Raw genomic sequence first — 72,089 nt, 5'->3', positions numbered from 1 at the left:
ATCTATGTTCATCAGTGATATTGGTCTGCAGTTTTCTTTTTTTGTGACATCTTTGTCTGGTTTTGGTATCAGGATGATGGTGGCCTGATAGAATGAGTTTGGGAGTGTTCCTCCCTCTGCTATACTTTGAAAGAGTTTGAGAAGGATAGGTGTTACCTCTTCTCTACATGTTTGATAGAATTCGCCTGTGAAGCCATCTGATCCTGGGCTTTTGTTTGTTGGAAGATTTTTAATCACAGTTTCAATTTCAGTGCTTGTGATTGGTCTGTTTATATTTTCTATTTCTTCCTGGTTCAGTCTCAGAAGGTTGTGCTTTTCTAAGTATTTGTCCATTTAAACCTTCCAAAAGTTTGTGCTTTTCTAAGAATTACATCCATTTTATTTGCATAGAGTTGCTTGTAGCAATCTCTCATGATCCTTTGTATTTCTGCAGTGTCAGTTGTTACTTCTCCCATTTCATTTCTAATTCTGTTGATTTGAGTCTTCTCCCTTTTTTTCTTGATGAGTCTGGCTAATGGTTTATCAATTTTGTTTATTTTCTCAATGAACCAGCTTTTAGTTTAATTGATCTTTGCTATTGTTTCCTTCATTTCTTTTTCATTTATTTGTGTTCTGATCTTTAGGATTTCTTTCTTTCTGCTAACTTTGTGGTTTTTTGTTCTTCTTTCCCTAATTGCTTTAGGTGTAAGCTTAGGTTTTTTATTTGAGAATTTTCTTGTTTCTTGAGGTAGGATGGTATTGCTATAAACTTCCCTTTTAGAGATGCTTTTGCTGCATCCCATAGGTTTTGGGTCGTCGTGTTTTCATTGTTATTTGTTTCTAGGTATTTTTTGATTTCCTCTTTCATTTCTTCAGTGATCTCTTGGTTATTTGGTAGTGTATTATTTAGCCTCCATGTATTTGTATGTTTTACATTTTTTTCCTGTAATTAATTTCCAGTCTCATAGCATTGTGGTTGGAAAAGATACCTGATATCATCCAGTTTTCTTAAATTTACCAAAGCTTGATTTGTGACCTAAGATAGGATCTATCCTCGCGAGTGTTCCATGAGCACTTGAGAAGAAAGTGTATTCTGTTGTTTTTGGATGGAATGTCCTATAAATATCAATTAAGTCCATCCTGTTTAATGTGTCATTTAAAACTTGTGTTTCCATATTTAGTTTCATTTTGGATGATCTGTCCATTGGTGAAAGTGGGGTGTTAAAGTCCCCTACTATTACTGTGTTGCTGTTGATTTCCCCTTTTATGGCTGTTAACATTTGCATTATGTAATGAGGTGCTCCTATGTTGGGTGCATACATATTTACAATTGTTCTATCTTCTTCTTGGATTGATCCCTTGATCATTCTGTAGTGTCCTTCTTTCTCTCTTCTAATAGTCTTTATTTTAAAGTCTATTTTGTCTGATACGAGAATTGCTACTCCAGCTTTCTTTTGATTTCCATTTGCATGGAATATCTTTTTCCATCCCCTTACTTTCAATCTGTATGTGTCCCTAGGTCTGAAGTGGGTCTCTTGTAGACAGCATATATATGGGTCTTGTTTTTGTATCCATTCAGCCAGTCTATGTCTTTTAGTTGGAGCATTCAGTCCATTTACATTTAAGGTAATTACCGATATGTATGTTCCTATTACCATTTTCTTAATTTTTTGCCTTGTTATTGTAGGTCTTTTCCTTCTCTTATGTTTCCTGCCTAGAGAAGTTCCTTTAGCATTTGTTATAAAGCTGGTTTGGTGGTGCTGAATTCTGTTGGCTTTTGCTTGTCTGTAAAAGTTTTAATTTCTCTGTCGAATCTCAATCATATTAGACCCTGTCAACCACACAGGCCAGAAGAAACGGGAGGAAAACAATAATGAATAAATAAATAATTAATAAATAATTAAATTTTAATTTTTTTTAATTATTAAAATTTAAAAATTAAAAAATTATTAAAATAAAAAAATTAAAATGTAATAAAATTAAAAGGAAAGAGCAACCAAAGCATTAAACAAATCCCCCATGGTAACAAGCACTAAAAACTATACTAAGATAAACATAATAATCAGAAACATGTCAGTTGCAGACAGCAAACCCCAAGTGTACAGTTGCTCTCAAAGTCCATCGCCTCAATTTTGGGTTGATTTGTTGTGTATTCAGGTATTCCACAGACGCAAGTTGTGGAATTGATGGCGGGGATTTAATCTGCTGCTCCTGAGGCTGCATGGAGAAATTTCCCATTCTCTTCTTTGTTCACACAGCTTCTCGGGTTCAGCTTTAGTTTTGGCCCCGCCTCTGTGTGTAGGTTGCCCTCAGGCTTCTGTTCCGCCCAGACATGATGGGGTTAAAGCTGCGGCTGATTAGGGGGCTCTGGCTCACTCGTGCAGGGGGGAAGGACAGGTACAGTAGTTATAATTGGAATGTGGGGCGAGCCTGCAGCGGCTGAGTCCAGCGTGACATTACAACAGCCTTAGGCACGCCATGTGTTCTCCCAGGGAAATTTGTCCCTGGGTCATGGGACCCTAGCAGTGGTGGGCTGCACAGTCTCCCGGGGTGTGTGGATAGTGACCTGTGCTTGCACACAGGATTCTTGGTGGCTGCAGCAGCAGCGTTAGCATTTCATGCCCGTCTCTGGTGTCCAAGCTGATAGCTGCAGCCTGTGCCCATCTCTGGAGCTCATTTAGGTGGTGCTCTGCCTCCTGTGGGCAGACAGGGTAGGAATCCCCTCTCCTCTTGCACCCCAAAGCAATGGTCTCTTGCCTCTTAGGCAGGTCCAGAGTTTTTTCCAAACTCCCTCCCAGCTAGCAATTTAGGCACATCTAGGTAAATATTATTCTGATGATTAAGTCTTTTGGTTTCTCTGTCTTAATATAAAATAGAAAAATTTAAATTGGATGGTACACGTGTGTGTACATCTATGAATATACCAAGCAAATCTTAAAATTCATGACTTAATCAAGATTATTTGGATATAAATATACAGAGATATATATCAATAACTAACATGCACATAAAGATATTTGAAAAAATTTAATGTTACAGATCGAAGGGGTTATCATGTGTCTAGCTCCTTACATGGGCCCTAACAGAGACAAAATAAATTAGATTTTGATTTAATCCTTACTGCAGAGTCTGACATGTGGACATTTATTCAATTCTTCATCATCATCATAATCATGTTTATGAATTATAGTTATTAAATGCATAAAACTACTATTAATATGTAAAAATCTGAAAATTACATCATTTTAGTTGATTACATAACTTGCTCTTAAATGATGTCTGTGATCTAATCTAAAATTAATTACAAAATATTTTATCACAATGTTTTATGCATTCTGTTTTTAATTGACAAGCAATTAAGCACATTAGAATATGAAAATATTTAGATGTAGGTAAATTTCTAAGGTAAATTTCTTGAAATACAGAGGCACTCTTTTTAAAAATGTAAAAAGAAAGCAGTTTAAAAAACCAAGTGTAATGTAATGCAAAATTATCATAGAGTACTGAATGCTTTTCTATGGAGTTATTTCCAAAGTTTTTATTACAGTCTTCATTAAACTGTATTGAGGATTTTAATGGAACAGAAGGGAAAAGACTGATTCAGAATTGCCAATTGCCATTCAACAGTCTTTCTCTTCACTATGTCTTCTGCAGTATTGTACTCGTAGAACACTGAAGTCTCACAGTATTTCTTGTCGACTGGCAAGATGACAGCTCTGAGGATAGTTGTACAGCCTTTTAGAAACTAATTAGCATTATTACAAAGGATTGTATATTATAATTAACAATTAAACTTAAACTTTCAGAACAGAAGCTGGTCCTCCCTAGAGGAGGCTCCACATAGATTATTGCTAAAGGAAGAACTGAATGAAATTTTCTTCATACACCAGTTACATAATTATGATTTTTTCTACAGTCGTTACTCTTTAAATGTGCTATATATGTGCACCTATAACTTTGAATACACATTTCTATATAATTAGATATTAAATAATATTTGCATTTTATTGAAAACATTGTACTGTGACTACTTTTCAAATGTCTAAACTAAGCGCTATTATAATATTTAGCTACACCTACTTTGAATAAACATTTTTGATAAACAAAGGAACACAGTATAAAGATCTGAAATACTGATTCCTAACCATATCCCAATGGATTTTTGAGACATCTGGGCCCAAATGTTCTGAAAAACATAACCTCTATTATGTTCAAAGACTTGATATAAAAGTTATCACTTTCAAAGAACAGTCTAAAACTTAATTAATCTATTTTGGAGGGAAATTAAACATTGCATATGTTATTTTTCTTTTTCATTTTTGTACTTATGAATATATGGTAATTTCAGGGAAATTGAATCCTTTTACTCTCTAATCAGCAACATAAAATTTTAGATGGGATTAATAATGCTGTAGGTTGGGTATTCTATTTTCACCTAACAATTTGGTGCACTTGCTCATAATTGGTAATTTTAACAAGTAAAAACCTTTTTTTTTTGTTTTTTTTTTCCTTAAAAAATGTATCTCAGTGTGTTAAGCCCATTAGGTACTCAAAAATATGTTTTGGAAATTTGGAATTTATGTATGTTCATTATTGTTAGCAAATTTCCTAAAAGTAAGCCAAGAAACCTAGGAGACTCTCTGTTGAGTGAGCTAAAACTTATGTCATATATATCTGCTCAAATTATTGTTGGCATCAGAAGTATGATTTTATAAACTGAATCCTCCAGATCTATACCAATTATTTTTGAAATCTAAATTTTAAATAGAAAAACTCACTATTGTAGTTAAATTTTAAAATGTATATTATTATAGATATAGAATTATTTGATATTTTAATGAAATTACCATGTTTGCCACTTAGCCAGGGAGCACAATGGCCATAATGGTTCTGGGCTCCTAATATTCATGCACTTATATAATCTTCTCATACACTGTTCCCATATGATGAAAAGAATGCTGAAGAAGTGGTAATGTGTTACTTCTAGGGTATGCCATAAAAGACTTTATAATTTCCAAGTTGGTCTCTTAGATGACTTGCTTTGGAGAAAGTTCACCGTCATGCAATTAAAACAAAAACATAAAGATCCCAAAGAAGAGGTGAAAACAGAGAGAAACTAATACCCCCTAGCCAACAATCATTACCAGTTGGCCAGCTATGTGCGTGACCCCTCCAGTCTCCATTCAGGTCGTCAAATAACTGTGGTCCCAGCTGTCATCTAATTACAAATCCATGAAAGACTCCAAGCAAGAAATGTGAATCTGAGCCCTTCCTGAGCTATGGACCCAAAAAACTCTGAGATGCAATAAATTATTACCTTTACAAAAGTTATTAAGTTTTGTGTGATTTGTAAGGTAGTGTTACTAATTAGAACAAATAGTAATCAGCTTCATGAAAGTGTAAAATCTGATTTGAATATTGTTACATAGAAAGGTTTAGAGTAGTCAGGACAGATTTTTTTTTTTTTACTTTACATTTTTATTATACTTTTTATTTTTGAGATGGTTGTAGATGCACATGCAGTTGTAAAAAATACAGAGCCCTCCCACAAACCCTCTACCCATTTTTGCTCAGTAATTACATCTTTAAAAACTATAATACAACATTTCAATGAAGATATGGGCATTGATACAGTCAAGATAAAGACCATTTCAAACCCACAATGATCCTTCATGTTATGCCTGGAATAAACCCACTTGAAGAACAAATGGGAGTTTTAGAATTAAAAAATTAATAGATAAAATAAAATCTCAATAAATGGGCTCAACAACACAATGGTGGAGACAGAGAAAACAATCAGTGTACTTGAAGATAAAACAATAGAAATAATAAAATCTGAACAGTGTAGAGAAAATATTCTGCAAAAAATATGAGCAGGGCCCTGGGACCTTTTGGACTATAACCCAAAGATCTAATACCAGTGTTTTTCGAGTCCTGAGAAGAGAGGATAAAAAGAGTGGCTCTGAAAAGAACTGGAAGTAACAATGACTGAGTCCTCTCCCTAACTTTGGCACAAACCATAAACCTACAGATAGAAATAACTGAACATCTCCCATATAGGATAAACTTGAAATCCACACCCATATATATCATAATCAAACTTCTGAAAACTAAAGATGAACAAAAAATATTGAAAGCATACAGAGAGAAATGGAACTTTATCTATGGGGGGAAAACAATTCGAGTAACAGTCAATTTCTCATCCGACACCATGGAGGCCAAAAAGTACACTCAACCGATAATTTTATACCCAGTGAATTTACCCATCAGGAATGAAGAGAAACTCAGTACATTCACAGATGAAGGAAAACTAAGAATTTGTCAACAATCGACCTACCCACAAATAATGGCCAAAAAATAGTTCTGTGAAAATAAAGGAAACGATAAGAAAGTTGAGAGCATCAGTAAAGAAGAAAAAATAATGTAAAAAGAAAATGTGACTAAATAAAATCCATTTTCTTTCTCTGATATGTTTTCTCAGTTATGTTTCATGGTTGAAACCAAAATTCAAACATTGTCAGGTATGGATTTAAATATATGGAGAGGAAATTTTTAAAGACAATTATAAATGTGAGAAATTAAAGAGATATAAAGTGAGATAAACCTTCTACACTTTTCTCAAACTGGTAAAATGTGAACATCAGTAGACTGTGATGAGTTTTACATGTATAATGTAATCTCTAGAGTGACCACTAAAGCAATGCATGCAAAATACCTATTAGCATATTAAAATGGAATTTTTTAAATGTTAAAATAACCCACACTAATGTAGAATAAAGAAAACAAAGATATGAAAAACAGAGATAACACAAAATAAAAAATAACATGACAAATTTAGCCATAGTCTATCAATAATTATCCTAAATATGCATGATTTAAACATTCTTTTGAAAGAAATTGGAAAAGTTGATTTAAAAAACATGATCCAACTCTATATTATCTACAAAAAAATTACTACAAATATAAAAATAAGGTAGGTTGAAAGTAAAATGCTGGAAAAAGATAAGGAAACATTAAAAATCACCATTATTTAAATATTATAAATATTTGTTATCTCAAAGGAATAAAAATGTAGTAGGTACTTTTGGTGATCATGTGGTATCACATGAGGCTCCCTCTGACTTCAGCCTCAACTTCAGTGGACAGTTACATACAATTTACAGTTCAGATTCAACCAACAGTATTCCACAATATATCTGTGTCACACAGCTTTCTAATTTCTGTCTCAGAGCCTTCATTGAAAACACAGGAATATACTCAGCTAGATATTCTTATCTGAATTAAAGGCAATTGACATCATTGGAGGCAGGGAAAGGTCCAACATATGAGGTAGGATTAATGCTTTGGCTACCGTCCTTCAGGTACACAATTTGGAGTGACAGAAGACCTGGCACAAGTGAGCTACCATTAATACAGCAGCAGCTTTAATAACAACCTTTGAATTACTTTTTTCTTCACCTACCTCCTTCTTCCTGCAACCTCAGTCCTGTTTCCCAGGATCATGACCCATACAAATACCAGCACCCAATCCTAGCCTCTTTTCTGCTTTTAGGGAAAAGAACTATTAAAAGTTACTTTTTTTCTTGGAGGTAATTAGCTAGCTATACTCTTTTTTTTTTTAACATCTTTATTGGAGTATAATTGCTTTACTCATAGTAATTATAGTAACAGTTTATCTATTTTCTTATTTATTTAGCTATTTAAAAGTTCTTAATATTTAGTCATAAATATTTAATCATAAAATAATATTTTTCTTGGTCATTAACTATTGCACATTTCTCTTGAAATAATAGATATATAGTTATGTATCAATTGATAGCATTTCAAAATATTAAATATAAAGGGCCTTTCATTCCCAGACTGCAGTAAGAGCTGAATTGAAAGCAGAATTTGACCCTAAGACAAATTCAAACTATTCTTGGTCTATAGAACACTATCATGATGCTCTGACTTAAAATTTAACGGTGTGGTCAGAAAACATTGATTTAATGCTTTTGAATAAACATTTGTATTTTCTCTTTAGATTTGAAAAAAGCTTTTAAAAAAATCTCCTTCATGTTTAGATTATAATACATGCTAAGCAACATGGTACATACCATATCACATATGATTTTATTTGGTCTTATAAGGAAAATTTTGAAAAACAATACTAGAATGATGAATAACAAAGTTAAAATCTCAATTTTGTCTTCTTGCTGATTTGAAATTATGCAATGGAAATTACTGAAATATTAATTTAGGCTAAGGAGTCTTGTCTCAATTTTATCTCTTCCTTACATCCCTAAGGTTATGAGATAATGGATGTATTGTTTCCAGGTAAATGTACTTTTTATCGCTATTTTAGGGTAGTAGGCATTTTTGTTTCAATGATTTTCTGTCATTATGTGAGAGTGATGGAGTCTGTGACTGATGAAACAGTGTTGATAAAAGGTTTTCTTGGGCTTCCCTGGTGGCACAGTGGTTGGGAGTCCGCCTGCTGATGCAGGGGTCGCGGGTTCGTGCCCCGGTCTGGGAGGATCCCACGTGCTGTGGAGCGGCTGGGCCCGTGGGCCATGGCTGCTGAGCCTGCGCGTCTGGAGCCTGTGCCCTGAAGCGGGAGAGGCCACAACAATGAGAGGCCCACATACCGCAAAAAAAAAAAAAAAAAAAAAAAAAGGTTTTCTTGTTACATTAAGTACCTTTGCAAACCCAGTGTTCAGTTTCTTCACATAAGGAGAATAGTGTTTGGTGGTACCTATAATTAACAAAGGTCTTCAACAAATGTGATTTGACTCCACGAGGAAGAAGAGCATAGAAGTATCTTCTCTTGACTATAGAGGTTTGTTTCACTTCTTACAAAAAGTATTTACATCTCTGAAAGAGACTGAAAAATGGTTGATTTTTAATGAATGAAAATAATAAAATTAATAATATGATTTTTAAAAATTTTTAATGAATTAAAGTAAAAATATTCTTAGAAAAATAAGATTCAATTTATTTCATGCATTTTGTAAGTGGAATTTCACAACCTGAGTAACATAGTTTCCCACTGAAAAACTATATATATACACATATACACATGTATATACATATGCACATATACATATGTTTTATATATATATATATATATATATATAACATCTCTGATATATAATTTGCCTATTTAAAGCACACAGTTTTAGTATAGTCACACAGTTGCACAACCATCACCACAGTTAATTTTAGAACATTATCATCATCCTTCCCCAAATCCCACATACCCAATAGCAATCACTTCCCATATCCTACCACCACCTGGTTTCATGCAAAATAATAAACTTTGTTTTTGTATATTTGCTGACAATTTTACTATTTTGGATATTTCATATAAGTGGAATCATATTATTGCAATAATTTGAATCTTCTAGCTTTCTTTTTTACTTGATCTAGGTAGCTAAAGCCTTGTCATTTTTTCTCCTATTTTTTCATAGGAACCAACTTTTGGTTTTATTGACTTTATTTTCTATTATTTAAAATTCTGCACTAATCTTTATTATTTTATTCCTCTGCTTTCCTTCAGTTATTTTGCTCTACTGTTTCTAGTTGCTTCTGGTGGAAGGTTGGTTATTTATTTGAGATCTTTTTTCTCCCCTGGCTTTATTGAAGTATAATTGACAAAATTGTCTATATTTAATGTACAAAGTGATGATATATGTATACATTGTGTAAAGATTACTACAATCAGGTTAATTAATACACCTATTACCTCAAATAGTAGTCTTTTTGTGTGTATATATGTTGTGAGAATGCTTAAGGTTTATCTCTTAGCAAAGTTCAAGTATACAATACAGTATTATTAACTGTAATCACCATCTTTTTTTCTTTTTTTTTTATATGGGCATTTAAAATATATTTCTCTCTGGATACTTATTTAGTTGTATCCCTTAAATTTTGGTATGTCATCTTTTCATTTTTATTCATTTCAAAATATTTTCTGGGTTCCTCATGATTTCTTCTTTGAGCAATTGTTTATTTAGCAGTTTCTGTGAATTTCCACTTATTTGTAAAATTCTCAAATTTCCTTCTGATATTGCATTCTAATTTCTATACATTATGATCAAATTCTTAAAGGATTTCACTCCTTTTAAATGTATTAAAGCTTATTTTGTATCCTAGTATGTGGTCTATTTTGAAGAATGTTAAATGTATAACAGATAATTGGTATTCTGTTGTTATCGAGTGACATATTTCAGACATGTCTGTGAGTTCTCATTGGTTTTCAGTGTTGTATTGATCTTCTATTTTCTTGTCATTCTTTTGCCACTTTTTTCTCAACTATTACTTTAGAATTGCCAATTTTCACCTGCAAAATTGTTTCATTAGTTGTCTTCTACATTTGTGGACCCTCTTCTTAGGTGCACATGGGTAGATAATTGTTAGTCTTTCTAATGGATTTACTCTTTTTTGTCATTGTGTTTCTTTATCTCTAGTAAATTTTTTGTTTTAAAATCTTTTTTGGCCTAATATTAATATAGTTACTCCAGCTTTATTAAGGTTACTATTTGCATGATATATATTTTCCATCCTTTTACTTTCAAACTACTTGTTTCTTTGAATTTAAAACCTGTCTCCAGTAGAGAGCATATATCTGGTACTTAAAAAAAAATTCTGTCAATTGTTTCATTCATTTATTTGAACTCTTTAATCCATTCATATTGAATGTTATCATTAATATAGTTGAATTTATCTCTCAATTTACCTTTTATTTTCTATATACTTCATGTCTTTTTTTCCTCCACTTGACTACTTTCTTTTGCATTGAGTATTTTCTAGTTTAACATTTTAATTCTCTTAAAAATTTACACTGTATTTCTAAGTTATTTTCTTAAATCGTTGTTCTAGGTCCTGCCAAAGCCTCTTAACTTCACCATGATCTACTACAGATGTATGCTAACTGTATTCTAGTAGATAAATATTGTTTACATTGCTATATTCTCTATAATATTTTGAGCATTTAAAAAATATCTAAATATAATACAAATCCACCAATACATTGCTATAATTATTACTTTATATAATTTCATGTGTTTTAGCTAAAATGAAAGAAGAAATGGAGGTTATCTATTTTATAGATAATATATACATATTTATATATTTACATATATACATATTTAATATATACATATTAACTTTCCTATTTATCATTTCTACTTCTCTACATTTGTTCCTGTGGATTTGAGTTACTATCTAATATTACTTCCTTACTCCACATCAGCTTTGTTCTCACTTGCCTCCTTTGTGCCTCCTTTTCTATTGTCAAAGATGTTACATTTGTATATGTTATAGAACCAAAAATTCAATTGTATTAATGTTGCTAATAAAATTGCTTTTTGACTTGGGTAACGGAAGAAGGGAGAAAAGACATGAATTTGAATTGTCTTTTACAATTACAGATTTTTCTTTATGATTGCTTTGTTATGTGTTTTCACATTTCTATCTTGAGCCACTTATTTTCAAATGGAAGAACTTATTTTCATATTTCTTGTAAAGTGAGTCTGCTAACAATAGGTAATCTTTTTATCTGTGAATGTCTTTGTCTTTTTATCATTTGTGAAAGATATATTGCTGGATATAAGATTCTTGGTTGACAGTTTTTTGTGTGTTTCTTTTCTCCTTTTCGCACTTTGAATATGTCATCCCACTGCCTTCAGGCCTCAGTTTTTTCTGATGAGAAGTCAGCTGTTTATCCTACTAGTGTTCCATTGTATTTGATGAGTCACTTTTCTCTTGCTGCTTCAGTATTTTCTTTTTGTCTTTGCCCTTAATAATTTTTAGTATACTATAATATGTTAGGGTGTGGATTTCTTTGCATTTATCTGATTTTTAAATCGCTGAGCTTCTTGGAAGATTAGATTAATGTCATTCATCCAATTTGGGAAGTTCTCTGTAATTTTTCAAAATTTTTTCTGCACTTTTCTCTCTCTCCTCTTCCTCTGGTACTCGCTTTATTCATATGTTGGTGTGGTTAACAACATCCTTCTTTTCTATGAAAGCCTGTACATTTTTGTCATTCTTTTGTCTGTTTGTTATGCAGATTGCATAGTCACTGTCATCAAATTTACAGACTCTTTCTTCTCCTTCAAATCTACTTTTGACACCTTCTAGTAATTTTTCATTTGTTGTACTATTAAACATCACCACTTTCATTTTAAAATGATTCTCTTTGTTGATATTCAATATTTGGTGTTATATTGTCACCAGACTTTACTTCTTTATGCATGATTTCCTTTAGTTCTTTGAATATATTTATAATAATTGCTTTCAAGTCATTGTCTTCTAAGTCCTATATATCAGCCCTCTCAAAGTTTCTTTTGCCTGCTTTTTCTTGTGCATGTTCACTTTCCCTTATCTTTGCACATCCCATAATATTTTTTTGTTGAAAACTGGACAGGTTAGATAACCTATCAAATATATACTAATCTCCCCTCTTTCTGGGGCTTGTTGTTTTTCGCTTGTTTGTACCTCTGGTCTTCTTGGCTTGTCTCTTTTCACACTGAACCATCATCATGAAAGTGAGCTGAGGCAGTGAAAATTGGGGCCCCAGTATTTTTGGCCTGCCACACCTTAGGTAAAGTCTCAGCCCTTTAAGTGCAAGCTGGGTAGAAGAAGGAAGCCCCCAGCCCTTTGGCTGCACTTACCTGGGATAGCCTCAGAAACAAAGTGTTGGGGATTATAAGAAATCAGGGTGGTCACTCCACTGTCCATTGTGATACTGTAACCCTTGAGTGGGAGCTGAGGCAGGAAAAAGAAGCCATATTTTCTTACCCACATTCAGCCTGAGTGGAGTTTCAGTCATGCTTATCTGAGAGTAGGGGCTGAACTGTCCTAAGAGCCACAGACTCTCACTGTTCTTATCAAGATTTATTCTATTTGTGTTGAGTAAACATTTATTCCTTTGCTGTATGCTCTTAGGATAATTTTAAAAGCCTTTGGCTTTTTTGAAAAAATAATTTCCATCAGTTTATATTTGATTTCATTGATTGGGGGGTCTGTGGAATTTCTCACACTGTCATTCAGAAAGTAATCCCCAACAGTATAGCTTTATCTAATTTTTGCTGAAATCATTTAGAATAGCTTGTGAAATGAAATGAAAGTAAAAAATATTAAATTGTTAAGAGTTCTGTGCTATTAAAAGATGATTTTTAATCATTTAAAATAAATGTATGTAATGATGTTATCTCTCACTTTGTATTTCATTTTATAATACAGCAAACAAATGTTGTAGTTCACTTAAAATTACCACACCAGCAGGAAATGTTAAAATATATATTCCATATAGAACAGAGTTTTAAAAAAGTCTTACCAAGGCAATTAAATATGAATTATTAAAGATATGCTCTGTTACTTTCATCTTTACATAATTTACAGGCACTTCCTTTCATCAGTTACTGCAGCCTATCAAAGCAACTGCTCGAATTCACAGTCATTTTCATTAAGTGTAATTGCTTTGAAGTAAAATCTCTAGCCATAGTAATATGGTTCCAAGGTAATACAGAATGTTAAACTGGTTGGTTGGCAAAAAAAAAAAAAAAAAAAAAAAAAATCCTGCCTTTGGCTGTAATTTGTTTTGAATGTGACTTATATAATCTTCAGGCAAACATATTTCCCAGAAGCCAAAAAGATATATAATTGGAATACTGTACAAATGGCTAAAACTCTCATTGGATTTTATTGTGAAAGAGGAAAAATACTGTTATGGTGTCCTGTTTAGCAGGTGATTTATTCTTCTATTAGGTTAGAGCTCCCCTATGTGGCTATTTGGTTGAGACACACTAAGGATGTAATATATTCTATAATAACAATTAAACATAAATTAACCTCACAGATATCTTCCAATAATAATATATTGAGGTAATCATCTGTAAATAATTTTGTCATAGAAAGTAAAATTTTTCTTCCTTTGACTAACACAACCTAAAGGATATTAATGGAATGAAATGTAAAGAATTGAAATAAAATTCAGTGTTTGCCTGGGATTCATGAATATAAGCAAATTTCCGTTTAAGTCAACATGCTCATACTCAACAGGCTACTTAAATTTGAGATAATTTATTTCCAAACAAGTATTGTAAGGTTTATTTTCTATTCATTTAATTAAGTTATCAAATTAATACATATACTTTTAAGGATATGAGAACATATAAAAAGCAGTGTTGTCCTCAGTATACTGAAATTTTAGTAGGGAATACAATTCATGTAAGCAAACATCAAATAATTCAGCTGTGAATATTTTTTTCCTTGTGATGAGAACATTTAGGATTTAGTCTCTTAACTTTCATAGATAACATGTAGCAGTGTTAATTATATTAGTCATATTGTATATTACATCTCTAGTATTTATTTACCTTATAACTGGAAGTTTGTACATTCTGACTACCTGCATCCAATTCCTCCTCCCTCTGTCTCCCACCTCATAACCACAAATCTGATCTCTTTTTCTGTGTGTTTGTATATTTGTTTTTTGAAGTGTAATTGACCTACAACACTGTGTTAGTTCCTGGTGCATGACATAGGGACCAGATATTTTTATACATTACAAAATGATCACCACAATAATTCTAGTTTCCATCTGTTGTCATACAAAAATATTACATAATTAGAGACTACATTACCCACACTGTACATTTTATCCCCATGACTCATTTATTTTGTAACTGGAAGTATGTCTCTCTTAATCAGCATTATTTTAATACAATCAATTTTTTCTGCAATTTTGGTGGCAATGTAAATTTTTGTTCAGTGGTTTAAATTTTAAAATATATGTGTGCTATTTCTGTGTTTTGCTAAGAATGGGGAAGGCATTTTATATGAAAGAACTATGAGCAGCTTGCAAACAATCTGAACATTAAAAAATAGCGTGGATTTATTAATGCTATACATCATTAAAATATAAAAGCAGAGGAGACATCACTGAAATAAAAAAAAAGGATAGCAGACAGTAAGTGATATTTAGTTTAGAAAAGATTTATGTAGTTTATGCCCAATGTCTCTAATGCAAATCCCTAAGGAGATTATGCTTTGTAGATAATTACCAGACCAAACTATTACCACTGAAATCCGTACTGAAGTTACTATCAATTAATATTTCAGGACCAATGAGTTTACATTCTCTGAGGGCTATGCTAAAAAATCAGTTGAGGGTAAATTTTAAAATATCCTAAGTCATTCAAAAATAGCCCTAGAAAGAATGGGTCAATTAAGGAAATAGTTTCTTGGCCCAGCAAAAAGATATTCAAGCAGTATACTGATAGTGTACTTTGGAATCAGTCCAGAATTTTAATTTTATTTATCCACTAATTTAAAAATAAGATATCAGGGAAATTATTTAACATATCTGAGCATCCCATGTCAGTATATGTGTCACAGAACCATTGTTTTCTTATCAAGTTTTGATTTATTGAAAACTTTATGGTTTTTTGTTCTGTAGCCCTAAAACCTGCACAATAATACCCTAAAGGCTAACACCACTTCAAAGACATCCAAATCATTCACTGCCGTGGTTTATCTGAAAGCTATAGGGAAAAAATGATAGGCATGAAACAATTTTTAAAGACCACAAAATGACCAGTCAAAGCATAACACTGTATTTTCTACTAATGAAAATTCATAATATTAAAACAGTAGGTAATAAATATATGTTAGGCAGGTGGATAAAACTTAAAGACTATAAAATGTTGTAGTCACTGAAGCTGCCATGTTTATTCTTTGGGTCTTTGCTGAACTCCATAGCCCTAAGGCAACAGGGCATAATATCGTATGAAGGGATGTGGAAAGCATCTTTTATGAAAGAATTATGAGTAGGTTACAAAGAAACTAAACACAGCACAAAGAAATGCTGGCATTATCCATGACTAAAATAAAAGAGAGGGTAGCAGACACCCTGAAATTTAAAAAAAGATGGTAGCAGACACTAATTGTAGATAGATAAAGTTTACAGAACACTCATCAGCTACCATAGGATTGACTCATAATCATTTCTCAATAAATATAGAGTTGTATAGAAATATATTAATTACACATTTTAAAATATCATAGTGCTGAATAAAAGATATAATTTTATAATTGGAGGAGTGACTGAGCCAGTTTGAAAACAGCATTAATAAAATAGAACAAACACTAGTTACTGAGTATCTATTATACTTCATACCAGCCAGTGTGTCAAGCACTTTACGTATACTAAACACTCTAATTCTGAAATAGCAGTGAAAAATAATTATATAATAACATTAGGAAGTATGGCCAGCTTAACTTTGCTTGCTTTAGTTTTGTAGTGAACTATTAAAATCCAAATCCAGAAAATATATATATATATATATATTTTTTTTTTGGTTGCGTTACGTGGGCCTCTCACTGTTGTGGCCTCTCCCATTGTGGAGCACAGGCTCCGGACGCGCAAGCTCAGCGGCCACGGCTCACGGGCCCAGCCGCTCCGCGGCATGTGGGATCTTACCGGACCGGGGCACAAACCCGTGTCCCCTGCATCGGCAGGTGGACTCTCAACCACTGCGCCACCTAGGAAGCCCCCAAAAAACAGAAAATATTTTGCATAATACTGTAAAATAGAATACTGTGGTACATGATTTTGAATAGGTATCAGTAGAGAATAAAAGGAAATGCATTACATTTTGATAGAAAAATGACAAACTCAATGAAGAAAAACTAATATCTAATGTATTAATATGGTTACATTTTGATAAAAGATAAAAAACTAGACATTCTCAAGCCAATCTTTAACCTTTTAAGGGACATATTTCTAACAAATTCATTTCACAATTTTAATGCAGGAAAAGAATAGAAGAAATTTTAAAAAGCAGAAGATTTAAAATTTGTTAATGTGAGATACTATCAATTTAAAGGGTCACTATTCTGCTTTTCTCCAGCAATCCTTAGTCAGAGCAGGAGGGAAAGAAGAGTAATGGGATGTGTAGCTTAAAGTTTAATTTTTTTTCTCAGGTATTCAAAATAACTCCACTTTGGAGTTTCCACTCCTGAAAAAATTTTATTCTTATTCTATATGAAAACTCTATTATCATATTAACATATGATTTGTGAATGTATAAGTTTATATCAGATAATTTTTTAATAAATTAATACTATGTACTGATTAAATCACTCCCTTGGAAAATAAAAATTGTATCAAATTATTTGTATTTTTCAAACTTGAGTGAGTTCAGTCACCAAAACTACATCTAAGGAAATGTTTGTTTAACAAGGAAGTGCGTTACTCATCACCATGTCACTCATCTGATTTCTCTGCTATATTTTCATCAGTATTCTTACTTCATCAATCTGTACCAGCCATTAAGTTTTCCATAACTAATTCCTCACTTTATGCCACACATTCCAGCAATTGAAAACAAGAAGGAAAAGGCTAATTCATATTAACTACAATTGACTCACCAAAAGTTATCAGATTAAATAAAACCATGTGCTCTGTTTTAAAATGTAAATGAGACATAGAAATCAAAATTAGTATGCTCCCTTCAATGTCATCTCATGTTTCAACCATGCTAACAATTCATTCAAATTTCTTCCATATCATGTTTTACTTATACAAATAGTAGGTGTTTTATCTGTGGGGCAATTATATAGTTTCATATATCTATGAATTATATCTATGTATAAGTTTACCTTGGTTGTCTCAGTTAAAATGTCGATGCATTCTTACTCCTGCATCCATGCAGATGATGGATTTGCAAACAGAGCTATCCAAACAACAGGCTACTAGATGGCTCTGAATCCCAACATACAGCATAAGGAGAATGATCATGTAACAATAGTGAATATTTTTCTCTTATACTATGCATTCAGCTGGAGAAAAGTCAAGGTGACATAGATAGATAACTAAAGGATAACTAACGGATTTATTACCTACAGCTGAAGCCAAAGGAGAAGCAACAGTTCATTCTTACCTGGGAGCTATTTTTCTATCAGGGCAGCTCAAATTAACCCTTTTATACACATCATAGGTTTACCTTGTATGACATCACATTTGTGAAACATACTAGGCCCCAGCTTCTCCTTAGAACATAAGTTAACCTTCTCAGGAGTGAGAAGGAAGTTCCTTCCTTAGTTATAAATTAAATGAGTCACAGCGATTAAATGTACAGTGTGGGAGACATAGAAAAAAAAAGTTTTAGCACACAGAACTGTCCTGTGGAATGGATACAGGCTTGATACTAATTCCTAATTGCTGTTTATCATATTTGCATGTCTTATTACCATTAGAATTTCTTTGAGGTAAGGTAAGAGTCTTGTTATCAGGATATTTGGATGTAGAGTATATGAAGAACAGCTGTAACCAGGACATTTAAAACTTACTATTATCAATTTTTGTTTAAAATATAAAACATTCACCATTATTATTTCCTGTCTTTTTTATTTATGTTTCTTATTCAAAATAACAGGCTGAAATGAAACTTGTGTACTTGTTGTCAACTGCATCAATTTCTATAACTAAAGCTAATTTCTTTGCATTTCTCCTAAATTTAGATTCCCCTTTTACAAGATTTCTTCTTGGTATCCCCCTGGGTTTTCCACATGTTTTTCCAGAGTTATAGTCCCATGCAAAATGATGTCTATTAAAAATATACCCAGTTTCTATATCTTTTTTCACATTTTTTCCTGTTTTATTATTTTCCTACGAGAATATGATACCAAGAGAAGAATAACAATAACTGTTGTAATCAAAAGTAAACATGGTAAGTAACATAAAATAACATTGTGCTGATCCTTTTTTTTTTTTTTTGTAAAGTAACATATTCTTAAAGGAACCTAACTGCTACAGGAAGAGGTGATAATTTTTTTATTATATTAAATATCCAACTTACATCTTTGTCTTGTACTAAATAATAATATGTTACCAGTGCCATTTCTCAAAAAATAATCAATACCTATCTCCCTTCTCTAACTGAATTGTTCTTGCCATTTTGGTAGCTAGGAGCATACAAATGTATACTCCACAGTGTGGGTGGCATCATCTAACCTATTGAAGGTCTTACTAGAACAAAAGGCATAGGAAGGAGGAATACACCCATGTTTTCTGCATCTTTGATTGAGCTGAGATATCTCATCTCATCTTCCCCTGCCCTGGAATGGGATTTACACCTTTGGCTCAACAGACTAATAGGTCTAATGACTCTGATTTAACAACATCACTGGCATTCCTGGTTCTCCAGCTTGCAGACTTCCTGAGACTTCTCAGCCTCCATATCATGTGAGCCAATTCCTCAAAGAAAGGAAGAAAGAAAAAAGATCAAAAGCAAGAAGGACAACCTATTGATTCTGTTTCATTGAGGAACCCTGACTAATAGAAGGATTATACATTGTGTCCAAGTGGGATTCATCCCCAGGTTGCAAGGATGGGTCAACATACAAAAATCAATTAATATGATGGACCACAACCACACATTAACGGAATGAAGGCTAAAACTCTTATGATTATCTCAATAGATATAGAAAAAGTGTTTGATAAAATTCAACACATTTTCATTTTTAAAACTCTCAATAAACTAAGAATAGAGAGAAATTATATCAACCTAACAAAGAACACATATGAAAAGCCCACAGCTAACATCATACTCAACAGTGAAAAACTAAAATCTTTTCCTCTAAGATCAGGAACAAGACAAGGTTGCTTACTCTCATTACTACTATTCAAAATATCACTGAAAGTTCTGGTCATGACAATTAGGCAAGAAGAAGAAATAAAATGAATTCAGGCTGAAAGGAATAAGTAAAACTGTCCCTGTTTGCAGATCACATGATCTTATATAAAGAAAATCCTGAAGACACCACACAAAAAAACTATTAGAATTAAAAAATGAGTTAAAGTAGCACGATACAAAAGCAGCATACAAAAATTAGTTGCATTTTTATACAATAACAATGAATTACATCAAGAGGAAATTAGGAAAATAATCTAATTTACAATAGTATTAAAAAGAATAAAATACTTACAAATAAATTAACTGCAGAGGTAAAAGACACACACTGAAAACTACAGAATATCAATTAATAAGACATAAATGGAAAGACATCCCATGTTCATGGAATGGGAGACAATATTGTTAAAATCTCTGTACTACCCAAAGCAATCTACAGGTTTAATGAAATCCCTATCAAAATCTCAATGGCATTTTTTGTGTAAACAGAAAAAAAATTCCAAAACTCATATTGAACCACAAAGGAGCCTTAATAGACAAACAATCTCATAAAGTAAGTACAAAGCTGGAAACATCATACTTCATGTTTTCAAAATATATTACAAAGCTATACTAATTATAACAGTATGACATGAAGACAGCTATTTTGCCAATGGAATAGAATAGAGGGTCCAGATATAAATCCACACACATGGTCAAGTGATCTTTTTTTGACAAGGATGCCAAGATCCACAATAAAAAAAGGATAGTTACTTTAACAAATGATGTTGGGAAAACTAATGAAATTGGACCCTTATCTTACACCATACACAAAAATCAACTCAGAATGGTTTAAAAACTTAAATGTAAGGGCTTCCCTGGTGGCGCAGTGGTTGAGAGTCCGCCTGCCGATGCAGGGCACACGGGTTCGTGCCCCGGTCCGGGAAGATCCCACATGCCGTGGAGCGGCTGGGCCCGTGAGCCATGGCCGCTGAGCCTGTGCGTCCAGAGCCTGTGCTCCGCAACGGGAGAGGCCACAACAGTGAGAGGCCTGCGTATTGCCAAAAAAAAAAAAAAAAAAAAAAAAACTTAAATGTAAAACTGGAAACTATAAAACTCCTAAGAAAAAACATGGGAAATTTTCATGACATTGGTCTTGGCAATGATTTTTGGATATAACACCAAAACATAGCAACAAAAATAAAACTAGAGAAGAGGGACTATATGAAACTAAAAATTTTTGCATAGCAAAGGAAACAATCAACAGAGTAAAACGGCAACATATGGAATACAAGAAAATATTTTCAAACCAAATAATGGATAAAAGGTTAATTTCTGAAGTATATAAGGAGCCCCTACAACTCAATAGCAAAGAACCAATAATCCAATTAAAAATTTAAGGACTTGAATAGACACATCTCCAAAGAAAACATAAATGGCCAAAAGATATATGAAAAAATGCTCAATGTCTCTAATCATGAAGGAAATGTAAATCAAAATAACAATGAGATGTCACCTTACCTGTTAGGATGGCTATCTAAAAAAAAAAAAAAGGCAAGTGTAGGTGAGGATGTGAAGAAATTGGAACCCTTGTACACTGTTGGTAGGAGTGCAAAGCAGTGCAGCTACTACTGTAACAGTATATTGGTTCTTCAAAAAGCTAAAAGCAGGGCTTCCCTGGTGGCGCAGTGGTTGAGTCCGCCTGCCGATGCAGGGGACACGTGTCCGTGCCCCGGTCTGGGAAGATCCCACATGCCGTGGAGCGGCTGGGCCCGTGAGCCATGGCCACTGAGCCTGCGCATCTGGAGCCTGTGCTCCGCAACAGGAGAGGCCACAACGGTGAGAGGCCCGTGTACCACACACACACACACAAAAAAAAAAGCAGCAGAGCTAACATATGATCTAATAATCCCATTTCTCAATATATATCCAAAGAATTGAAATCAGGATCTCAAAGAGATATTAGCACTCCCATTTTCATTGTAGCACTATTCACAATAGCCAAGATGTGAAAACAACGTAAATGTCCATCAACAGAAAAATGGATAAAGAAAATGTGGTATATATATACATAATGGAATATTATTCAGCCTTTTATAAAAAAGAACACCCTGCAATATATGACAACCTTGGTGACTCTTGAGCCAATTTCTTGAACTACAGAAAGTTGGGAGGAAATTAACCTTGAGATTCATCAGAATTTGGTCAGTTTAGTATCAATCAGAAGTCTCCTCATTCTTTAGTACATTTTACAGGGAATGACACAATTATAGAACAGTTTCAAAATATGGAGTTACCCACAAATGTTTTTCTGTGATTTGCTTTGACATTTCCTTTTCAATGTTCATGGCAACTATTTTCAAAATCACTCCATCACGTACTTTTTAAGAATGTTGTATCTATACTTAGAATATGTAAAATAAGCCATTTACTAGAAGTTATATTAGGGATATTCCTGATGTTAAACAATGGGGACATATAATGGAGGAGTCTTCACACTGTTCCATATGATTCAGTTAATCCATGTGGCAGCCAGAGTGATTTAATTAAGGCCTAATTCAAAGTCAAAAAGGCCTAATTCATAGTCAAACAAAACAAAATAAAATCTCCCTTCTTAAAAGCCTTCATTGGTTTTATTATAAAATTTCAATATGTATAAATGACAATCATTTTATCTTTTAAAAGTATGTATACTTAATTTGAAAATTTAAGACACTAATCTTAAAAATGGCTGTCTCAGTATATAAAATTTACAAACCCTTTTAGTAGATATGTGTGCAAATGTTGCAGATCACTGTTGTGGGTTATGGATTTAGATAAAAATATCTTCAACATTATTAGATAATATAAAATAGATTTTTGAGTCATTGTATTAATTTATACTCTTGTAAGTTCAAGTTATTTTACTTCTTAAGGAACTGATGGACTGTTGCCGCAGTGGCTGCATTTTAAATTTCTACCATTTAAAATTCCTACCAGCATTGTATTAGTGTTCCAATTTTTCCACATTCTTCCAATACTTGTTATTTTCTGTGTTTTTGTTTATAGCCCCAACTGCTATCCACTACCTCAAGCAGCTGCAGTGTTAAATAGTTGCCTTTACTTAATTTTGATCAATATCCCTGGCGTGGGGGGAAGGGGGACACTTCACAATGGGTGAGATTTGAGTTACATCAAATAAAGGCAGTTTTCCTAGTGGAAGTTGGACCTTTTTATGGAACCACTAGACGGGTCAAATAATGACATTTCTCTGGTAGTGAGTAAAATAGAGCTACAATCTAGTTTTGGCACCTTCAGTGGCTGCCAAGGTGCTGGTTTTTACTGTAGTTCCAGCTGTGAGATTTAAGATAACCACAAATACAGAGAGAGTTGGATGGAAATAAGTTAATTTAAAATATCAAAAAGCTATTTTTGTTCTTACAGAGATTCAGGCTTTTTTTTCTTGAAAAAACTACTCCTGGATTGCTACAAACATTTGGTTATTTTCAAGAATTCCGAAAAAGTTAATTCTGACAGTTTTTGCCAAATTTCTACTGACCCTATTAGGTCTTCATCTTGTTTGGACTCTGAACTTTGTCTTCTGTCCCCTACACCCCAAGAGAAACACAAAGCTGAAGTTTGCCTGATAATGCTAATGCTGTCAGGGTAAAAGTGACTTTTACTTCTTCACTTTATATCTTCACACACATTTTGGTCTACTTTGTCCATTCTGTCTTGTAAGATCTTTAATACTCTGAAGGAGATATATTTACAAGTATTTTTTACAGGGTGGTTATTTGAATTCAGCCTCATGTTTAGCTCAGACGTATAGGGAGCAGGCTGACAGAAGTGAAAGACTGAAAGATAGCTGTATAATTTAAGATGCAAAAAAACTGAGCATGATTATGTTTTAGAGGGAATACCTGCAGAGAGTCATTGAAAGCACATGAATACAGGTATACATGATGAAGCATTTTGATAGGGATGATTGCATTAAAAGTGGAAGAATATTCTTGGATAGGAAAAGTAAGACCTTACCATTCTTGATTAGTTCACAAATGTTATATGTAAAGATCTCTCCCTAAAAGACAACACCAGAGGAGAGCCTAGTATAATACCTCCAATCGCAGATTTCTGGTGGAAGTCCTAAGTACAGTTGACCCTTGAACAATGGGGGCGTTAATCTGACTGTAGTCAGACCTCCATATCCATGGTTCCTCCACATTCATGGATTCAACCAACCTCAGACTGTGTAGTACTGTAGTATTTACTCTTGAAAAATATCTGAGTGTAAGTGGATCCATACAGTTCAAACCCATATTGTTCAAGGGTCAACTTAACTCTGTCCTTTGTTTTGTTCATAGCAAGTATGAGTTTGCCATAGTAACATACTCAATGATGAGAATTTGTCTCAACTACAAGAGACAAATGTCTGAGTATCTGAAAAGGACTCTCTCAACCTGGTGACTGAATTCTGTTTCTCTTTAGATATTTATTAACTAGGACCCTTTAGAAGTTATTGTTCAATTTTAAGTGACCAAATGTTACTGAACACAAGTTTGTGTTTCCTACGCACAGTGAGGCCAAACAAACCAAAACATTGGAATTTGGAGCAGAGAAAAGTTTACTGCAGGACCATGCAAGGATATGGGTGGCTCGGGCCCAAAAACCCCTGAACTCTCAGAAGGGTTTCAGCAAAGCACTTTTAAAGGCAAACTGGAGGAGTGTGGTTGGTTGTTGCAAACTTCTTGGTGTCGAAATCCTTTGTTCTTTTGCTGTCCACATAGGTCACGTCACGATGTTCCTGTAAACCTCCAACAAGACAAATGTTATTCTCTGTTCTGCAATTTTTATCTCTATATGAATGGACTCTGCAGACACTTCACTTGTAGATGACCAAAACTGCTCACAGTATCATAAGAATGCCTGACTGTCTCTCTCTCTCACTATCGTAATCAATTCTTTTTATATATATATTTATTTAAGATTTTTAATGTGGACTATTTTTAAAGTCTTTATTGAATTTGTTACAATATTGCTTCTGTTTTATGTTTTCTTGGCCCCGAGACATGTGGGATCTTAGCTCCCTGACCAGGGATCGAACCCGCACCTCCTGCATTGGAAGGTGAAGTCTTAACTACTGGACCACCAGGGCAGTCCCTCAAAATCAATTCTTTAAAAATATTTATGGGCCTACGTAGGTCATGTTTCACTACTTGAATAAAAAACAGGTTCAGGTAATAGGATACTATTCTTCACAACCTATATCATAATCTCAAATCCCTGCTGGAATGCAGGGGCTCCTTGATTGAAAACTTTCTCAAAACTATAGAAAATGTGAAAGAATATAACTGGCAACCACTAGATGCTTTGTTACCACCTAATAAATATTGCCCAGGAATGAATAAACTTCAGTGTACTCACTCACTTCCCCTCATCTATCAGTGGCTGTCATATCAACACCTCAATTCCAGATACTAATAACTATAACCATTGGTGTATAACCATAGTGTATTGATTTTTTTTTTTTTTTTTTCTTTTTGCAGTATGCGGGCCTCTCACTGTTGTGGCCTCTCCCGTTGCGGAGCACAGGCTCCAGACGCGCAGGCCCAGCGGCCGTGGCTCACGGGCCCAGCCGCTCCGCGGCATATGGGATCCTCCCAGACCGGGGCACGAACCCGTATCCCCTGCATCGGCAGGCGGACTCTCAACCACTGCGCCACCAGGGAGGCCCTAGTGTATTGATTTTAAACAACAGAAATAACCGTGTCTGGTGTAAGCAAAATAGACATTAATGGAAGTTACCGTATACATCACAGAATTAAAGGGATATTTGAAAAATAAGTCTTGAATAAAGGAACCAAATTTCTCTGAGTACATAGCAACCATTTGTTGCAACCAGTTTTGGGGAATATTTTAAGTCTAATGCATTTATGGACTAGGATAGTTGGAAAAGGTTAAATTTCAGTTCTGTCATCTAAAATTGTTCAGAATAAGTTCACATATGAACCAGCTCATCAGCCCCTAACTAGGTTTACATTCTGGAATTTTCTTAATCCAAAATTTCTAAAAGATAACATTTACCTAAATCCAAAATTTCTGCTTGGCACGGAATGCCTAAATGTCCCATTTGAATTTGAAAGAGGATACCTCTCTCTGAAGTCTTACGTTCATGTACGTCACTATACTCAAACTTCCTTTCTCTTTACCCAGAACATTCCCCATCCTTGATGCTGGTGCAATCTGGGATGGAGACAGTGCCTTGATCAGGTCAAGAATGACACTTCACGTGCTGGAAGGAGGAAGGAACATATATGGTAGGATATTGGAAATTTGGAAAGCCCATGACCGCCTCTCCTCCCTTCCAGATGCTAATGTTTAGAGACAATATATACAATAACCACCAGTCCAAAAGAGATTCAAAATACTTCAAAGTATCTGAATTTTAATATCAGTAGCACCCAGGACACTCTAGAAGATTGCCAGGTTTCTGGGAAGCTTCTGTGCCTGGCAGAACCTTCGATCACACAGCATTGAATTTAAAATCTACCAAGAAACTAAGCTTTGTCTCTCAAGGTTTTTTCTTGCCCTCTTCCTCCTTTCCCTCCTTCCCCTCCTTATCTTCCTACCCTTCCCCTCCCTGTCCTTCTTAACTTTTTCTTCTTAACTCAAGAACATGCTAACACTGTCTCTTGGGCCGGTGTTTATACTTTCAGATGATCGTGTAACATACTGGCTAAAAGGGAATTAGTTTCCTGGGGAGAGAGATGAATTTATGGTAAGGCACATAGTTTCTTTAGTTTTATGTATTGTATATAAGTCCAAATCTTCATTTTAAGATGTAAGGAAAGACTTTTATACTATAACATATATCCCAGAAACTCTAAAAAGAAATAAAAATAAGTGCACCTAAAAATAAGAATCAGGCATGGTGTTTAATGGAAAAATAGACCGGGTGTAGATAAAGAGTGTTATTACTAATTAAGCGAGCACAACAGATATGAACACGATATCCTGGGAAAAATCAGAATATTGGTCACTTTGTAGATAAACATATCAAAAGATGTTTGATGCTTACAAATAATCATAAGGCAACTTGAAATTAAACACTAAAGATACTTTATTTTTTACTGATTTCAATATTCACAGTGTTTTTTGTTTGTTTATTTTTGAGGGAAATTATTTTGAACAAGTATTTTGAAAGTCAAATTGGCTAATTGACTTGAGCTAAAGATGTGAATTTCCAAAGAGCAATCCTTTTCTGGGGAGGTATCCTAGAAAAATAAGTGAATGCTTGCTATGACAAGCATGCAAATTTATTGACAGCAGTATTGTTCGAAATAGCAGTAAAAGAAACCTAGATATATTAAAGTCTATATAGGAGAATCATTACACAAATTGTTTTAAATCTATATATGAGATATGTTGTGCACTGGAAAGGTTAGACTATTTAAAGTGAAAAAGTCAAGTGAAAGAGCAGTATATACTTGTTCTCACTATAGGGAATTTGTATATGTGTCACTGACTTGCTCAACACCTATTCCAACCTGTTCTAATATTTTTTAACTGTGCAAGTGGGAGGACAAAAACTATTTTCTAAGACTTCCTTGCAGTTAGGCAGGCCCCTGGGGGTAATTTAGATGTTTCCAATCAGATGCACGCCTGTGTGAATTTGATTTAGGACTGGATTGTGATGAGGTAAAGAACTGACATAGTCCAATGTGTCCATTTTGCTGGCAGCTATCTGTGTGGTTTGAGGATCAGGAGCCTCTTGTCCTGACTAGTGTGTGACCAGGGCTTTGTTCTAGAATCAGCAGCTATGGCAGCAGCTTCCTGAAACTACAGCTTCTTGATTGTTGTACTCAGAGAGGCAAAATTAGTGACCATCATCTGTGCTTGGTTTTAGAAGTCCCTTCCCTAAGCTCAGTTTCAAGTTATTTTCTTAAGCCTTTAAAAAGAAAGTCTCTTTTTGCTTTAACCAGTTAGGATGTTTTCTCTTTTGCATAATTTTCTACAACCTGAATAAGATACGTACCAACATTTTAAAAATGGCTCTCTGGGATAAAAATCCACAGAATAGCTTCTTCATGGTGCCTGTTTTTTATTCTACATTTGAATGTTCTTTTATTTGTTCCAATGTACGTGTGGTACTTTAAAATTTATTTACATCTTAAAAATTTTTTGAAAATATTAAAACTTTTTACTTGTCCAAATTTTACTTATCCTCATAATTATTTTCCATAAATTTATATTTTCACAAAGATAATACAACTATGGTTGGAAGAAATGTTTAAAATTCATTTAAAACATTTTAAACAACAAAATTAACTAAATTAAACTAAAATGTTAAAAGTTAAAAATTTCAGCCCCCTCTCTGCTGAACTGTAATCTCATTCTTCATTTCTTACATTTACCTTTGTAGTTTAAAAATAATATGTTTTCCTGGAAGTTCTACTCAACTCTATGTTGTAGATCATGTTTCCTGGTTCTCGTGTTCTCAGTATTTTTGGCTTGCTTTCACATTTTGTTGGAACACATCTTCTAATAACTTCCTGAAAAAGGGATAATAACAGATACATTTTGGAGACTTTACATATCAGAAAACATATTCTCATACGTGAATAAGTATTTCTCTAGATTAAAATACCAAGTTAAGAAACATTTTATCAAGAATAAGGATTGTTTTGCTTTGTTATCTTTTAATTTTTCTATTAAAAATTGCACTGTCACTCTATTTTTGAACTTTTGTATATGATCTATTATTTCCTTCCCTGATCCCACAAGTAGTTTGTAAGTTTTCCTTCAAAGATTGCAATCAAACCTTCCACCCTGTTAAAAATGTAATTTATTACTTTTCCTCATTTCATTATATCTATTCTCTAAAATATTTTAGTCTTTATGGTGATGTTATAATAGAAAGTACCTTACCATCTGTCATTCTTACTGTTAAGCACTTAGATCTCAGTTTATTACCCTGTTATGTCAGTTTAAACACTTCTATAAATATTTGTTTTTCCTAAATATATTTAAAACTCTCCAATGCTGCTGTCTCCTGTCCCTTTCCATTATACCAATAGTTATATATGATCTTGTCATGTATCCTTAGGAAGGAATGTACTAAATCCTTAAGTTTAAAATGCTAGGTTTGACCAGAATTCATATGAAGCTATCATCACAATTAAAATATTTTATCCCAGTCCTCTGTTTTTGATATTTGTATCATCTATATTGGCTTCTCATAGTCTCACTCTTCATGAAGGAGGAAACTTTTGGTTTTTTCTTGATGATATTTCCACGGTTATTAAAATATTTAGTATGTACAGACATCTTTGTTACCATCATGATTAGTGGTAGCACATTGAACACTTAATATGGACAAATAGGTTTGTAAAATGTTTTAAATTAAATTTTGTTTCTAAACTATGTGAAACATTTATATATTTCAAAGTTAAAATGTTAAATAAGATTTATTAAAAAGTTTAGATTTTATTCCTGTTCTTCCTCCATGTTCATTTCCTCTGATTAGGCACCCATTTTGTTATTTTTTGAAAACAAAGGCATTCATTCATAGTCTCCATCTTTTTAACACAATAGTTAGTTAGGAGAGTATGCATACTTTTCTAAACCATGCTTTTTTTACCCAAATTATATTATACATATTGTTATATACTATATAATAATTAGAATATACATATTTACACATATATATGTGTGTATGTATATATAAAGAGAATATATGCTGACTTGTGAAGAATGCATTTAAAGCTATTTTAAATGTGTTTTAATTTGTGAAACTTTACTTATTAAGGAATATGTTATTATACTTACTGTTCTAACCTGGCAGTAAAGGTATTCTTAAGAATTTGCAAGTACTTTAGATTTTCAAGACTGAACATTGTATAGCCATCTTGCTGCTCCTTTAGTGAAATGCAATGAAACTCTGAAGTTTAAAAAAAAAGGGGGAGACTTTATATCATGCAATCATGTAACTTTACATTTATTTATTTATTTATTTAATCTTCATCACAGCCCAATAGAATAGGAATGATTTTTATTTCCATTTTGCATATGGGGAAACAAGCACAAAGTTTTAGTAACTTGTATGCAATCATAAAGCTAGTAAGTAGTGGAGCTAGAAATGTAACCAATCTAGATCCAAAGTCAATGTTCTTAAAAAATTTGGTATAAGGTTTAATGAAAAATAAATAAATAAAAAATGTTTCCCATGGTCTATACCTAAGTACATATTTATATAAATTTGAATAATTTTTAATCCCTTCCAGTTTTAGGTTTTTAAAGTGTGAGTTCTTGTTTTCTAAGGACCTCTTGGTGGTAACAGTTTTCTGAATCAGTTCCTATTAAATATATCGTTGGAATCAAAGTCACAAGGCAAGCAAACACCACATCTGCTATAAACCCAGAGATATTTATGTATATGAAAGATATCTATCTTCTACTTATATCTATATCTGTAACTATATTTATATATATATATATATATATATATATATATATATATATATATATGCATAATGAGAATATGACATAGTGTGGAAGTACGACAAAGCCAGGAATCTCTTAATTGAAATCATCAGACTTCAGTTGCTGAAGTGCCCCCAACACATCTCTATATCAAAACAAATGACCTAAGTTCAGCACTGAGCTCCAATAATCTGAATAAATTTCTCATTCCACATGAGTTGCATTGAAACATAAAAATTCTGATATACCTTTTTGGACCAATACAAGAAATTAAGATTAGCTTCTACTCTCTTATGTTTCTGATCTTGTGTTAATTCTCTTATATATTCATTGCATTGCTCATTTTCAAAGCTTAAACTGAGCCATCATTCTCATTAAATTTTTATCCCACTTTGTTCTTTGGGGTCTGACCTATCTGAACTTTCCACTCTCAGTAAGCAATATAAAACAAGTGAAGTATTTCTTTCTGTGACCACAGTCCACAACCAGGGTTTCTTTTCAGGGGTCCTTCTACTTCGAATTTACTTCACATATTCTAAAATGTGCATTACCTGAGTGCTATAGCATTTATCATTGTGCATGTCAAGATTTATGAGACTTGCTTGGCTTTTTCTTCTATAGCTCACTGCTCTAGAACTAAATCACTGTAGAGCCCGACCCAAAGCTTACAGTTGAGTAGACCTGTCGTCTCTTCCTGTAAACAAACCTTCCCCTCAATAATCTATGACCTGCCTGGCCAGCTTTCTCTTAGTCCAATTTATTCCTTGGCATGATAGCTCCTTGATTTGAAACTTTGTGAGTTACTACTGCACTGAGTACAACCATGTTTTTATAGGAACATTGGGTGAAAAAGAAAGTGATGTTACACTCAAAGAATAAATCAAAGTCATGAGTCAGGAATTAGAGAGGACATCAAAAGCACTTTCAGGAGAAATAATTTTCAGCAGCTACCTAGAGAAAATATAAAATCTGATTTCTATCTCTAGACTTTGCTGTGTTTATTAACTAGATTATAAAGCAGAATTCATTTTTTAAGCTGATAAAAGAAAAGTAGATGCTGCTAAATTAATAATACTAAATATGCCAAAGAAACATGAATTAGAATAGTATAACAATGGAGCTGAACCTCTGGAACTTGTTCTAGTCCTTTCTTCCTGAACTTAGGCAAAAAATCCTAAACCATCTGCATATGCATTTATCAATTTTGTTTTTATGCATTTGGCATTTTAGAAATCTTGTTGCCCATAAGCTAAATCTCAGATGATATTCTACTGATAGATGGATGTTTCCACAAAAAGGTTTTCTATCTGGCTCACAGATAATTTTTAACCACACTGTCTCCATTCATACATAAAACAACAGGTTTGTAGTAACTTGATTATACATCTATCCTCTAAAATCATATTCTTGGAAATTTATCTATTTATCAATTCATCTATAAATATTCAAATTCTTTCATTTCAATATAAATTTGAGCAGCATTTCTCTGTGCAGATTTTTACTATTTGGTTTTCTGATGTCTTCTATATCTTCTAGGAGTATAGATTTAGAAATATTAGAGTTAAAGAAGAATTACAGTAGTATAACATTTGATTAACATGATGACTAATATGACAAAAAAGAGAAATGAAACAAGCATAGGGAAATATCTGTGACATTAAATAAAATATATTTTAAATACTGATTAAACAGGAAATAGAGATAACATTAGTTTGACTATTTTTTCCAAACTACAAATTTTATCAAATTATTTATAATTTTATATTAGTAAGGTTGCTTTTCATAAGAGATGTGAAGGGAGAATCAATATGCTTACTCCAAATTTCTAAATAAGATTTTGAGTTCTAAGAACTCAAATTTAAGGCACATCCAAATAAGGTAATATCTAAGAAGTATTCTGAGCAACAGACTATGTTAGGAAAAGTAGTTTGTTATCTGTCAGTTGGGTTCTAATCCAGTATCAATGCCTACTAGGGCCATGTATCCTTCATGTAAAAGGAAGATAAAAATTACAAGAACCAGCTTGGATAACACACATAAATCTTCTAGATAAGGTATAAATGCACGTTCTCTTTTTCCCACCTAAAAATAAGCAAACCAAAAAACCCCCCAAAATCCCTGTGAAATATTATTCCAAATTCTCACTAAACCGTCAAAGTCTTTGTTGAGAATACTTGTTATTCTACAAAGAATATGTTTTATTAAGGAAATTTAATTTAAGAAAGCATATATTTACTTACACTAAATCCTTTTATTCTAACTAATCAGGGTCTATAACATGTAGGTTGTTGCATCCTAACAGTCAAAATACTGGGTTCTCATTACCAACAAATCAGGTTGAATCTTCCATTTAAACAGTATCCCTTGCTCATATTTTCTTCACCAAGTTTATGCCAATCCATCACTCAACTCAGTTACAACAGAAATATAATATTATCCTCAGTGTTCTATTAATGGAAAAACATTGACTTCTTTTAAAGAAAATAATCAGTAGCATGTAACATTCCTTACACCTAGAGTATATAGATGAGTCATCAGCTCCTTTTGAACAGAGTTGAATATTTAATCTAATTTAAATTCTAAGAGTCAGTTTTAAAAAAAAAAGCTTTTGCAATTCAACACTCTATTTTTTTTAAAAAACTAAAAATCTATACCTCAGGAATCATTCCCAATATATGCTGAAAGATAAACAATTTATTCTAGAAGTTAGCTAAATATTTTTGGAAGTAAACATTAAATTAAAAATCTGTCTTCAAATAAAACTAAAAAAAGTAACAGAATATTTCCAAATTCTGATTAAATATTTTATTTTATTTTTATAGTTTTTATTTCCCAACCTTTACTAAAATGAAGTTGAGAGATTGAAATCTTTGAGCGTTTATATGCTAAAAGATAAAAAAATAACTTTCTATTTATATGGATTTCGGCTATTAAATAAAGCAAATTCACTGACATATATTACTTAGAGAATACAGTAAACTTTATAATGAAAAATCATTTCTGTAATAATATCTAAAATGAAATCACCTATATCATAAAGTTTCCCAAAATTATACTTTTTTTCTTATTGTCATTATAATCAAATCATTGATATTGTACGTATATAAGGTATGTTCACATACATAATTAACATAATTTTTACTTTGCATTTTATATATTCATATCAAAAAGTAATTCTCAACTAAATAAAATCTTATTTTTCAGGATTTCATTTATATCTCTTTGATTTTGCTTATAATACAACTGTTGGAAAGATGAAATAATGATTCAGTTTATTAACAAATAATATTTTCAAGAAAATATAAGTGAATACTAAATATAACCAATTGGAATATCAAAATATTTGAAAATCCATGAAACATTTTATATCTTCTTAATGGGAAATATAGTATTCATATCATTAAAAAATATCTGTTAATAAATTAAAGCAAAATGATAATGTTTTATCTCAGAACTCTTTGTTGCAAATCTTTTTATGAGCTATATTTATCAGTCAGAATTATTATTAGAGTATTTTTATATTAACAATAAATAGAATTGTCATTGATTACAAAGAGTTCAAAGTTCAAAATCATATTCACCAGTTTCACAGCAGAAGAAAACCTTAAAATAAAGGCATGAAAAGTATGCAAAGTCAAAATCTGAGGTTGGCAATTTAAGTGTACTTTACTGAAATAAAGAAAAATTTAATGTGAATAAATATCAGGCACAATTTTTTTGACCCAAGTTCTTAAAAATTGGATAGGCTGCAAATATATGCATAAAACCAAACACCCACACATTTCTCATTGCTGCAATACTACTCAGAAAATATATAGGTTATGCAATGGGTTCCCAGTAGGCTATTTAATAATTTAATAAGCCTGACACTTTATACTACTACTGAACACTCTGGGGACAGTGCTAGTCTAAAGAAAAATTGTATGTTGATGCTGAGTATACTGAGCTAGTCTTAATTGTAAGTGAGTGAATCACATTCCACTGCTTTTTGTTTATATAAATTGGTTAATTTCCATGGAGAAATGCAGAGCTCAGCAATTCTTTCAGTATGATTTTTTTTAATGTAATGAAAAGAAGCCAAGTTTTCACACTCCAGAGGAAACTTCTTGATCCATAGCACAACACATTAGTGTTCTGAAGTTTTAACTGTGTTTTGCTGAAGTGTATTCTCTTGGGAGCCGGTATAGAGTGATATTATGGCATAAGTTTAATATTACTGTCACCAAATATCTATTTTTTGTTTCTGCTATAAAAGTAGCAATTTTATTGTGAATTTCCCTTGCTCTCACCATCACCTCTATTAACCAATATGGATGCCTTGTTCAAAAATCATTGGTCCTACAATAGTCTCACTTTTTTTCCAAATCAACAATGTTTTCTTCCTTGTTAAATTACTTAGCTTCCAAATATGCTACAATCGCTGCTAAAAGTAATAAAAAGAGGAAAAAACCTTCCCTTGCCCTCAAATCTTCCTATAACCGCAATTATTTCTCTGATAACAAAAGTTCTCAAGAGATATTCATTTTATGATTTAAAGATTCTTTTGATGGCAAGACGCAGCAGAATGACACTAATTACATTTGGAGAAATGGAAGACAAAACTCTTTGTTACTTGCAATTCTAAAAGAGAGAAAACTGCCACTCAGGGCCACAAGAACAGAACCCCAGGACAGAGACAGAGTAGCAGTAATCTGGAGTCGAAGGGGCAATTTATGTATGGTAAAAGAGGTGAGGTTAGCTACATTTCATGGGTTCCCTGTGGATTGGCTAATTTAAATAATTCTGTGGGTTCTGAGGAATAGAGGCTGTCTCTACTTTTCTGGCACCTGGCCTCAGGGTGATTAGAGTAGATGCATAGTGGTCTCAGAGTGTGAAAACAAGATAAGGGAAGTTGGGTGAAATTTATTCAGCTACTCAAGAAGGAAAATTGAAGGACCTCTAGTCAGTGCCACAAAACTAGGTCAAGACATCATTTAAAAAAAGAAAGAAAGCAACTGTATTATGCTATTATATTTGAAATCACCAGTATTTCAGTATTTCTCATATTTTATTTTTCCTGTTACCACTGCAATCAAAATTTTGTCCACAACTCACCACACAATGATTTGTAATTGAGGTCAGTGACAACATCCACTTTGACAAATTCAAAGGTTAATCTTCAGTCTTGATCTATGAGTAACTAGTCTATCCACCTCCCTCTTTGAACATATTCTTCACTGGATTCCCAGCACAGTACTCCATCTCTAGCCATTGTCTCAGTCCCCCTTGACTGTTCCCTGACTTATCAATATTTAAACATTTTATCAGAGTCAGTCCTTAATCCTATTTTCATGTCTATCTGCATTCACTCCCACATTTCCTTCATCCATCCCAGGCTGTTAAATTCCATGTTTACACTGAGAATTCACAAATGTGTCTCTCAAACCCAGAACTTCATCTCAAAGTTATATACAAATGTATTTAACTTTATATCCAATTTACATTTATATCTTACTTAACTTCTTTCATTGTCACATGTTTTCTGACCACAGCCTGGGAAGCTTCTCTGTTTTTAAGGACTCTGATCAGGTTTGACCTGTCTGGATACTTGAAAATAATTCCACATCTCCAGGTACTTAATTTAATAGAATTTGGAAAGTCCTTTTTGTCATATAAGGCAACATAAATTATATAGTTTCAGGGTGTCAGGATGGTTTAGAACAAATCACATGTGTACAATAGGTTACCTAACTTGAAATTAGGAAGTGTGATGCCTCCAGCTTTATTTCTTTTTCAAGATTGCTTCAGCTACTTAGGGTATTTCATGGTTACATATAAATTTTAGAACTGTTTTTCTAGTTCTAAAATATTTTCTAGTTCTATAATAAATGCCAATGGAAAAAAAAAAGTGGTCATGAAGAACCTAGGGGCAAGACGGGAATAAAGACGCAGACCTACTAGAGAATGGACTTGAGGACACAGGGAGGGGAAGGGTAAGCTGGGATAAAGTGAGAGAGTGGCATGGACATATATACACTACCAAATGTAAAACTGATAGCTAGTGGGAAGCAGCTGCATAGCACAGGGAGATCACCTCCAGCTCGGTGCTTTGTGACCACCTAGAGGGGTGGGATATGGAGGGTGGGAGGGAGGGAGACGCAAGAGGGAAGAGATATGGGGATATATGTATATGTATAACTGATTCACTTTGTTATAAAGCAGAAACTAACACACCATTTTAAAGCAATTATACTCCAATAAAGCTGTAAAAAAAATGCCATTGAGATTCTGATAGAGATTGCATTGAATCTGTAGGTTTCTTTGGGTAGTATGGACTACCAATATTAAATCTTCCAATCCATCAAAATGGGATGTCTTTCCATTTGTTTGTGTGTTCTCTAATTTCTTTCATAAGTGTTTTATAGATTTCAACCTACAGTTTTTTACTTCCTTAGCTAAATTTATTCATAAGTATTTTATGTTTTTGATATAATCATAAATTGAATTGTTTTCCTAATATTTTTTCAGATAGTTCATTATTAGTGTATAGAAACACAACTGAGTTTTATATGTTGATTTTGTATCATACAGCATTACTGAATTCATTTATAAGCTTTAACAGTTTGTGTGAGTGTGTATGTATGTGTGTAATCTTTAGGGTTTTCCATATATAAGATCATGTGAGCTACAAACAGGGGCAATTTTACTTCTTCCTTCTCAATTGGATGTCTTTTATTTCTTTTCAACAAATGGTGTTGGGAAAGTTGGATACCCACAAGCAAAAGAATGAAATTGGACACTTATGTTACACCATACACAAAAGTTAATTCAAAATGGATTAACAAATTAAACATAAGACCTGAAACAAAGCTCCTAGAAAAAAAAAAAAGGAGGAGAAAACTTCATGACATCGGTCTTTACAATGATTTCATGGATATGACACCAAAAGCAAAAGTCAAAAGAAAAAATTTAAAAACAGAAAACATCAAACTAAATGGGACTACAACAAAATAAAAAGTTTATGCACAATAAAGGAAATAATAGAGTGAAAAGGAAACCTATGGAATGGAAGAAAGTATTTGCAAACCACATATATGATAAGGAGCTAATTTCCATACTATAAAGGAACTCCTGTAATCAATAGCAAAAACAAAACAAAAAACCAACAACTAATAACCCAGTTAAAAATTGGCTAAGGACTTGAATAAATATTTCTTCCACTAAGACATACAAGTGACCAACAGGTGTATGAAAAGATGTTCAACATCACTAATCATCTGGGAATTGAAAATCAAAATCACAATGAGATATCACCTCACATCTGTCAGGATGGCTATTATCAAAAAAATAGACATTTAGTGTTGCTGAGGATGTGAAGAAATTGGAACCTTTGTATACTATTAGCAGGATTGCAAATGATGTGGTCGCTATGGAAAACACTATGGCAGTTCCAACAAAAATTGAAAATAGAACTACCATATGATCCAGCAATAACATTTCTAGGCATTTGTCCAAAAAATTAAAATCAGGATCTTGAAGAGATATTAACACTCCCAGGTTTCTTTCAGCATTATTTATAATAACCAAGAGGTAGAAGCAACCTAAATGTTCATTGATGAATGAATGGATAAAGTGTAGTATTGCATACAATAGGATATTACTCAGCCTTAAAAAAGGATATCATGCAATTTTCAACTACATGAATGAAACTAGACATTATGCTAGGTGAAATAAGCCAGTCACAGAAGGAGAAATACAGCATGATTCTTCTTATATGAGGTTCCCAAAGTAGTAAAACTCATGGAAGGGAAGCATAGAATTATGTTAGTTAGTGTCTGGGGGAAGGGAAAATGGAGAGTTTCTAATAAACAAGAATAAAATTTCTGTTATGCAAGATAAGTTCTAGAGATTTACTGTACAACAATGTACCTGTAGATAATGATACTGAATTATACACTTAAAAATGTGTAAAGGGTAGATCTCAAGTTTTCTTACCACAAAAACTTTTTTTTTAAATTAGCATAAATCACCATTTGATCATGAATTTTTTATACTAAATGGAAAAATCCAATGAAATGTATATTGGATTGCCACAATATGAATAACAAATACCTGTATATGGTCACAATCTTGGTCCATAATCTTTAAATATTAGAGAGAGAAAATAATCTTTAGAAAGGAGAACTCTAGATATGGAACAAAAACACAAAAGACACACTGATCTACTCTAATAGTCATTTGCTATTTTACTTTATAGCATCAATTCTACTTTCATATATTGAATTTCCTAAGAGAATTCAATGTTTTTCCTGTTTTGAATAAAGTTTTATTTGGGTAGATCTCCTTCTCAAATGTTAGTGATAGAGTATACCAGCAGCCCCCAACAAAATCATGTTTCAAATTCTACTGCCCACAAATATACAGGTACGTGGCTGAGAATTTTGAGTTTCAACCTGGAAGGATAAAACCTCAGTACTTTTTGAGAGGAATGTTGTGATAATGAGGGAGAGGTTAGGTGATGATGGATTCAGTGTAGAAGCTGCAGCTCTGAAATAAGGAGAATTGAAAACTTCTTGTTACCAAAACCTGCAACCCCTCCATTATCTCACTTTCAAACATTTCCCTCTCCAGTCTCTTATCAATCCAGTTTAATCCTTGAGTTCTTCAACTCATTAATTGGATCATCAATCTCTAATATTTTCAATGTATCTCTCAAAAATGCAATGGTTGCACTGACACAATGAAGCATGTATGTCATACACACTGCAAAATTATATGGATTAATACTGACCAGGGACTTAAACTTCACTGAACAAATTCCCTCCAAAGTAGAAGAAACTGGTTTATTTTGCTAGAGGTCTTCATCCTCCTATCTATTATATTTTGTTCTTCTTGTCTTTTCTGAAAAACAACTTCTCAACTTGACTGCTATTGCTTCAAAAGTTCTATTTCATTACTAAGCCTTCTGGTCTCACTAAGAAATCCTTTTAATGTAAATATAAAAAGGAAACCATGAAAAACTGCTTACCTTGCAAATGAAAAGTCAGATGATACTTCAATTACATTCCAACACTTTAGGGACATTCCACACTTCTCCTTTGTGGTATGCTTTAAGTCAGCCATCTGGATTTCAACAATATTTAGGCTCAAAACTTTGAATGGGGAATTAAACATTTCCATAACAGCTCTTCCATTGCTCAAATCCTCATACTGATTCTGCTTTTCAGCATGCATCACACTGTGTTATGCTCCATGCTGAAAATCGTATGTCTTTACTAAGCTGATGGGAAAATCACCGTAACATTTATCAGTATCACACCAGACTATTATGTTAGGTGTTCACTCAAATGTCCCATTCCTAGAGTCTTTCTTCAATCATACTGTATAAAATTTCACTACTCACCTCAGTCAACTTCCATCCTATTATCTTGCTTTATTTCCTTCGTAATTCTACTATATGAAATTCTTTCCTTCTCTTCTCTTTCCTCCCTACCTCCTTTCTTCTGATTTTCTTCCTGCCTTCTTTTCTCTGTCTTTACCTCTGTGTCTCTCTGATTCACTTTCTCTAACATCATGTTTAACTAATATTATACTGTTTTACTTGCTTATTAACTCTTTCCCTCTCTCTGAGGGGGTACTTTCAAGAAAAAACAGAAACCACACTGGTTATTTCAGTAGAGAATTAAATATAAGGAATTATTTCATAGGTATTGGAGAACTGGAAAAGCAAAAAGACAACACTGAAGTAACATAGACATTGCAACTGCAGACATCAGACTACTATCCCTACAGCTGACATTAAAAATTTAATAAAAAAGAGACAGAGAGTCTGAGAACCTAAGAATTCACAGAATGGGCCCTGCAAAGAAAGGCTGAAACTCCGAGGAAGATACTAAACTGGCTGTTGGTAGTGCTTTAAGAACTTGGAGAAATGGGCCCAATGGAAATGAGACTTAGACTGATAAGCATGGGATGCTATCTGGCTAGTGGTTAAGAAACTGGGGAGCAAATGATATGATGCAGCAGAGAGAAAATGTTTAACAACCAGTATATCTCATCTTTTTGGCACACTGTATCCACACATACATTTATTATAATAAACTTCCATCCAATAACAAATACAACTTTATCCTTTTGCCTAACAAGATGTAACTATTTTTTCATGCAAACAGAGAAGTTATTACCCTTTTTCCAAAAGACGGGGCAAGATGCTAAGACTCATTTTATTCAACTCACAGAAAATATCACATCATCCACCTCTGATTTATTTTAAATAGTTCACTAATGGTGTTACAGCCCCCCAAATATGAATATATTGAAATCTAAATGCTACATGAAAAGTTAACTAACAATGTTCAATTTACACAATAATAAAAGAAAAATAGGTAGAAACAAAAAACTTGGATGGTATATTCACTAGTGTGTGTGTGTGTGTGTGTGTGTGTGTAAGTAACAAGTAGAGGGGGGAATATGCATACCTGCTACAATCCTGTTTTTTTTTTCTCTAAATATAAGCCCATGATCTACAAAGCTGATATTTTTTCATTCTTTTTTTTTTTAACTACCAATTCATTGTTCTAGGCAGGTTCAAGTTCTTTACCTTATGGAGTGACCACAAAATTCATTTCTTTCTTTTTTCAAAATTCATTTCTGAAAGATCTAACATTTTTTTGTTCTGACTTTTATTGGTTGCTGTAGTTTTCATTAATGTTTACTTTTAAACATGGAAGTACTAAGTGACACCTCAGATAAATCTGTGGGTTCTAAGCACACTCCTCCTTATCCCTAATGTGTATCAGTAACGTATTTACCTCATAGGTATCACAATCATTAACATCACCTCATAACTATCGTGTTCTTTGCATATTCAGTGGAACGAGGAGATCAAAATGGCCAAGTGATGACTTCAACCTCCAGTTCAGTGGACCTTTTTTCTGTGCCCTAGTGGTAAGAGCACAACAAACATTTTTGGCAAAGGGAAAGCTTTCTAAATGAATTATTAGGTGCAATAGTGTGACAGGCAGGATTATAAAAGTGTCTTCCCCTATCAAGATACTCATCCCCTAGTTATTCAACAAACGTTAATCTTGGTAGTTCTGAGAAAGGACTTTGGTAATGGAATTAAGATTACTAATCAGATGACCTCAACGTGGCATTATCTTGGATTATCTAGGTGGGTTCAATGTATTCATGTGAATCCTTAAAAACAGAAAATGAAGGCAGAAGAATCATTCAGACAGGTGCAGAAGAGAAATGAAGCATAAGGGGAGGTCAGAGAGATTGAAATTTTATGAATGAGAATACAACTCATTGCTGGTTTTGAGATGGAGGAGAGATTCAATGAGATAGAGTATGGGGGTAACCTGAGATGAGAAGATGAGAAGAAACCCTGGCTGACAGCCAGAAAGAAAATGGGGACCTTAGTCCTACAACCAAATTGAACTGGATTCTGACCAAAAAATTCTGCATGAGCTTTGAAGTGGATTTGTCTCCAGAGCCTCCAGAAAAGATTGCATAGAAAATTGGTAGAAAATCTTGCTACCATAAGATTTCAGTCCTCTTAGAAGCTAAGCCAAGAAACCAGCCAAGACCACCAGACTTCTGACTGACAGAATTCTGAGACAATAAATTTGTGCTATTTTAAGTGAATGTTTCAGTTTGTGACCTTTTTTTTTATGGCAGTAATAGAAAACTGAAGCAATAGTAATTTGATCATTCCTCATTTCACCCCTTGATTCTAAGGTCTATATTTTCTGGCAACCGAAAAATATTGTCCATATTTTGATACTTATCTTAAAGCATAGATCACATATCTGTAAGATAGAACAGTAAACTTTCATGGAATTAATTCTCAACTGACACTATAGCCGAGCCTTTAGTAGGTCACTCCTCTTTCCTATGAAGACAGCTGCTTGGGATGATAAAATATGTGAAAAAAACCCTGAATTTTATGGCACATGCCCATTTCCACATTTATTTGCTGTAAATAATTCCTTTGTTCAGAAGTAATAAGTCCATAGATGGTGGTGCTATTAAACATTATGTGCAGGAAAAGCAAATCCATAAATAAGGTAGCTTTCTAAACCAGTGAGGACAAATCACTGCCCTTCCCATGAGATGGTATCCAATGAAATCATCCCTAGGAACGGTGCCGTATCAGGGCCTCAGTATTTTTTTCTCTGATGTTGCAATGTTAGGTATTTAGCAGTGGAGATAGCAAAATGAGTCTTAGGAAATTCCACATTGTTTAGCCCATGCAGAGCCGCTATCCTTTCTACCATGGCCAATTTATAAATAAGTATCAAGTATCAAGTTGGTTGGAGAAAGACTGATATCCAAAAGAGAGGTCATGTTGTCCATCCGATTATTAAAAGCCTCCTCTGAATTAGATGAACGTTTGTCAGGTCAGCATTCAATGGTAGACAAATAGCTTCATGCTCTTCTCTTTCCAATAGGTGTATTTATATAGTCCTATGAACCCATTGTCACTAATTTTTCAATTCTGTTTTCTACTCATTTTCCAAATTTCTGATCATACAGCCAAACCACTAGCTACTGCCCACATACAAATGCATATAGATCTATACATCTATTTATTTATTGATCCAGACAAAGGATCTACAAAAATATTGTAGATTGATGTTCTGCCAACTGAGATGATTTCCATTTATCGTTGCCTTTCAAGGACACACTTCTGAATGAAGTTCTACAGTAGTTCTATTACTACAGCAGTCTCTTTATGGTTAGATACACTGTATGGACAAGAGGCCTAAGATATTTCCCCTTTCCTCTTCAGTCAATTTGTCATAAGTAACTCTGCAAGAGGCCATGAGAAGAGGAGTGATAATGTTTTGAGAGAAGATATTAAAGGAATCTGAGCCAGCTTCTCATTAAACTTCTTTGTATCTTATTTACTTGCTGGAACCTGATCTCTTAACGCATCATTTACATAGGATGATTGATGGCTTCTGTGAATGTTCTGTCTTACAATTTGTTAGCCAGAAGATGCCCAACCAAATTGTTAGGTAAAGCTGCATGATCTCTTGATGTCTTGTGATCATTTTTCAATTTATACAGGGCCCAGTAACAAGCCAGAAAGTATTTCTCATAAGGAAATTTTAAAATGTTATATGCAGAAGAGGGAAAGATGTTGCTTCATAATAGTCCTAGAAGTTCCCAATGCCCTATTGGCCTTGCTAAATATTTCACAGAACAGCCCTTTTTTTGCCACAGATATTTTATATAACAATGGAACTGCTTTGCAAAAAGTTCATATGACATCATAACTCTTATTGCAGATGGGACTTTCTAAAGAGTTTTCTCTTGCCCTTGGCCTCACTCACTGAACAATGTCAGTCTTATTTGTTATACAAAGTATGTATAACATATTGTTTTTGAAGTAGATGATGCAAAGTGCCATAGGAGGGGTTATATTTATATGCTCTAGTTCAGTGAATACATCATTTAATGAGATGGCAAGACCCTCATTTTTGTGGGGTTTAACTCCAACCTGTGGTTCACACTTTTCTTACTAACCATTTTATGGCCATTGCTACTTCCTGCCATTATATTTAATAAGCAAAGTCTCATAAATATAGGTGAACAGTGTAAATTGTTCTGTGGTTTTTTAATACTACCAAGATTCTTGCAGACTAGATTATGGCAAAAAGCAGGAAAATTGATATAGCCTTGAAAAAAGACCATGAAGGTATACTATTGTACCTGTCAGGCAATAGCAAGTAAAACTTGTCTCCCTAGGCATTGGAGAGCATAGATCTCTTTAGAGTGGGTATCCTTCTGCTAGCAAAGATGACTCAGAGAGATTTGGATATTAAATATTCTCAGCTCATCTGATTCTATCTATATATGTCTATAATCTTAGAGTCTTATTCTTTAAAATAAATACTTCACTGAGAGAGAGGAGAGTTCTATGAATTCAACATATGCTGTGATTCGGAAAGCTATACGATTACAATTTTGTTCTGGTATTCTGTGAGCTCTGTCTTAAAACTATAAGGAATACAAGATTGTTAGGTGATTCTTTTGAGGCTTACATGGAAGCTCTCTGGTTCTCAATTATGTGAGCTGAGAATGCAAAGTTGTAAGCTTGGATTTTCTTTACATAAACTCTTTGGTGCATTCAGAATCAGAGATTGCACTGATCATATCCTGTAGTCATCATTATAAATGTAATGGTCATATACCACAGCCTCTTGTTCCCCAGTGCACTTGCTTCAGCAATCATTACTTCACAGTCAATAACACGTATTAATTTAATAAATTTTATTTTCAGGGAAATCCACTAATATTCCATTTTTCATTGTCAAGGAATTCATTACTGCCTTAAGACAAAACATAACCAAGCAGTTTCATAATCACATGTATATCGTTCTGTTTTCTTTGGACCATTTCTAATAGCAAGTACTGAATCTAATACCAATTAGAACCCAGTCAGGGAATGTGAAGCCACATTAAGTATTTCAACAGAGAAAATTTAGTATAGGATATTAGTTATGTAATTTTGGGATGTCTGGAAAAGTGAACTGAAAACACTTAAGTAAAACAGAGATAATATTGGGTTATCCAAAGATAGACACTCAAAGGAAGAGTCCCTGTCAACCTGGGATCAGACATTGAGGAGGGGGTACTTCCCGGCTGGTTCTGATACCTCAGGAGCGATAAGCCTACAGATCTGGGCTCTGAGCAGGGGTCACTCTCTGGCTAGTAATAGTAATTTCTCAGATAGTTCTGAGAAAGTATAACAAGTTTGGTTGTGAGTGCTAAAGGAAGTTGGAAAATTGATCAAAGTGGTGTTACTTCCAAGGCAAAGATCCAATGACATAGAGGTGCCAACTGAAACAGCAACCAAAGAGAAAGGAAAAAGTACACCCATCTTTTTCCTTCCTACCTTCCTATAGTGTGTTCATTTGGCAGAAGATAGAAGAAGTCAGCTGACAAGAAAAAAAAAAATTGGTTTGAAGAATCCTAGTCCAAGTATTGCAAAGTAGAATATCAAGGGGTTGATTGGAAGCTGAGTGACAAGAGCTTAATTACTGATATAATTCCGAACTAGAATATACATTGTGTAATAGTGGGGCTTTGCCAGTCTAAGTTATTATGTTCCCAGAATCTTTGGACTCTCACTGGAAGGGCCTCAGTACTTATTTTTTGAGTAACTTATTATAGAAAAATGCCTTGATACATATGTAAGGTGATAAAATATAGTAGCATGGGGCTTCCCTGGTGGTGCAGTGGTTGAGAGTCCGCCTGCCGATGCAGGGGACACAGGTTCGTGTCCCGGTCCGGGAGGATCCCACATGCCGCGGAGCGGCTGGGTCCGTGAGCCATGGCCGCTGAGCCTGCGTGTCAGGAGCCTGTGCTCTGCAACGGGAGAGGCCACAACAGTGAGAGGCCCGCGTACCGCAAAAAAAAAAAAAATTATATATATATATATATATATATATATATATATATATATATAGTAGCATATACCACCTTAGATCATTTTCCTGGAATATGATAAAAAATTTATAAAATCAAAATAATCACAACAAAAATATATTAGGGTATAATATTTATATACTAAATATCTATATGATTACATGCATTATATTTTATATTATACTTTAGTTCATATAAGAAAGAAAATACAAATGCCTATTAATTTGAAAATAAAATATTAAAAAGACTTTGGATCTCACAGATGAAGTTTCACTAGCTTATTTCTTTCCTTTAAACTTCTATTCAATATTTATACATACTTTATCTGAAATATTTTATAGCAAGTGTTTGAACTGATTTTCCTCTTCTAAATTAGCCATACACAAAATAATAATGTATAAAAGCAAATTATATATATGAACAGGTTCCAAAAATATGTATTCAATTTTCTCATCAGTTAATTAGTTAAAAAATTAATTCATACATCATTCATTGGAATAATTGGAAACTTATTGTATAACCAAAAGATATAAATATGGAATGTGTGATAAAATTTGGTAAGAGCTGTAATCATCATTTGTACAGAATGTTAGGGGAGCATGGTAATGTGAGTAATTTACTCTGGCTGCACAAATTGAAGAAAGCTTTGTAAGAAGAGACCATAGTAAGATTTTAGAAAATTATTTTTCACAATATCACTTCACTTTTCACTGGACCTTTTATTTTTATTTTTTATTTTTACTTTTAAGCTACATTCTATATGCAACTTGCAACATTTAACTGGGTGGCGAGGTTACCTGGGTTATCATGCCAACCCCATGGTCCACCAGGGACTATTCTGTCCTTCGTATACAACCATATCACTTTTGAATTTGTTCCTCTTTGTTTAGCACGGCATATGATGCAAGGTACCTTTAATCCCATTTATTTCAGTCCCTGGTTTGATCACAGTTCCTTTTTAGTGCCTCACTTGCAGTTTTTCGTGTTCTTAAATATTTTAAAGATAGAGTATGGCAGTCTCTCCTAAGCATGTTGATATTTCTTGCAGAGTTCAAGTCTTATTACAGTTTGTAAATAATAAGAATTAGCAGGTGGAAGACCCAATTAGCAGTAGTACCACTTGACCCTATGTGCTATAAAATCTTTGTCTCACAAACAGATAGAGTTAGGGAAGTTTGGAGTGATATATCATATGGTTTAGAGAATGGTGTATGTCTTTCTCTCCTCCGTAATTCTTCATATTTGGTTCATTGACCAAGAATGTTATTTTACTCCAATTCTTATTCCTAGTTATCTTTCAGTACTTGCTTCAGCATCTTTTTCTACAGGAATATTTCCCTGAACCTTAGTAGATTTGGCTTGATTGTTCTTAACTCCTGGGCTTACTTCTACCAAATAACATGTAAATTACAGATAAATTTTTATTTTTCTTCATCCCACACAGTACTGCATACTCTGTGTTGGTAAGGACTACATCTTGATTTCTGTTTCCTATTCAGTTAGGAAAGGGACTTGGAACATACTATAAATTCTCCATATTTGGGCTGAGTGTATAAATGAATAATTAGGTAGTTATATTGAATCTTGAGTGTGGTAGACAAGAAGAGTAAGCAGGTGAAAAATCCAAATGTTAAGTTTAGAAAAGAATCCATGGCAAAATATTGCAGCTACAATGTGAATTGAGGCAGTTCACGAATAATCACTTTTTTGTGTACTTGTTCATACAACATTTTTTTCTCTCTTTTCTATCTGTGGACTTCCTAAGCCAATTTTAAGTGCCACTAATTTAGCTAAACTTTCACTATTCCCATTTTAAAATAACTGACACTTTCCTGTGTTCTTTTACTATTTAATTTCTATTTGTTTTACATCATAGTTTCTATCATGCTAGCTTTACATCTTGACAGAGTACAGCATAGTGGTTCAGAGACAGTAGAGCATATGTTTAGGCAGTACTTACCTGAAGTCAGAATAACCACAATTATCAACCTTATCAAGGTTAATTACCTATGATACTACAGACTATTTAAAGTCTTTTCATCAGGTTCTCCAAGAAAGAATGGGGACAATAATAACAGCTACCTCAGTGGGCTATTGTAAGGATTAAAAGACACAATATTTACAAAACACTTAGATCATTACCAAACATATGACATGTTATCATGTACTTGTTCTCCCCTTTGAATACTAAACATGTTGAGGACGTCAATAACTTTTTTGTTGTTGTTTTTAACATCTTTATTGGAGTATAATTGCTTTACAATGTTGTGTTAGTTTCTGCTGTATAACAAAATGAATCAGCTATACATATACATATATCCCCATATCCCCTCCCTCTTTCATATCCTTCCCACCCTTCCTAACCCAACCCTCTAGGTGGTCACAAAGCACCGAGCTGATCTTCCTGTGCTGTGTGGCTGCCTCCCACTAGCTATCTATTTTACATTTAGTAGTGTATATATGTCAGTGCCACTCTCTCACTTCGTCTCCCCTTCCCCTTCCCCCTCCCCATGTCCTCAAGTCCATTCTCTATGTCTATGTCTTTATTCCTGTCCTGCCCCTAGGTTCTTGAGAACCTTTTTTTGTTTTTTTTAGATTCCATATATATGTGTTAGCATATGGTATTTGTTTTTCTCTTTCTGACTTACTTCACTCTGTATGACAGACTCTAGGTCTATCCACCTCACTACATATAACTCAATTTTGTTCCTTTTTGTGGCTGAGTAATATTGCATCGTATATATGTGCCACATCTTCTTTATCCATTCATCTGCTAATGGACACTTAGGTTGCTTCCAAGGACATCAATAACTTTTTATTTAGCTTTTTATGCTGCAGTAACTAATACAAATTCTATCAAAATTCCTTGTTTTGTTGTTGTTTTTACCATTTGATTTTTGAAATATGCTCTTTTCCTTACAAAGTTATATTTATTTTCTTTCCCCTTCCTTATCTGAAATTGTTTCTTTTCCCCTTTCATAATACCCAGAAGTTTAAAAATACATACTCAACATCACCACTTTTATTGTGTGTTGCTTTTTAAACTGGTCACACTAAGCCCTCTTAGTAATAATTGTGTTGCCTTAGTATAACTATGTCTACATTATGCTTTTGTGACTAAGCTCCTGACTATTGTATGCTGGTATTTCAAGAATTCATAAGGGAACAAAATAACATGTCATTAACTCTCAGGGAATGTTCACCAGAACTGTTCTGAAAGTTTTGAACCCCTGAGTTATTCACTAAACTCTGACAACCAACCCACCGAGTCCCATTCATTCTTCATCTTTGTATTTGCTCTCACTGAGAAGAATGGTCCAAATAGGGAAGTAGAGCACTCTAAAAGATAATGTACCAGATTAGATTCCAGGAAGCTGGGGACCAGTTCCTGGCTCTGACATTAATTACCTGTGTGAAAAAATCAAAGGGATTTAATGTCTCTTGGTCCTAATAGCTTCAGCTACTAAATGAGGAGGCTTGTCTAAGTCAGTGGTTTTCATTTTTTGGAACACAGAAGTAACAGAATGGGTGTCAGTATTTTTTTAAGTTAGTAAGTATTACTGAATGCCTGTAGAAATATAAACGTGTTCAACACAAAATGTACTTTTTTTAAAATTTTTTATTAATTTCTGCTTTATAACAAAGTGAATCAGTTATACATATACATCTGTTCGCATATCCCTTCCCTCTTGTGCCTCCCTCCCTCCCACCCTCCCTAGCGCACCCCTCCAGGCGGTCACAAAGCACTGAGCTGATCTCCCTGTGCTGTGCGGCTGCTTCCCACTATCTATCTACCTTACGCTTGGTAGTGTATATATGTCCATGCCTCTCTCTCGCTTTGTCACAGTTTACCCTTCCCCTCCCCATATCCTCAGGTCCATTCTCAAGTAGGTCTGTGTCTTTATTCCTGTTTTACCCCTAGGTTCTTCATGACTTCTTTTTTTCTTAAATTCCATATATATGTGTTAACATACGGTATTTGTCTTTCTCTTTCTGACTTACTTCACTCTGTATGATAGACTCCAAAATGTACTTTGTGTGATACCAGATCTCAGTTGGATTTTTGTTGTTACTGTTGTTTGAAGAATTAATGGAAGCAAATGTAAATGTACTAATTACTGCACCAATTATTCCTAAGGTATTTTACATTGTATTCTAAAGATCAAAGAGATTTTAATTTTGATCATTCATTCAATGGATTCATTTACTTGTTCATTCAGTACATAATTAAAGAAAATATATTTGTTAATATTAGGGATATAAAAATGAATAAAGCATGGCTCCCAAATTTGGAATACTCTGGAAATATCATGAGTGAAGATACATTGTAGTGCACAGAAGGAGAGAATGATGTACCTGAATACCTTCTCTGGAGATACAGGTTGCAGTGAAATATATAATGTAGTACTTTACATCTCAACCCTCTAGAGGCTCTCTAAACAAGGAGCAGGCTATTTAACCAATAAGAATTTCTGCAACTTAAAAGAAGTGAATAATTTACTCTGTGTTGTGTTTAAGAAGCTGTTGACTTTGAAGTTTCTGCCAGATAATCCTGATCTTAAAATTCACCAATTTCTTAAATACATTATGTGCCCCTGTGGAAAGGAATTTACTCTGATGCTTTTAACACTTTATTGGTACCTCATGAAGCCTAAAACAACTGATAAAAGGTGGTTTTTGTTTTCCAAACATTGGTTTACTAGTTGTCTTAGGAATCAATGTCAACACTTCCAATGAGGTATTTTGTTTTTTGGGCAGTGGAATGGGTGCTTTCAATCCTGATTCAAAAGAATCAATTAAATATTATTTTTAAATGGCGCAATTTTAAAGATATTATTATCTCTACATTGTATTATAGACAATTATCACAGTTATATAGACCATTTCATATTTCAACTTTTGTTTACCAAATGTGAAACAAATTCATTATTTTTAAAATTGCATTTGACTTACAGAGTTTTAGTTTTTAATCCCAATTTTCCATTCTAAATCCCCAAATCCCCAGGGGCAAATAGACACATAACATTTATGTTTTAAGCCATTTCTCATTGTCCAATTAGGGGAAAAAACACACTGTACAATTGCTTTCTTTCCTTTTGAACACATGCCAAAAAACCCCTTATTTCATTCATTGTAGTAAGTGGAAATTTACCAAACAATGTGTCAAAGACAAATCATTTAGCAACAAAAGAATGTCTCTAGGGCTTCCCGTAAAGTGAGGACAAAGTGCTTCATAGCTCTATTTGAAGCTGGTTAATAAGACACAAACGTAGTAGGCTTCACTGCATTTAACTTCAGAAAAAGCACCAATATCTTCAAAAGTGAACCTTGGATTATTGCTTCTGCAGTTTGTTTAGGCAGCCAATGCACCACAACTCATTCCTAGCCTACAAATGCTTTTGTTAGTGGGAAACAGCATACAATAAAGCTAGATTTCCTGGTGCTTTATTGACTCATGATCAAGTAGATGTTGAGAATTTTTTGTCTTCTTTCAATAACTCTCTCAAATATTCTAAATGTTTGCAAAATAATAACATCTTTAAGTACCTTACGGTTTTTTTAAGATGATTGTAATTCTTTGGAGTTTTTGTTCCCCTAAAATGTTTTACTATTCTATTTTCAGATTGCCTATATTTGTCTGAATTTTAGAACTACTGTAAAAATTATTTATTCCTCTAAATGTGGAAGTTGCACATTGATGTCAATATATCAATATTCCTAAACGTCATGATCATATTTATTCTGATGGAAGTGATGCATTACAATTTCTCATAAACATTAACTTAAAGTATGCCATTATAGTGTGTTTTGTCAGTTGTATTTTGCATTACTTTGTAAGTATTATATAGTCTGATGAGCATATCTGGAATGCAATATATTACTACATGCTACCAACATAACTGATTTCCCTAGCATTCTTAGATTCCATAAAGTCTGCTCATTAAACATGATTTAACAAAGAAACATTAATAGTTTATTTAGTTTCCATTTAGTTCCTTAAAAGTTTCCATTTGTTAGGTGAATAATAAAATATTTGAACATCAAGGTTACTATGGAAGTATAGGACAAATATTTTTATATCAAGCTTCAAATTACAGAAATATTTAAAGACATTTATTTTATTACTAATATTAATTTAGAATTTTCTTTATAAGCATATATCAGCCATTGTTTTTAATTCTTTTTAATTTACCTGTAATTATAAATTATAAAATAAGTATTAAAATTAATGTTACTGGCACTGAATAAATTTTGTGTTAAACTGATGATTGCATTTTAAAAACAAACATATAAAACTCGCATATTTTAAAGAGATCATTACATCACTTTATAATAACATTATCCCTGAGGACAACATAATAAATGGAGTTATATTACCTGTGATATCTGACTACTAAAAGTGTCCAGCTTTATTGACAACTTGGAAGCAGTATTCTGGCAAGGCATCAGGCTTAGCTATAAGATATTAAATCATCCAAACTCCAGGAAAATCTTGACTTGAGATATGAAGAATATATCCAAGAATCAAAGATATAAGCAGATGTGGAGTTCCATTATAAGAAGGAAATGGAAATCAAGTACATGCAAGTATCCCTTACACCACAGGAGCATCTTGTCACCACTAAGTTTTTTTTTTTTGATAAATGCTGCTAAACCATTAAAAAATTTAATGTGTTGATTTAGTTTTATTACTCCTGTGTGTTGACTTCCACTTGAGATAAAATTGATCATAAGGTTGAAATCCTTGCTGTCAAATAAATTGCACAAAAAATGCCAGTGTTCTAAAGAATAAGCTACAGAGCACACTTCCTAAAATTATCCTAATAAAGAAAGTGTAACTGATCAGTAATGTAGATGCCTAAACAACTTGAAGTCTTTTAGTTCAAGGACACATAATAGAAACTTAAAAAGAAATCCATTTCTTATTTTGATAAGTGCAGAGAAAAATTGCTCCTAGCCTTTAAAATCAAATGCTGCTGACAGTGAACAGAGTACCCTCAAATCAATATAAACACCTTATATTTACATGTAACCCAGAAGCCTGTAAAATCAATATGAATGCCTTAAATTTATATGCAACCTAAAGTTGAAGATTTAGGTGGATTTTGAACAGTTGCAGAGAATAAGAGATTGATCTAAATTTGCAGATGCATTCTCTATCTGTCTCAAAGGATGGTTTTCTCCTAAGAAGTGGTCTGCAATTGAAAACACTCTCTCTTTTAATCATTTTCATTCATATATATATATAAATGAATGAATGAATGGATAATGAATGATTGATGTATGAATTAGCAAATAAATGGACATGGAATATTAACTTGATATATATATATTTTATCTAATATATATCAGATAAAATATACACCTAATTACATATATACCTAGTATATTGTATATATCTGAATTATATATATAGTATTATTAATCACTTACTAATTGAGCAGCTGTTATCCACTTGTAGATACACAATGGTGCACAAAAGACAATTGTTGTGCCTTTATCATGTAACTTATAGCCTAGAATGATACTAAAAAAGCTACTGTAATGTCAAGAGATTGTAGAAATTTATATTATTAATAAAAAGAACTGGATCTAAAACACCCAAATAATTAAAACAAAATATAAAATTGAAATAATTCTCAGTTCACGGCAGCAGAGTAGAAGGATGTGTGCTCAATTCCTCTTGTGAGAGCACCAGAATCACAACTAACTGTGGAACAATCATTGACAGGAAGACATTGAAACTCACCAAAAAAGATACCCCATTTCTAAAGACAAAGGAGAAACTGCAATGAGATGGTAGGAAGGGCACAATCACAATAAAATCAAATCCCATAAGTGCTGGGTGATGACTCACAAACTGGAGAACAATTATACTACAGAATTCCACCCACTGGAGTAAAGGTTCTGAGCCCCACGTCAGGCTTCCCAACCTGGGGGTCCAGCAATGGGTGGAGGAATTCCCAGAGACTTAGAAGGCCAGCAGGATTTGATTGCAGGACTTTGACAGGACTGTGGGAAAGAGAGACTCCATTCTTGGAGGGCACACACAAAATAGTGTGCACCTCAGGACCCAGGGGGAAGGAGCAGTGACCCCATAGGAGACTGAACCAGACCTACCTGCTAGTGTTGGAGGGTCTCCTGCAGAGGCAGAGGGCAGCTGTGGCTCACCGCATGGACAGGACACTGGCAGCAGAAGTTCTGGAAAGTACTCCTTGGAATGAGCCCTCCTGGAGTCTGCCATTAGCCCCACCAAAGAACCATACAGTGCTGGGTCACCTCAGGCCAAACAATCAACAGGCAGGGAATGCAGCCTCACCCATCAGCAGACAAGCAGATTAAAGTTAAACTGAGCTCAGGCCACGAGAGCAACGCCCAGCTCTAACCACAACCAGTCCCTCCCATCAGGAAGCTTGCACAAATGATCCTCTTAGATAGCCTCATTCACCAGAGGACAGAGAGCAGAAGCATGAAGAACTATAATCCTGCAGCCTGTGGAACAAAAACCCGCATCCAGAGAAAGATAGACAAAATGAAAAGGGAGAGGACTATGTACCAGAAGAAGGAACAAGATAAAACCCCAGAAAAACAACTTAATGAAGTGGAGATAGGCAACCTACCAGAAAAAGAATTCAGAATAATGATAGTGACGATGATCCAGGACTTCGGAAAAAGAATGGAGTCAAAGATCAAGAAGATGCAAGAAATGTTTAACAAATACCTAGAAGAATTAAAGAACAAACAGAAATGAACAATACAATAACTGAAATGAAAACTACACTAGAAGGAATCAGTAGCAGAATAACTGAGGCAGAAGAACGGATAAGTGACCTGGAAGACAGAATGGTGGAATTCACTGCCACAGAACGAATAAAGAAAAGAGAATGAAAAGAAATGAAGACAGCCTAAGAGACCTCTGAAACAACATTAAATGCACCAACATTTGCATTATAGAAGTCCCAGAAGGAGAAGGAAGAGAGAAAGGACCCAAGAAAATACTTGAAGAAATTATAGTCAAAATTTTCCCTAAAATGGGAAAGGAAATAGCCACCAAAATCCAGGAAGCACAGAAAGTCCCAGGCAGGATAAACACAAGGAGAAACACACCAAGACACATAGTAATCAAATTGGCAAAAATTAAAGACAAAGAAAAATTATTAAAGCAACCAGAGAAAAAAACATACAAGGGAACTCCCATAAGGTTAACAGCTGATTTCTCAGCAAAAACTCTACAAGCCAGAAGGGAGTGGCATGATATTTTTAAAGTGATGAAAGGGAAGAACCTACAACCAAGATTACTCTACACAGCAAGGATTTCATTCAGATTCGATGGAGAAATCAAAAGCTTTACAGATAAGCAAAAGCTAAGAGAATTCAACACCACCAAACCAGCTCTACAACAAATGCTAAAGGAACTTCTCTGAGTGAGAAACACAAAAGAAGAAAATGACCTCCAAAAACAAACCCAAAACAATTAAGAAAATGGTCATAGGAACATACATATTGATAATTACCTTAAATATGAATGGATTAAATGCTCTAACCAAAAGACACAGGCTCGCTGAAAGGATACAGAAACAAGACCCATATATAGGCTCTCTACAAGAGACGTGCTTCAGACCTATGGACATATACAGACTGAAAGTGAGGAGATGGAAAAGATATTCCATGCAAAAGGAAATCAAAAGAAAGCTGGAGTAGCAATACTCATATCAGATAAAATAGACTTTAAAATAAAGAATGTTACAAGAGACAAGGAAGGACACTACATAATGATCAAGGGATCAATCCAAGAAGAAGATATAACAGTTATAAATATATATGCACCCAACATAGGAGCAATGCAATATATAAGGCAACAAATACTATTACATTAAGTCATGATTATAGTACATAGGCCAAGAAAAATGGCTGGAATCTTTGGAATTCCCTTTGCCCACTAACTCAACAAAACCCAGATTTGTTGTAGTTTAAAACACTGAGACACATCTTCTTGAGCTACCCAAGCATAGCTGCTTTTCACTGATTAAATTGTTCACAATCTAATTGGTCATTTGCATATCATACAAGGTTTGTGCACCTTAAAGACAAAGAGCGTGGGAAACAGCAAATCTGTTAAGAAAATACAGTTTATATTCAAAACTAGAGCTACTTTTAGCATAATATATTGAATGGATATGTGCCAACATTTTTGTTTTCGCAAATTCTCCATCTGCCAGAATTGAACATATGAGCTTCTGGCCTTTAAGAGCTGTGTAACAAAGAACCAAAATTGGAGAATAGCGTGTTAAAAAACTGAAATTAATTCACATCTGATTATTTAGAAAGCTGTTAAATGTGAATGTGAATTTTTGATATCTAAAATAACGTCACTAAAAGCAGGCAATTAGGAGACATCTGTGCAAGAAAACAAAAACAGCAAAAACTTCCAAAACTAGCACAACAGTGATTTAATTAAATTTAATTCTATATTTAGGATTAAAATTGAATGACTTCACAGATTGCAATCAAGACCACCAAAAATGTACTTCAACAAAAATATTATAATCAGACCACAATTTAAGACTAAATACACTTAAGATGTCATTCTTCACTTGAATTTCTCTCAAAAGCTTCAGATTGCGAATTACATTATTTTTTATTGCTTTCCTTCTCATTTAGCACAAATTGTCTCTTTTTAGTTTAATTATGTGCCCATTAATAGACAAATGGATAAAGAAGATGTGGCGTGTACATATGATGAATATATATTACTCAGCCACGAAAAAGAATGAAAATTTGCCATTTGCAACAACATGAGTGGCACTAGAGTGTATTATGCTAAGTCAGACAGAGAAAAACAAATACTGTATGATTTCACTTATATGTGGAATCTAAAATACAAAACAAATGAACAAACCTAACAAAACAGAAACAGATTCATAGAACAAACTGGTTTTTGCCAGAGGGAACAGGGGTGGGTGGATGAGTGAAATAGGTGGAAATTAAGAGGTACAAACTTCCAGTTACAAATGAGTCACAGGGATGTCATGTACAGCACAGGGAATATAGTTCAATAATATTATAATAACATTGTATGATTACAGATGGTAACTAGACGTATCGTGGTGATAATTTCGTAATGTGTAAAAATATTGGATCACTATGTTGTACACCTGAAACTAATATAATATTGTAAGTCAGTCATACTTCAGTTAATAATTGACACAGGCAATGGCATTAAAAAATGTTTTAAACATTGTATTAAGTTAAAAACATGAAATTCCCCGTATAATCTATGGCACAAATGGCACCTGTTCTTCCACAGCCTGTACTGCAATGAATACAAATAGGCACATCTTCATGTTCTTGGTATTTCCTCATTAAGCTTATGAAGTCCAGAATAGGATCAAATGATGAGGGAACACCATGGTCTGGCCAGTTCACATAATGTAACTGATATAGCCTATGAGATTCATCTTGAAATTCAAGTAAGAGTGTCCTAATGAAGTAGTATGTTCTTGTTTGTTCAGCTTCATAAGAAATTTTAAATGGTGCAAAATGTTATAGGGTCTTCTCCATACAAAGGCCAATAATGCTCACATTTTTCCCTTCCCATCTCGAATTCACGACAGGCCATTACAATGATTACAACATTGTACTCCCATATCATCATCCAAAAATCTATTACTGTATTTGCTAAATGTCCTTGGGTTGTCACATATGCTTTTGGCCCATAAACACCCTTAATATAATTTGCATTGATATAGTCTGAATCTTGAGAAGGAGTCTTTAAAGTCAATTTAACTCAGCTGTGATCAAATGGCAGTATGTCCTTATATCTGTTCTTTTTAACATTTTCTTCTTTTTCTCCAGTGGCTGTGGGATAAATCTTTTCTGTTCTATACTTGGTTGGCAATCTTCTTAGTTGCTTGCCCACTCCTGAGACCAGTTTGAGCAAAGGGCAAGGTTATAGATTTTTGATAAATGGTATCTGGTAAAATAAATATGATGTTAGGAGAAGTCATCTCTAGCTAACATTCTAAGTATTAACATCATGAATTCACAAATTTGTTAAGTCTAGCTTTAAGGTTTGTAGGCTTAAAAAAGTTAATTTCAAGATACATTGAGAATGACTATATTACCTATGCATGACCTCACACCAGCAATCTCAGAAATAATTTATCTATAAACCAGAATTCAAGATTAACTATTCACAATGAGAAATGTAATAACTATGGATATAGGATAACCTTATCTAATTTATTCTTACCATGAAACTAGATTTTATTATACGGCCCTATGTGTGTAGATTAGCTATATGCACCCATCTCCTCAATAGATACATACTTAATACCAAAAATAGTAAAAATCTTTGGCCATCTTAATCCTCTGAATAGGGATGGACACAGAACATAAAATGCAGGGCTTCTTTTAAATAATCCTTCAACAACTACCTCTCCTCACAATCTTCCTTGAATCATTGGTTCTGTGTTCTTTGGGGAATTTGGCATATGTTGTGGTGATTCTCAAAACCTTCAATTTTTCCTCAGAAGAAAATATTATTACTAAGTTCTAAAAGAACAAACAAAAATTCTAAAATAAGAAAGTTATTTTTCTGTGATTCTTTGGAAAAGAAAACACTTATTATGGTTTATTTGTTTGACTCACATTTTTAAATGTAATCTTTGAACATTTAGAAAGTATATCGCTCCATTGTAGATGTTTGTATCGTGTACTTTGAGTTGACACATTGCACTGATATCACGTGTTGCCCTCCTGCTGTTACAAATGAAGGACTTTACAGATAAATTAAGGATCTTGAAATAGGGAAATTATACTGAATCATTCAGGCAAATTCAGTGTAATTATAGGATCCTAATAAGATGGAAGCAGGAAGGTCAAAATCAGAGAAGATGGAACAATGGAAGCAGAGGAAGCAGAGATCGAAATGTCATAACTGCTGGCTTGCAGATAGAAAAAGTGACCACAAGCCAAGGATTACAGTCAGCCTCTAGAACCTGGAAAAAGCAAGATAACAGACTCTCTCCTGGAGCCTTTGAAAGGAAGTCCTAGATTTTAGCCCAGTGAAAACCATTTAAGATTTTTGTCCTCCAGAACTATAAGATAAAGGTGAAAGAAAATATTAATAAATTTGAGTTCTTTAAAGCCACTACGTTTGTGGTAGTATTTCACAACAGCAACAGATAATTAATACATATATTTAACCAAAATAAGTCCTCGTAAGTGGAATAAAGAAAATTAGAAAGTTAATTTCTAACTAGAAAAACATAAATAAAACATAAAAGCATTATCCTGAGCAAAGACTATATTATATAAAAATATTCCTTTACTTAATGATAAACAACTAGGTATTGAGTAATGTTTAATCATGTTGACAGATCTTTTCTGAACCTCAGCCCCATTTTATGTGACCTTAGATAAACCTGAGATTCCTTTTCTATAAAATGAGCAAAATGTTAATGAAAAGGGCTAGAACAGTACCTCACACATTATAAACAATCAACAAATGCTACTCATCTTTTTGTTTGTGGTTATTATTACATTTTATTACATACATTGCAAATAAAAGCTATATTTGTAAAAGATAACATATAAACTGTGACAAATTTCTAGACCACTGTTCAGTCTTCAATCTGAAAATTTCAGAATTCTGTGAGCATGATTATAATATCTAGTTATTTTATGGCATTATAGTTTAATTAACATGGGAACTACATAATTACATCAGATCAATAATAAAAAAACATAATCCCCCCAAATTAAAAAACAAGACAGAAAAACACAGTAAGCATTCTAAATAAATTGCCTTTCTTAGTATATGTATTGTAATATGTCAAGCCTGAATTAACAACAAAATCTAAACTCCTATTTAATGCCTCTGAAAACACAGTCTCCTTCATCTCCCAGCTTAATAGAAATCAGATATAGACATGATGTTAGACTATAAACTGAAAATTCAGAAACCTAAAACAGAGTAATAAATTTCTTTTTAACATCATGCTACTGTCAGAGTAGTCAATAATAATTGTTTGTAGAAAATTGTTTAGCCTTTCCTCAACTATGGCTTAGAAAGTAATTTCATCTGAAAGTATTGTATTTTAGCTGACACTAAGGACCTGCCTTTGTGAGTTCTATTAAATTCTTATGTACCATGGAATTGTACTTCAGGGTAATTTATAAACTACATGTGTGATTGGTGATTAAAATTATCTTCAAAGACAGAGTTCTGTATTGATAACAATTTTCTGCCTATTGAAAGAGGAAATGAACAATCAGGAAGGCAATAAACTATTCTTATGTGTTCTTACACAAAGGTGCTCAGTAGATCTCTTCTCAAGATAACTGCAGTCAATTCAATTAATTTCTATAGAGAACCTGTGTAAAGTTTTTATTATTATCATCATTACCATTATCATTATTATTTTACTTTGTCTCAACAATAGACAATAATTCTGTTCCTCTATTTATCCCTTTTTTACCAAACACATAAAAAAATCAAATATATTTTGGATAGTGAAGTAATTTTGTATGCGGTTTTAAGTGATCCCTGAAATTAATTTAGGCACAATAAGATATAAATATTATACATTATATTGTATGAATATTATAAAACTATTAGAGAAATAAAATAAAAATAATAAATATTAAAATATTATAATAAATATATAAATTTTCAAACTTTATAGTGTTAAGAGTATGACATCTATATTGAATTTAAGTAGATTGCTCTTTAGCTTTTTTTAATTGAAAAAACTATTTTAATAGGCACACATTTGCTTTTTTTTTTAATCTTCAGCTTTCTTTTTTTTCATTGAAGTATAGTTAATTTACAATGTTGTGCTAGTTTCAGGTGCACAACAAAGTGATTCAGTTATACAGACACACACATATAAATATATTTTTTTATATTCATTTCCATGCTCTTTAGCTTTTTGATTGTAGGCAAGATATGTATTCTTTTACGAGCATTAACATAGATCCTGGCAAATAGAAGGTGGTCCATATGTCTCTCTCTGTCTCTCTGACTCTCTTTCTCTCTTCCTTGCTCTATGTGTGTATATGTATATATATGTTTCTATATAAAGTATATACATACACATAAATATATGATTATAGACAGGCATATGTATGTTTATATAATTATATATTATATTTCATGTATAAAATATATCTATAATATTATATATATTAGCTCAATAAATAAATGAACATATCCCAACATCCTACAACATATACTGTGTCTTGCTGATGATGGCCCTTTCCGTCTTTGTTAGCAATTTATCTATCTCCATCTATACAAGTACCTCCATCACAGTAAAGATGAAGCAAACATTAGGGACAAAAGTAATACGTACAAAAAAAAGTGAAGCAAAAAGCCATTATAGGCCCACTTGTTTCACAATGTATTTTTTGAAGGTGGCTTTCTCGTTTACAGCTGCAAGCCTGTGGCCCAGCTATCTTTGAGGTCTCAGCAATGTTACAGACAGTCCAGTAAACAGAAGCATGACTGTTAGGTATGAGTGAAGAATAGCCTTGCGGATTGTGATATAGGGAGGAATTGAGCCAAAACGTAACGATTTTTAACTAAAATGAAATGAGGTTTCTCACTGTCAGAGAGGGGAGTTATAAGGAGGGAAAGAGTCAAAGACAACATGAACTATAATAATTGGTGTCAGAATAAAAAAGGAGTTTTTGGTATAAACTAATAATTTTCAATATAGAGATAGGTATAGAAAGAAACATATGTGTGTCTGTGTGGAGTATGTTTGTGTGTGTTTATGCATGTATAAACACTCATATATTTTGTGATCTATTCTCTGAAAAATCCTGGAAGCAGTGACACCCCTGTAACAATGAGCAAATCTAGTACTCAGATCTTGCATTCCTAAATATTGAGAAATATTTCCAAATATCTTTCTCCACCGTAAGGAATACAGATTCTTTGAAAAAATGACCAATACAAATCTGGAAAAAACAAAGAATAAAATGAACATGGAATATTTTGCTGTGTCAGAAAATAAGCAAATTCTCTCTCCAAAATATATCAATTTTAATATTGAGATGCAGCTCCATGCAGCTCAATATTAAAAAAACAAACAACCCAAACCAAAAATGGGCAGAAGACCTAAACAGACATTTCTCTAAAGAAGACATACAGATGGCCAAGAAGCACATGAAAAGCTGCTCAACATCACTAATTATTAGAAAAATGCAAATCAAAACTACAACGAGGTATCACCTCACACCAGTTAGAATGAGCATCATCAGAAAATCTATAAAAAACAAATGCTGGAGAGGGTGTGGAGAAAGGGGAACACACTTGCACTGCTGGTGGGAATGTAAATTGATATAGCCACTATGGAGAACAGTATGGAGGTTCCTTAAAAAACTAAAAATAGAATTACCATATGACCCAGCAATCCCACTACTGGGCATATACCCAGAGAAAACCATAACTCAAAAAGACACATGCACCCCAATGTTCATTGCAGCACTATTTACAATAGCCAGGTCATGGAAGCAACCTAAATGCCCATTGACAGATGAATGGATAAAGAAGATGTGGTACATATATACAATGGAATATTACTCACCCATTAAAAAGGAACAAAATTGGGTCATTTGTAGAGACGTGGATGGATCTAGATACTGTCATACAGAGTGAAGTATGTCAGAAAGAGAAAAACAAATATAGTATATTAACACATATATGTGGAACCTAGAAATATGGTACAGATGAACCAGTTTGCAGGGTAGAAATAGAGACACAGGCGTAGAGAACAAATGTATGGACACCAAGGGGGGAAAGTGGCTGGGGGTGGTGGTGGTGGTGGTGGTGGTGTGATGAATTGGGAGATTGGGATTGGCATGTATACACTGATGTGTATAAAATAGATAACTAATAAGAACCTGCTGTATAAAAAATAAATAAAATAAAATTCAAAAAAACCCCAGTAAAATAAAATAAGAAAAAAGAAAATAAGCAAATTCTCAAGGAATGAGAGAGACATCCTGAAAGGTCAGGAGTTCTAATTTTAAGAGGCTCCCACTGGACAAATATGAGACAAGTAAAAGCAAGCACACACATACAAAAAGATTGTAACAGATTATTGCTCATTGATTAAATAAGAATTCATAAGTCCATACCAATATAAATAAATGAATAAATATATAAATATTGAGAAGAAAAACTTATCTTTACAGTTAAATGCCAATTAACAAATGCAGAACAAGTTATGGAATTAGAAAATCACCATTTGGTAACCCTCCTGGCAATAACTGATATAGACAACTATCAATGGGTAATGGGGGAAAATGTGAAACAGAAAATTTTTCACACAAAGTATAAATTTACACAATTTCACACAAAGTGTAATTTTAGTCACAAAGTATGTCCTCACAAAATACTCATAATTTAAAAAGACAAAGAGAATGAAGACACCTGACAGATATTGCTATAATTTGGTGATCAAAGTTAACATGACTCACAATAGGGCAATTTTTTATCATGTACCAACTGACATGATGGAATAAAAAGAATATACATTCCATCTTCAATATCCCTGTTAAAAGAGCTAAAAAAAGTAATCATGATGAATATCAGTCAAACAAAAACTGATGCAGCATTCAGTAAAATAACTACCTGTAGTATAGTACTTAAAAAAACTCAAGATCATGAAAGTAATGAAAAGACTACAAAAGCATTCCATGGAATGTGATTAGAGAGAGTCAACAAGTAAATGAAATGTGTGATGTAATATTGGATCCTTTGCTATAGAGGCCATGATTGGGACAACTGGTGAAACTTAAATGGAGTCTGTGGTTTATCACTAGAAGTGTATTGATGTTTAATTTCCTGATTTGGATGTTTGTATACTTGTTATAGAAGACATCCTTGTTCATAAATTATAGACACTAACTTATCCAGGCTAATGGTTCATCATTTCTGCAAACTGCTCTCAAAAAAACCCAGAAAGGTTGATGATAGACCAACAGACAGATATAGATACAGATATAGATATAGATATATAGATACTGGCACAGCAGATGAGATGTTAACAGCTGGGGGATCTGGGGTAAGCATATAACAGAATTGTTTACCACTTTTGCACACCCAGAAGCAAGTAGATCTTTTATTCAGGACTTGATATGATGCAGTTTATTTTGTTTTTTAATGCTCAGCCACAAATTATCATCTCTACCTTTTCTTCCCTACTCTAAATCCTGGGTAATACTGATATTTTGTTCAGACATTCAAGGCCCATGCTCTGGTGACCTATTCAATAGGATGGAGATGTGCATACTCATCTCTCTTCAATAATTTGTGAGAAAAAAGTCTTCTCAACTGTCACAAATCCCATTTTGAAGGCTAATCAAAATACCTATTAAAAATACCTATTAATAACAGGAATATTTCATCAAAATATAACTAAGTCTGATGTTCTTCACTCATCTTTAATTCTGCTATTTTGTTTTCATAAACTCAAAGCTTTTCAGTCACATACAGAAAGTGTAAGGAGAATATTTTGCATATGAATGCAAGGTTACTTTAGGTTTTAGCTGTACTATTTGTTACAAAATATCAGCTCATATAGATCGGCATATTCTCTATCACTGAATTAATTGCAAACTTTGTCAACATAATTAGGAAAAGAAGCCAAAAAAAATACCCAGTCACATCCGTAAAAAAATCAATTGTTAGACTATATAAATCAGTGTACAATTATTAATATGTTAACTCTATCAGTCATTGGAATCAGGATATTTATTTATTCACCTCATCAATCTGAAAATCATTTCTTACATAGAAAAATATATATAAAATAACAACACTTACCTCATAGAAATCACCAAGTTAACAGTGGCAAAATGAAATAAAGCATGCACAAGTTCTTTATGAAGATGGAAATATTGAAAATGATCTCTCAATAATCTAAAATTCTTATAGTCTATGTGCCTCTATGTATAGTATTGTATTTAGTTTTTAGATCTTTTTGTTTTAATTTTTTCTATGCTTATGTTTGCACATGGGTTTGCTCCTGATTGAAAAAAGCGTGCACGTCTCACCTCAGTTGGAAGTTTTTCTTGTGTGGGTCTGCAAGTCTCTTTGGCATAGTAGGTAACAAATAAAATTTTATTATTTATTTATTTTTTTGGCTGTGTTGGGTCTTCGTTGCTGCACGCGGGTTTTCTCTAATTGCCGCGAGCGGGGGCTACTCTTCATTGCAGTGTGCAGCCTTCTCATTGCGTTGGTTTCTCTTGTTGCAGACCATAGGCTCTAGGCTCGCGGGCTTCAGTAATTGTGGCTCATGGGCTCTAGAGCACAGCCTCAGTAGTTGTGATGCACGGACTTTGTTGCTCTGAGGCATGTGGGATCTTCCCGCCCCAGGAATCAAACCCGTGTCCCCTGCATTGGCAGGCGGATTCTTAACCACTGCACCATCAGGAAAGTCCCACAAATAGAATTTTAAATGCCAATATTGGTAACGTACAGCTTAGGTGAAAAGCACCTCTGTAATTCACAGCAGTCTTTCATGTCTGAAAGAAATATGATTTTCTGTACCCATATGAAGCCAGGGAGATAGCCAGAATATGTTCAGCGAGTCATATAATTTTAGAGATGGAAGTAAATTTATAGTGAAACCCCAAATACATCAGATAAAGAAACAGATTCACAAAGATTAAATAACAAGTAAAATTTAAGGTCATGAAGTTAACTGATCTCAGATTTAGGACCAAAATTCAGATTTTTTTTCCCTTTATTCGCAGTTCATCTACCCAAGTTTCCCTCAGATTTAAATAAAATTTAGTAGCCTGCTTCCATTTCATTTGAAATGTACACAACTAGGTAAATACTTGCTTAAACTCTTGCTGGATAATATTATAACTAGATATTTTATTAAAAGGACTATTTTTTCACTATCATTAATATGTTAGAATTATTTTTGAAAGTAAATTAAGGGATGTTGTTTTGTGCAATGACTAAAGCTCTAGAGTTTAAAGAAACCCAGACAGGTAGCGTTTCTACGTCTGCTTCACTAGGAGAAACCAACATTATTACCATAAATATTTTGTGATGACACTAATAAAAATAGTTTTGACCAACTGCCTGACAACTATTATCTCTACCTTAACTGGTCTAAAACAATTATAATTATTTGGAGATTTTGCATGTAAGAAAAACATCAACCAATAAGAGACAAGTAAAGTGTGACAAGGGCTTCTGAGAATAGAGATTTTGTTAAATTTTAGTTCTTAAAGGAAATCCATAAGAACTCAACCTCTCAGTTTTGCTGAATAAGAATGAATTATCATCTAGGTCCAGGTGCTGGTGGTAGCCATCTTGCATGTGAATAAGAAGGCAGCCTGTAAAACATGCTATTTATTTATATAAACCTAGAATGTAGATTTACTTACAAGACAAAAGTGATTACAGAGGTAGTAAACATCATAAGTGAATAGCTTATGTTTGAAACAGAGGAAACTATACAAAAGACTCAGATTATTATTATTATTATTATACTGATTATTTAGAATATATCTGCAAGTCATAGAACCCCTTGCAGCTTTGACAAAAATATTAAAAGCCTTAAATGTTTCAGGTGTTATATACTTACTAAAAAAGGAACAATAACTCATTTTGTTTCCTCCAATTGCAAAAGGTGCAACTCAGAGCCAGGTTATGTGGAGAAGGTATATGTCCCCTGGCATTTCTAGAAACACCAGGATCTGTCCCACGGAGTAGAACAACCAGAATTCAGATGCACAAAGAGACCACTTTGATTTGGGAAATATATTAAGACTTTTCCAACTGACCTTCCATCCTTCACATTTAAGTAATGCATTTATTGATGGTTGTAAAAATATTCTCCAGATGCATAAAAATAAATGATTTGTAAACTATTTTAAACTGCAGAAAATCCACTCATGAAGTAATTTTTGATGGCAAATAACAAGATTTATAATGAAGTCTACTTTTTGAGTACTTGCTAAGCAAAATTTCTGTCTCATATTATATAATGACATAAAATTCACTCCACAAAAAAAAGCCTTAACAATTTAAATTCCAATTATCAAGAAAGTACTACAACAGATATTAAGGTTGATATCAGCTTATCTGGTCTTCAAAGTTAATTATTCATTATCATTAATATAATTATGTTCATTGTACGATAGTAATTTAATATTATGACATTGATGGACGCCAAATTTCTTCTTGTACTGACATTGACTCTTTGATGTTACAAGAATTAATCTTGAAGTTTTGTGGGGTTTTTGTCATTTTTTTAAACTTTCATAATTCCTCTGTAAATGTGTCACTCTGTAAACTTATTAAAAGCAAAATGGTTTTGGGACTCTATTTCATTAGGGATAATCACGGGCAATGTGATAACTAGTATTTTTTAAATAAAATAACAACTAATAAAAATGGAAAAAATATTATTAAGACAAGGTTACAAACAACATGAACATAAATAAAAAACACTCTACTACACATGTTTGTATACAAAATACATTAATGAAAATAATTTTATTCATTTTGCTACAAATAACTTTCCAGATAGTTTCAATTTGTATAATTTTTTTAAAAGATGAGAAACTCCCCCAAATAATTATATTTCATATAATATTCTAATTTTAAAAAGGAACATGGGAAGTATGAAAAAAGAAGTAAGAAAACATAAACCAGACCAGATGGATCAATAGAAGTAAAAATGTATTTATAAGTACTACCAAGATGTACAATATTTATAAGTACTTTCCCAATTCAGTATCCTTAAAACACATTCTATGTTTTAGTCAAATGCCGTCTATGGTCTGAATGTTTATATCTCTCCCCCATCTTTCTCCACAAATTTGTATGTTGAAACCTGTGAAATAAAATTCATATTTGATGGCAAGACAAGAAGAATTTAAACGTAAAAATTTTTCTCTGCCATTTGGCCTCCTCTTTCCCCCTACCATGCATTGTATATCTGCATCATGCATTGACCAAACCTCCCCAACTGACAGAAATGCCTGCTCCATCATAAAGAGCAACATTCTCTTAGCATCAAGACAACTCTTTAAGAGATAACACTCCTTCTCTATCTTGTAAGAAGACATAACTCTTAGGTCTGGATTGTGTAAACTGTCAATAATGCGCCATTTAATGTACAACCCTCTGTCTCAAAAAACTTACATAACTGTGCCTTGACTTCTAACGGGTAGAACTGTTCTCAGAGCTTTCTGAGATTTTCTTTCTGGGTATAATCCTCAAATGAAAATTTCCAGTTTTTTCTTAGATCGACTGACCAATTTTTATCAACAAACCCTAACCCCCAAGGCAATGATATGAGGAGGTGGGGCCTTTAGGAGGTTATTAGATCACGGAGACAGAGCCCTCATGAATGGGATTAGTTGCCTTATAAAAGAGACCTCAGAGGGCTTCCCTGGTGGTGCAGTGGTTGGGAGTCCACCTGCCGATGCAGGGGACACGGGTTCGTGCCCAGGTCCGGGAAGATCCCACATGCCGTGGAGCGGCTGGGCCTATGAGCCATGGCTGCAGAGCCTGGGCGTCCGGAGCCTGTGCTCCGCAATGGGAGAGGCCACAACAGTGAGAGGCCCGTGTACCACAAAATAAATAAATAAATAAATACATACATACATACATACATACGTAAGTAAGTAAGTAAGTAAGTAAATAAATAAATAAATAAATAAAAGAGACCTCAGAGATCTGGCTTGCCCCTTTCACCAAGTGAGGAGAAAGTGGGCTCTCACCACATACTCAGTACGCCTGGCACCTTGTTCTTGGACTTCTCAGCCTACAGAACTGTGAGAAATAAACTTCTGTTGTTTACAAGCTATCCAGTTGATGGTATTTTGTTTTACTGCCGGAACTGAGTAAGAACCACATGTAAAGTAACTTGTGGGTAGCAAACTTTATTTTCCTTGAAAATGTATATCTAATTACCCTAATTGTATTTACTTAAATTGTCCATATAACCTCATTCACTTGACATGCCCCTACACAAAACCTAACTGCTTTCTAATTTTATGTCTCTTCCATTTCCTTTATTATGATTCTTTATTCCTGCACTAATATCAAACACATAATTATTTATATCTCTTAATAACTGAAAAGCCAGGATTCTCTAATTTTCAACATTTTTTGAGTTTTCCTAACTGTGCTTACATATTTTTTTCTTAATAGAATTAAGAATCATTTTGTCCTGATGCTTAAAACTCCTGTTTAAAACTCAATCATAGAGTCCGGAGGAAGATGGCGGAAGAGTAAGACACGGAGATTACCTTCCTCCCCACAGATACATCAGAAATTCATCTACACGTGGAACAACTCCTACAGAACACCTACTGAATGCTGACAGAAGACCTCAGACCCCCAAAAGGCAAGAAACTCCCCACATACCTCGGTAGGGCAAAAGAAAAAAGAATAAACAGAGACAAAAGGATAGGGACGGGACCTGCACCAGTGGGAGGGAGCCATGAAGGAGGAAAGGTTTCCACACACTAGAAGCCCCTTCTCTGGCGGAGACTGCGGGTGGCAGAAGGGGAAAGCTTCGGAGTACCGAGGAGAGCACAGCAACAGGGGTGTGGAGGGCAAAGCGGAGAGATTCCCGCACAGAGGATCGGTGCCCTCAGGCACACACCAGCCCGAGAGGCTTGTCTGCTCGGCCGCCGGGGCGACCAGGGTGGGCGGGGCTGGGAGCTGAGGCTCGGGTATCGGGTTTCGGTCGGAGCGCAGGGAGAGAACTGGGGCTGGCGGCAGGAAGAGAGCCTGAAGGGGTTAGTGCGCCGTGGCTAGCCCGGAGGGAGTCCGGGGAAAAAGTCTGGAGCTGCCGAAGAGGCAAGAGACTTTTTCTTCCCTTTTGTTTCCTGGTGCGCGAGGAGAGGGCATTAAGAGCACTGCTTAAAGAAGCTCCAGAGACGGGCGCGAGCCGCGGCTGAAAGCGCGGACCCCGGAGACGGGCGTGGGACACTGGGGCTGCTGCTGCCACCGCCACAAAGCCTGTGTGCGAGCGCAGGTCACTGTCCACCCCCCCTTCCGGGGAGCCTGTGCAGCCCACCACTGCCGGGGCCCCGGGACCCAGGGACGGCTTCCCCGGGAAAGCGCACGGAGCGCCTCAGGCTGGTGCAACGTTACGCTGGCCTCTGCCGCCGCAGGCCCGCTCCGCACTGCGTGCCCCTCCCTCCCCTCGGCCTGAGTGAGCCAGAGTCCCCGAATCAGCGGCTCCTTTAAACCCGTCCTGTCTGAGCGAAGAACGGACGCCCTCCGGCGACCTACGCGCAGAGGCGGGGCCAGGTCCAAGGCTGAGACCCGGGAACTGTGAGAGCAGAGAAGAGACAGGGAAATCTCTCTGTGCAGCCTCGGAGGCAGCGGATTAAAGCTCCACTGTCCGCTTGATGTGCCCTGCGTCTGTGGAGTGCATGAATGGACAGCGAATCATCCCAAATTGAGGAGGTGGACTTTGAGGACAAGATTTAAGATTTTTTCCCCTTTTCCTCTTTTTACAATGAATTATCCCAAATTAAGGGGGTGGACTTTGAGAGCAAGATTTCAGACTTTTTCCCCTTTTCCTCTTTTTACAACGAATTATCCCAAATTTAGGAGGTGGACTTTGAGAGCAAGATTTTTGATTTTTTCCCCCTGTTCTCTTTTTGTGAATCTGTATGTGTATGCTTCTGTGTGAGATTTTCTCTGTATAACTTTGCTTCCACCATAGGTCCCAGGGTTCTATCTCTCCGGTTTTTTTGTTTGTTTGTTTGTTTGTTTTGTTTCTTTTTTTTCAATAATTATTTTTTATTTTTAATAATGCTACTATATTTTATACTTTATTCTATTTTACTTTATCTTCTCTCTTTCTTTTTTCCTACCTTCCCTTCCTCCCTCCCTCCCTCCGCCCCTTTCTTTCTTTCTTTCTTTCCTTCCTCCCTCCCTCCTGTCTTTCTTCTTTCTTTCTTTCTTTCTTTCTTTCTTTCTTTCTTTCTTTCTTTCCTTCCTCCCTCCCTCCTTTCTTTCTTTCTTTCTTTCCGTCCTTCCTCCCTCCCTCCCTCCTTTCCTGCTTTCTTTCTTTCTTCCTTCCTTCCTGCCTTCCTTTCTTTCCTTCTTCCTTTCTTTCTCTCTCTCTTTCTTTCTTCTACTAATTCTTTCATTCTACGTTTTCTCCCTTTTATTCTGAGCCGGGTAGATGAAAGGCTCTTGGTGCTGCAGCCAGGAGTCAGTGATGTGCCTCTGAAGTGGGAGAGCCAACTTCAGGACATGGGTCCACAAGAGACTTCCCAGCTCCACAGAATATCAAGCAGTGAAAATCTCCCAGAGATCTCCATCTCAACACCAGCACCCAGCTTCACTCAACGACTAGCAAGCTACAGTGCTTGTCACCCTATGCCAAGCAACTAGCAAAGCAGGAACACAACCCCACCCATTAGCAGAGAGGCTGCCTAAAAACATAATAAGGCCACAGGCACCCCAAAACACACTACCAGACGTGGACCTGTCCACCAGAAAGACAATATCGAGCCTCAACCACCAGAACACAGGCACTAGTCCCTCCCACCAGGAAGCCTACACAACCTACTGAAACAACCTTAGCCACTGGGGACAGACACCAAAAACAACGGGAACTACGAACCTGCAGCCTGCAAAAAGGAGACCCCAAAAACAGTAACATAAGCAAAATTAAAAGACAGAAAAACACACAGCAGGAGAAGGAGCAAGATAAAAACCCATCAGACCTAACAAATGAAGAGGTAATAGGCAGTCTACCTGAAAAAGAATTCAGAATAATGATGGTAAAGATGATCCAAGATTCTATTTCCAAGATCCAAAATCTTGGAAATAGAATAGACAAAATGCAAGAAACAGTTAACAAGGACCTAGAAGAACTAAAGATGAGTCAAGCATTGATTAAAAACACAATAAATGAAATAAAAAATACTCTAGATGGGATCAATAGCAGAATAACTGAGGCAGAAGAACGGATAAGTGAGGTGGAAGATAAAATAGTGGAAATAACTGCTGCAGAGCAAAATAAAGAAAAAAGAATGAAAAGAACAGAGGACAGTCTCAGAGACCTCTGGGACAACATTAAATGCACCAACATTCGAATTATAGGGGTTCCAGAAGAAGAAGAGAAAAAGAAAGGGACTGAGAAAATATTTGAAGAGATTAGAGTTGAAAACTTCCCTAATATGGGAAAGGAAATAGTTAATCAAGTCCAGGAGGCACAGAGAGTCCCATACAGAATAAATCCAAGGAGAAATACGCCAAGACACATATTAATCAAACTGTCAAATATTAAACACAAAGAAATCATATTAAAAGCAGCAAGGCAAAAACAACAAATAACACACAAGGGAATCCCCATCAGGATAACAGCTGATCTCGCAGCAGAAACTCTACAAGCCAGAAGGGAGTGGCAGGACATAATTAAAGTGATGAAGGAGAGAAACCTGCAACCAAGATTACTCTACCCAGCAAGGATCTCCTTCAGATTTGATGGAGAAATTAAAACCTTTACAGACAAGCAAATGCTGAGAGAGTTCCGCACCACCAAACCA

This window comes from Mesoplodon mirus, assembly GCF_964341445.2.
Source record: "Mesoplodon mirus genome assembly, chromosome: 17".
NCBI classification, from domain to species: Eukaryota; Metazoa; Chordata; class Mammalia; order Artiodactyla; family Ziphiidae; genus Mesoplodon; species Mesoplodon mirus.
Note: the sequence above shows the minus strand (reverse complement) of the source record.